This window comes from Ammospiza caudacuta, chromosome 2 (assembly GCF_027887145.1).
Source record: "Ammospiza caudacuta isolate bAmmCau1 chromosome 2, bAmmCau1.pri, whole genome shotgun sequence".
Lineage (NCBI taxonomy): Eukaryota > Metazoa > Chordata > Aves > Passeriformes > Passerellidae > Ammospiza > Ammospiza caudacuta.
Genome location: NC_080594.1, coordinates 107,550,282 through 107,621,474, shown reverse-complemented (window position 1 = coordinate 107,621,474; position 71,193 = coordinate 107,550,282). Strand labels below are relative to the sequence as shown.

Below are 71,193 nucleotides of genomic sequence, written 5' to 3'. Positions count from 1 at the left end.
CTGCATGTGTACCTTCTGGTATGTCAGTGATTCTCTCAGTTATCAGATATGTGAGGGTTTTTCTGCTCTGCTATCCAAAAAGCTTGGTCTTCTTCCTTTCTGTCTGAACTTTCAAAAGGTAGATTCTAATATTCTCTTTGTTCTCCTCAAAAGACTCCACCACAAAACTTGTTGTTCAGATCTGTTACAGCCTGTTTCAAACCCAGCAGTCCTGCTGAAAGCATTCTGGTGCACTTGGTCCTTCTTAAAGGCATTAACACAACCCCAGGACAATATGTCTGAGCCAGTGGGACATTTTATATCACTAGATTTTTTCAGCAATCAAAACCAGTGTGTCTATCTGATAGACCACCTGTGATACAGTGAGTGGTTACTTCAAGGACTCTGCTGCTGGTGTCATGATGAGCTGTCCAGCCTGAACTTCATAATGGTACCAAAATATCCAGAGCCAATGTTCTAATCTGCCCTAATGATAATTTGCCCCTGCCCCTGAATGTTAATGATCAGTATAACATCAGTCTGGGTGCCACAACAAAGAGCAATATTATTTAATAACCAAGCCTTTACCTTGGTTCTGCTGCAGACATGCAGCTAACTTTCAGATGCTAAACACCAGCCCAGATGTTCAGCTGCCTGTGACCCAAGGCTGGCTCTTGCTGTGGCACAGCTGCAGTGCCTTGGCTGAGTCTTGCTTAGAACATTCTTGTTCAGCTGCAAGAAGGAGTGTAGGCTAACACCACATGAAAGTAAGCTCACAGGCAGAAGTGAAATTGTAAAGGCAGTAAAAGTTAGCTGGGAAATACTGAGGAGGGGCAAAAGTTGCCACACTCCAGAAAGAAGAGAGACTCAGCAAACAGCAGCCTGGCCAGATGAGGGATCGTGATCCTCTCCAAAGAGTCATGGAAATGAAAACTCCCCTCCAACCAACAGCTGCCTACGTGCTTGGTAATACTTGTAATAATTAGCTGAAGTTGCCTGTATTTAAGAACTTAAGTCATAGTTGATACTTGAGTACTACTTAGCTGAGTAGCCTCCTAGTTGTACCTGTGTAATGTATGTCTTAGTTGATACAAATACTTGCTGTGTTTCTAAACCTTGCAATCCTTTAGAATAGGAGAAGGTGCCCAAAGGAAAGTGACCCACTGAGGAAGGGTTGCAGGTGTGAGCTCTAGTCCTGGCTCTCTCCCTCCTCCCACTCTGCCCTCTTCCACTTCTTGCCACACAGTCACACTGCAAGGCCTGAAATTACCAGATACCACCAGCTAAAACAGAGCTGGATAACAGGCATCTCTAGCTAGAGTTGCTGTCTAACAGAAGGGATTGCTGTGAAGATCTTTTTTCCACGACTAAGTGGTATCAACAGGCCTTCTCTGACCATATTTAAAGAGAGATTAAACCAGGGCATTAAATTCTGACAGGACTTCTTTAGTCAGAAGGAAGGAATCAGCTCTCACTAGAGGGCACATTGAGCTTGGATTTTATACATCCTGTTTCAAATGAGAATGATAAGGTGAAAGGTGAAAACCAGCAAGGTTGAAAACAGCTGCCCTGTGTGACTGAATTCTCCTAAAGCCAGCTTGCAGCATGCCTTTAAAATGCTTCATCCCCTTGACATCACAGACTATGGGGTAGGGCAGGGGGTTGTGTTACTTCTCTGTAACACAACCTCCTGTATGAAATAGAATTTCATAGAGGGGGTTGTGTTACAGAGAAGTATGAAATAGAATTCTCTGTATGAAATAGAATTTTTCTGGTGCCTGGTACTATGTCTACCAGCACTGCAGAAGAACAGGAGCCTGGGACAGTCCTGACTGGCACCTCATAGGGACCCAAGGAGAAAGAAGGGAGGAAAAGTATCCCACAGCAGGCATGTTCTTACTGATTGATGGGAAAATTCTCCACAAGCTTTAATTTAAAGGAAACAACATACAGTATAGAGGTCACTGACAGAAATTCAAGAACTGCTCCTACATGAAGACTGGGAGAAATTTCTCATTAACCATCAGGAACAGTATCTCCACATGCATTTGACCACTTGAGTTGCACCAGGGCTATGTCTGTACAGTGCAGGGGTTTGTTTTGAGGACAGGTATTTCCAATTGTTCACATTTTGGGCTAGCTCTAGGCTAGTCCCGGCGGCACAGGCAGCCTGCTGGCAGCTGGGGGGAGCTCCAGGTGTTCTCCTGGACCGCATCTCCCCCTGTAGTTTCCCGCAGTCGGCATCCTGCTGGAGTGCTCGGGAGGTCAGCCCCCCCCGGGCAGCTCAAGGCATCATTAGAAACGCGATTAGGAGATTTGCTTCACGCCCAGTAATCCAATTTAAACCGTTACTGTAGACACAATCAGAGCGACAAGCTGTAAAAATGCATCCCTGAGGAGCTGTTTGCTTTGTGCCAGGCGGGGAGTGGACTTCAACACAAGCTGGAGAACCAGCCCAAGGTCCCAGCACGGTGTCTCCGCGTGGAGGGCAGGGCTCAAGATCTGCATGTAAATATAGCCTCACATGCCATTAACTTACTTGTGTTGACAAGGACGAAATTCAAAGCAAAAGGTACAATAGAGTAATTTCACTGAAATTGTGATTTTTGCAACACACACAGGAGCACTGTGTGCTGAGATGGGAGTGTCCACACTAATAGAGTAGGATCTGAGCAAGGACTGAGAATGGCACCCATCACCTGGTTTGATTACGTTTTTTGTCTACAGGGATGGTTTAGAGGCAAACAAGCCTTGATTCTTACTGTTTATAATATTGGTAATAGCAATCTTATATCCTATTGGGGACTGCAAGTGAAAGGATGGAAGTGGCAAAAATATTCTGTAAAAATTGTTCAGTCAAATCAGTACCCAGGAGGGGCTGCACCGTGCATTATTCCCCCCCAGATAAATCACAGATCCCCTGAACCTTCCAGCTGTGTGACTGCTGCTGGAGTCAGCAGGGTCCTATCACCGCTTGCAGATATTCCTTAAGGCAGCTGAAACAATACATCCTCCAAAATCAAAGACGAATATATATATATATATATATATATATATATATGTTAATTTATTTATATATTTATGTATATATTTATTTATATTTATGTATTTATACGTTATATTATATATTCATTATATTATATATAATATTTTATATATTATATTATATCATATCATATCATATCATATCATATCATATCATATTATCATAATTTTATATTTCTATCTTTTAATATAATATGTTACTTAAGGCAGAGAAATTTGTGCGCTAATAATAAATCGCAAGCCTGGCAGTGAAGGCAGGAAGCAGCAGTGAAAGCGCGATCCGAGCAGAGCCAGCCGCTGTCGGGAGATTGGCGAGTGCCGTGGGGCTGGCTGGGTGCGGAGCGCAGGGCGCGTTCTCAGTGTGCCACCTAGTGCCCGCGGGCACCGAGCCGAGCCTCTGCCATTGCACATCTGGGCCTGCCAGATGTTGGGCCAGTGCCTCAGCCTGCGGTGCTGGCAATCTGGTCATTGGAGAAGGTAAGGGGGAGTGGGCTCAGCCTGTAGGGACCACTTGTCCTTAGGTGGAGTGCCTGAGCATTGCACAGGGAGAGTCACTCTGTAATCTGTGACATATCTCACCCTGTGGCTGCTGCAGTGAATTCCTCATCTGGGAAGAAATGGGGAAACCAAGGAGTGTGTGCGTGTGTGTGTGTGTGTGTGTGAGTGTAACAATTATTTTATCGTATCCCTTTTTTTTTCTCTTCTAACAGGGGTAGGGAATTATCTCAAATACAGTGATTTTGACTTCATTAGCAGAACTAAGTTCCTTCTCATGGTATGGTACTGAAACCCCTGGAGAGACCATGGAATAAAAATAAATTAAATGGGGATGAACTGCTTTTTCCATCATGGCACAAACAAAATTCAGCGTCTTTTGCTATCCTGGTGACAGTGTGCTGGAACCTCGGAGGCTGATGATACTAATCATCTCTCACTGCAATTTAATTCATGCAACATGGTTGCAGGGGTTTCTTCATACAGCTTCAAGTGGCAGAAGAGTACAGAAAGAACATAAGAAAACTTCAAAGTAATTAATCACATGGTTTTAAAGAAAAAACAAACAGCCAGCTGACAGAGTCACACTTGTCTCACCGCTCTTTAGGAGAGAGTTTCAACAGGATTGCTTACTCAGGTGGAGGAAGAGCACGGATAGCAAGTCTTATCTCAGCCACAACTGTTTACAGAGAGGATTTGCCGTAGTGCCAGGGAAATCTGTTTAATCTGTTGGTGGAAATCCTGCTTGAGGATGGGATAAGATCAGTAATAGTAGCCAAATTCTATTAAACTAATAAAAGACAGATCACCTCCTCAAAAAGGGGCCATTCAAAGAGAGGGTTTAAGTCTAGAAAATTAAGAATGATAAACCCAAATTAAATCCTTTTAATCTCTCTCCATTTATCAGCATTCTTTTCCTTCAGGGAGAGACAGGCTAAAATTGATGATGCGTTGCTGGCAAAAGACTAGCATTGTCTCTTTTTAAATGTTACAAAAGCAATTCAAAATCCCACTAAAATAATTACAAGAACAATTTTAATTCATTCCTTTGCAAAGGATACATGAATGCAGCTTTGCTGCAGAAGCTGTAGCCCAGGGCTCACCTCAGAGCTGGCTCCTTGTGGCATCTGGCTGCTGCTGGTTGCTACCTTGCAACGTGAGGAGCCACTTTGGCCGTTCAGGATCTGAGCAAAACACACACACCTCCCTGTGGCCTTCCAAGGGATGCTGTCTGCTGGGACAGCCCCAAACAACAGGGCAATTTATATTAAAAGCAGAGAGTCGCTTGAGACTGCTACCAGCTTCCAGAAGCCACCTGCTTTTCTGACACAATTACACTGACAGCAAAGACCATCTTAGACTCACAGTTACTTACCTGGGGCTCAGAGCTGTCTTGGGCTCCCTACAGGCAGCCAATCAAGGAAGCATCTCAGAAGGGGACTGGCAGATATCTTCCATTTCAGTAAAGGCCATTTTCCCCAGGTGGTCTGGGGCAGAAGACTGCCATCTTTGGGCCTCCAATAAGAGGATTTCAAAGGGAGGAAGGAGCATGAGAGAAGAGGTGGCCTGGTAGAAAGCATCATGTAACCAAAAGGATAAGAGACAAAGAACTATTGGTTAATCTTCATCTCCTTAACATCATTTCCCTGGCTTCATCTGCCAGATGACCTAAAGGCTTTGATCTTTCTTTGCTTACACAGTGTGGGTTCTTCAGCAACTCCCAAGGCAGCTGGCACTGCAGGAAAAAATGATCCCCAAGTGCTGGAACCCCAGATGCTGAGAATTTTAAACTTTCTGTGCACAGACCCACAAGACAACACTGCATTTAACCTGGGGCTGTGGAGAAGGCTTCCAAAAGTTATTGATGGCACTGGAATTATGGGTGTGTAGTTTAAATAGGAGTGTGTAATATCACAGGGTGGAAAACTTAGAGTTTAAGGTTTTAGAATATAGCAGTGTATATAAAGCAAGATGGAGGTTTTAGGGGGGTGGCTGCATGTTTTTCTTTGCCACCTTCTTCATAGGTTTGGGTGGTATTTTGTAATTGGACAGAAAAGTCGGCATTGTGGGACATGAGTGGTTAGTTATTGGGTTAAAAGAGAAAATAATTTAGGTACTATTTCTTAATTGGATAGTTTAGCCCTAAAAGACTTTGTAGAGAAGCATAACATGCCATTTTGTAGCTTGTTAGTAGAATGCTGTAGAACTTACCACTTGTAAGACTGTAATATAGACAGGAAATAACAAATATTTGAGCCCAAACATGAAATACCATCTCTAGCTCTTCAATCCTGACCTTGGCAGAGGCAGAAAGGAAGCCAAAAGCCACCAGCCAAGTTGCCAGGTGAGTCTTTTGCAACACAGTAGCTGCTCAGTAAGAATCAGAGTGAAATGGGCAGCATTACTTCACCATAACTTGACTGTGATCTTTTTTAAAAGTAGAAGCTAAGGTACATAGGGCAAACAAACAGCTTCAGGAAAATAAGCAATCATCTCCAATCTAAATCATGAGTGTTAATGTATCAGCCCCTCTCACTCACTTGACCATGCTCTCTTTACCACATTAAATACAAGCAGTGTGGGGCAATGCTTGACACAAGAGGGGGGAAAGAAGGTGCTCTCACAGCTCTGGGTGTTTGACTTAGGAGATATTGCCCATAACCAAAGCAACCACATCAGAGGTGAACAATTTCTTTTGAAGCACAGAAGCCACAGATACAGAGCAATAGAGAAAGGGATGAGTCTTGCAGCTCAGAATTTCACAAGCAACAGCAGTTCAATAGCAATGAGTTATAAAAAGCAAAACTGACAAAGAAAGGGAGTAATCTGCTTGCCTGAAAATGCAAATCCCAACCACCTCTGTGCAGCAGTTCTGGCAGTGTGAATGGGCATGGACACCCATCACAAATGCTTCCTCTGTGAAAGAAGACAAGCAAACCCTATTTACACTCATCAAAAAGTGCATTGAGAAGAGAAAGCTCTAAACCATTATGGTACTGGAAATGTTCAAAACACATTACCTAAATGCCAGAGATACTGGTCCAGTTATGGAATTCCCGAGAGCTGACTCACAACTACCTGGAACACAATTCCTATCTCAGGGCAAACAGTTCCATAGATATCTGTGGACCAGCAAGAGGACAGAGCTGCCCAGAAAGAACCACATTTCTGTCCCAGGGCTTCCTGAGGCAACCTTCTGGCTAAAGAATGCTGCTTGACAAAGCTTTGGGAGATGAGATGTCTTTTAAATCTTCCCTGCCTTTGATGGCATTCATTTTTGTGGGAGGCTCTGCTTGGAGGGCTTAGGAGTTTAAAGGCAATGCTGTGACAAAAAGCAAAGCAAAGCCCCACGTGCCAGTCATGGACAAGCAGAGCTTCAGCACCACACTCTGTGCCACTGCATCCCTGGCTGGAACTGGACCTCTGCTAGGCTGCCTGCTCACTTGGAGAGGGCTCTTCTCCTTGTCAGGACCTGTCAAGTCACACCCTGCTTGTCAAACACCGCAACACACACCAGGACTAACACTTGGGTGGAGTTGGCTACCAGAGATTAAAGTCTCTCCTTTTTGAGCCCTGTGGTGACAGGTCCCTGATGCACTGAGCTGTGCTGGTGCCATGCTCTAGGCTACAAGGGTAGCAATGATTACCAGAAAAACTACCTGGATTATACCAGCTACTGTCATCCATTAATACAGAATCACAGAGTATATTGAGTTGAAAGGGACCCACAAAGATCAAGTCCAACTCTCACATGGATGGCCCATACAGGGATCTAAGCCACAACCCTGGCATTATCAGCACCATGCTCTGACCAGCTGAGCTGTGTCAGGATGTTGGAATTCAGGGCTGCTGAAACTAAGATAGAACATTTGTTTGTGTTTTCCAATTACATTTGTTTCACTCATGTGCACATCTGCTTTCCTAATTAATTGTCCTGCCTGGATATCCTTTCTTTTTAAGTACTATAGGGTATTCACATTTCTAGGAATGGTCTGAAGCATCAGAATATAGCTGTCCTGAGAAGGTGCATTGGAAACTTGCAGAACTCAGGCTAAAGCCCTAATCAGTTTGTTGTCTCCCTTTAGGGAAAATAGAAATTAGTAAATCTAGGAAAGTCTGCTTTAACAGGAGGAAGAAGAAAGAAATACAGCACATTTCAAATAAAAAAAAATATCCGCAATCCTGGAAGACAATAGTTTAGTTTTATAAAATTATCATTCAAAAGTATAGCTCTGTAGAGAAACAGTCTAAATAAATACAAGAACACCTTACACAGCAGATACCAATACTGAAAGAAGAGTAACAGAACTCTGGGGAAACCAGGTACAACACTTTCATGCCAAGGAAATTAGCCCCTCTACCATTAGCCTTTACATAGGTTTTGATGTTATACCATGTGTTAATTATTTCCAAATCACAAGTGCAAACACTCACCCTGATTGGAAAATTAGCAGATATCAAACTCAGGTAATTTCACCCTAATGAGGAACTTGTTGAACTGAATTTAACAATTAGCTCACACCCTTTGCTGGCTGGATATGAAAGGCTACAGGGAGACACTGAAACTCAAAAGTCACGTTTTTCAGCAATTGGCAATATCAATTCAAAAATTGTTGCCATGCTGCTTTTGGTTCCTGCTTTAGCTCTTAAACCAGGGATTTGCTAAGGGTGATAGATGAGGAGGTGCTGCCTATACTGAACAGCTCTCCCTTTTGTTAGGCACCAAGCCTCAGCAAATGGATTTCACAGCTTAAAAGGTTTAAACTTCTGATTTATTGGTCAATATGCACAAGCCGTGGGCAGAGCTGACAAGCAAAGGTGCTTGCCACCCTTGATAAGCACTGGATCAGCCAAGAGGGGGAGGTTTGGCTTCTGTGCCTGCTTGGAGAGGGCTGAGCCTTGACACTGCTTGGCTGCTGTTATTGGGCTACTTGGTGTTGCTTCTATGGACTTTTGAATGCTTTTTTTGTGTTGTTTTTTTTTCTCATTGGGAACCCTTGAGCTGCTAATTGTCTCCGAGTCAATACTCTGTCCCTTGGCAGCAACCTTCCCTTTCTCCCTGCAGCTCTGCTCTGCAGAATGTCTGGCAGCACTTTCTCAGAGCTTAGCAGTTCTCCAAAATGTCTGCACCATTTCAGCTTGTGTGGAAACTGTTCCTTAGTTCCCAGATGGCATCTGTGATCTGATGCCTGAATCTCTAGAGGGGAGACTGACACTTTTCAGCTGCTAAATTGCATTAAAGAAACAAAAGTGACTTTATCCTACCACTAGTTCTCTACATATGCTGTGATCCTACCTGCATCAGGGATGTTGGGCAGTTCAGTCCTAGAGAATGGGGCCTAGGTGTGGTTGTGAAGGGAAAAGACACCTGCAAATGGAAATTGCCTTAGAACAATTCTCTCCCCTTAGAACTGACCAAAACTGTCAAAAATATTGCCAAAATTTGTCTGATTTCTCCCACAAAACCATAAAGGCTATTGAATAAAATCTTCCTGTTTTTCAGTGCACTTTCCACACCAGGGATTTCTTTTTCTTGTTTGAAGAACAGTAAAGGCTATTCTGAGACTTCAGCAGAACACCAACTGCTCAATTATTTCTCAGGAAGAAGCATCAGTATAGGTGTAACAAGCTTCTTTTGCATGCAAAGAAATGGCAACAAATAGAGAAATGGGAGGGAAAGAAAGAAAAACATATTCTGCAAAAATAGGTTTTGAGCTCTTTCAATCTACTGTTGTGATTATCTTCATATTGTCAACCAGCACAATGCAGAGACAGATCCCTAGATTTCCCTGCTTTTGCTGAAACAAAGATGCTCATGCTGATTCAGACAAATGTTAGAATCACCTAGCTAACATTTTGAAGGTATCTAAAGCAGTTAGGAGATCAGTATGTTATCTAACCCTCTTCCTCCAAAAAACTGTGTCTTAAAAATAGTCTTCCATTTTACCTGGGAGCTAAGGAGGTGCAAGCAGATTCATGAGCTGAGCTGAAGAGACACGTGAATTAATGGCTGTCAGCAAAAGCAGCACTCAGATTGCTTCTGAAAGGGTAAGGAAGCCAAATGTCTCAAATTATTCAAATGATTGAATAGGTGGAGTTGTTGCAACAGACCCATTCTAGCATTTGCATTAGGTGTGTGGCAAATGACTGTTGTGTTCTCTGTTATCCCTGAGTCTTCAGGGCTTCTCTACTGCTTGCACTAAATCCACCTATGCCCTAACTTGTCTAATTTACCACTGAAATTTCCAACAGAATCACAGAATGTGCTGAGCTCAAGGGACCCATCAGGATCATCAAGTCCAGATCCTGGCCCTGGACAGGACATCCCCAGGAATCACACCCTGTGCCTGAGGGCTTTGTCCAAACAATGTCCAGACTTCTTCAAGTCTGTCAGACTTGGAGCTGTGATCACTTCCCCGGGGAGCCTGTTCCAGTGCCCAACCACCTTCTGGATGCAGAACTTCTTTCTGATATCCAACCTAAACCTCCCCTGACTCAGCTTCAGGCCATTCCCTTGGGTCCTGTCACTGGTCACAGCAAAGAAGAAATCAGTGTCTGCCCTTCCTCTCCCTCTCACAAGGAATTGTAACTGCAGTGAGGTCTCCCCTCAGTTTCCTCCAGGCTGAACAGACCAAGCGCTTCAGCTGCTCCTCACATGGCTTCCCCTCAGGGCCCTTCACCATCCTCCTGGCCTTCTTTGGTTTAACAATGTTACCCAAATCCTTCCCCTGCTCCAGTTCTGGGAACCATGGGATCACAGTGATTGCTGTGGGTGTTTTCTCTTGGCTTTTCTTTGGAAGCAGACAGTGCAGAGAAGGTAGGCTCAAGCTGTCCTGGGTGTGCAGGCATGAGCCCACACCCTTGCACATCCTCCCTGATGGGAACCCAAATGATTTTTCTAAAGCAAGGGAGAGCAAGGGAGAGGCAAATATGAGGGTGAAGGAGCAGACAGGACAATTGGAGGGTGGGATGTAGGGATAAGAAGATCTATAGCCAGCAGAGCACCCTGAATCCTGAAACACATCCTTTGGGTATTAAGCCATGAGGCCTTTGGTGAGAGGCCATGAGAAACACAAAGGCTGGGCAAAGCTTGCCTTTCAAGGAGGTCTGCTGAGGGAACCTCTTCAAGGTTCCAGCACCTGGCCATGCTGCAGCCAACAGGAGCCCACACCACAGTGTTCAGAAACAGGAGGGATTCAACTGGTGTGGCTTTAAAATTAATAGCTTGAAGGACAAGTGGAAAAGAGGAGCACAGAGCAGCTCCTGTTTACCACCCCACTCCTGCAGCACCACAAGGTGTTAGAGATTTCCCCCTTGTGTGTGGGAATGCATTCCCCTGCATGACACTCCAGGAGATTTCATGGCCAGTGCTCACCCTCCTGCCTGTATCTTTAGCACATGGACACCCAAAGCACATTACTCATCTTCTCCCATGTTCTAACGAATTCCTTCCACGTGCCTGAGGCCTCTTAAGCCTCAATCACACACCTCTGTGTATGCTTATCTCTGTTTAATGTTGTTAATCACAGAAAACATCGATAATATTACCTTTACCCTTCCTCACACAATAATCCCAGGCAAACACAGCATAAAGGGTGTGCACTTACCCTTACAATCATTACTTTACTACAGCTGTATAAAACCAATTGTGAATTTATCTTGTAGCTCTTGTCAACTGTTTTCAAATACTTCAATCACAAACACGTAGTGGAAAGTGATGTGAAAGGGATGGTTATCAGAAGTGAGACTGAAGGAATGTCTGGCTCTCTGTTTTGTTTTTCCATCCCCAGACTGATTAAGGTCCACCTTGGAGGTGGTGGCTTGCAATGTTTTCATTTCAGGAATACCTGAATGCAGGCTCTGCAATGGAGTCCAGCTCTTTCCAGGCTCCTCCATTAGGCAGGACACAGCTATTGGGCTGAGCCAGAGGCGGGCAAGAGAGTCTTAGTTAAAAAAAAGGAAAACAAAATTTGTAACAATAAGGCCCCCACATTCTGCTACAGTCACATAAACTGTAACTCAGGAAAGCTCTTGGGCATGTATTTAAGAAAATATATGTCTAATTTTGCTCTGAAAAGGCTTCTGTGTAAGTAAGTGATGTTTGGAATGAGATCTCCATGCCTGTACACAGTAAACAGATTTGCTGCCAAATCCAAAGTCTGCCTGACAGCCACCACAGTACATCTTATTGCTGAAATATGTCAGATGAAGGTCACAAGTGTTAAATACCTATCCAAAAGCATAATAGCTAGCAATACCTGTGGCTAAATCAGGCCCACACTGATATTGACAAGATACATTTAACAGACATGGCAGACAACAGCCCAACAGCAATGGGTGAAGACTTTTGCTGTGCCCCAGCAGCCTCCTCTGGACCTACAGACACACTTCTTACACACCCCATCTGTTTTCAAATGCACTCTCCAGCTACAGCACATGGATCTGCTTTTCCATGCCACAGATCCCACCCATCAAAGCATTCCCTTGAACCACTACAGAAAACACAAAGATGCTTTACCAACTCAAAATATTTTATTTTCCAATTTTGAAGCTGATTGTACTTGCAGCCAATGATCCCCAATGCTGTTATGAAATTCAGTATTGCTCTTCAAGCCTGTGTATGGACCCATGGCCTAGATTGCACTGATATGAAGCAACATTAGGAATATGCTAATAGTCATAATGTTCAAATACATTAAGAAGATTTCTCGTGTTAAGAATAAGTTAGCTGATCCCAGCTAACTTATTCTAATGCACTCACTCTAATGCAGAGTAAAAATTTTCACATTAATTATTTTTCAAGGGAAAAGTGCAGATTCTCTCAAATTAATGCAGCCCCAGAGTCTATATTAATTTCCCAGACTGCCTACTTAGAAAGAAAGATTAAATATAAAAATCGCATCAACCATTTCAAACCAAAAATAATTCAAGTTTTCTACTATAATGGAATCCTTCAGTTGTTAAAGAAAATATTGTTTCTGACCTCAATCAGAAAGAAAAAAACATTTTAAGCCAGCCCCAATTTCTACTTCAGGTGGTTCACTACATGTTTTCAGTATGTTTCATTTCCTACCAATTCCCAAATGGAATGCAATGTTTTAATTCAATGTGAGCCATAAATTAAGCCCTGCTGTGTGCTGGAGTGGGTCCAGAGAAGGGCCACAGAAATGATGGGAGGGCTGGAACACTTCAGCCTATGAGGACAGGCTGAGGGAGATGGGACTGCTCAGCCTGGAGAGCAGAAGGCTCTGGGAAGAGGCCACCTTATTGTGGCCTTCCAGTACCCAAAGGGGACTATAGGAAACATGGGGACACCCTTTTTGTTCTATTGCAGGGCCTGTTGCAATAGGACAAGGGATAAAGGTTAAAACTACAAGAACATAGATTTAGACTAGATATAAGGAAGACTTTTTTACAGTGAGAGGTGTAAAATGATGGAATGGGTGGCCCAGAGAGGTGGCAGGTGCTCTGTCCCTGGAAACATTCAAGGTCAGATTGGATGGGGCTCTGAGCAGCCTGATCCAGGTGAAAATGTCCTGCTCACTGCAGGTGCTTGGACTGGATGTCCTTTAAAGGTCTCTTCCAACCCAAAGTGTCCTGTGACTCCAATCTGCCTGGCTTTGTTCTCTTGCCCTTCCCTGGACACACTCCAGCACCTCAATGTCCTCTTCGTCATCAGGGGCTCAAACCTGAACAAAAGATTTGAGCTGTGGCCTCACCAGGGGGACAGCCCTGCCCTGGGTCTGCTGGCCACACTCTTGATCCAGGCCAGGTGCCACTGGCCCTCCTGGCTGCCTGGGGACGCGCTGGCTCCTGTCCAGCTGGCTGGTGACCAGCACCCCAACAGCCCTTCCAATGACTCCCATCCTCACTGTTAGTGCAGGGACCCTGAGTGTCATTATCCCCATCCACCAAGCAGAGAACCAAAGCACCACATGGCATCACAGACCAGAGACATCCCAGACTCTCCTACCTTCCTTTTCCAGGCCAGTGACAGAGAACCTGCTGTCCACAGGAAGAACACCTGATATATTCACAAACAGTAACTGTATTACCAATTTAGGAGGTGAATTGACTAGGAATGTAAAAAGTCTTGCCCTAGAGACATCATTGTTTCTGTAGGTGAAGAGCCCACATGTGTTTGGGGATTTCAGAACAAAGATGAGATTGTATTTACTGATCAGAATTGGCTATGGTGAGCTCGTGGTGTAGAGCGAGAGATGATCTGTTGTTATGGAGGAAGCATGGAAAAATGCTGTGTTGGACATATGACAGCAATCCAGGGTGAAATAAGCTTTTTTAAAAGTCAAAAAAGATGAAAAATAATTACTCTGGAATTAATGCTAAATCATAGCCATGCTAATAGCTAAAAAATAAAATTGTATTGTAAGACAGGTTGGCACCATCAAGTGCTCAGTAACAGTATAAAATGGTATAAAATCTTAGTAAATTACATGGTGTGAAAGCCCTCACACCATGCCCACATGGCTGGAGAATCAGCAGGATTATGTTTACTGGTCTTTCAGCACTGCAGCTCACAGGCACTCATGCCATGCTCTGACATGGACAGGGGCTATTTTTGGTGCAAGAAGTTCCTGAAGCTGAGCTTACAGCTCCTGCATAACAGGAGCACTTCTAAACCTTTGGCAATGCATCTTGCACAGCTGCACCATTCAGGATAACCTCAGGACTCTGCTTCTTGTCCCCAGGTTCTTCAGCCACGCACTCCGGAGGCTCCAGGTCGTGGTATTTCCTCCGATAGACCACCCTGGAGATTACAGTTATCAGAAACATTTCCATGATGAGCAGCTGCTGGGCAATGTCTGCCAAAAAAAAAAAAATGATATAAAGAAAAGCCCCCCAAAAGGGGAAATTACTATCAGACAAAAAAAGAATAATTGGCTTATTAATTTTCACCTGTGCAAAAGGAACAAACTCTCTCATCCTGCCCCTGTGTCTCTCACACTCAGCAATGACATCAGTTACAGAATTCCAGTACTGCCCATCAAGAATGCAATAAATTATGCATCCAAAATATAAGAGATTTAACAGTAATTATGCATGTTGATTTCTTTTCCTCTCATTTCTGATTCCAGCTCTTCTCATTATCAAGTTGTTCTCTACAATCATGACAGCTATGAAACTTTTGTTACTGTTTTTAAACTAAAATTGAGATTCTCCAAAAGCTAGTGACACCATGAAATTTGTATTTTGGGAAAACACTGGAGATTGCCATCAGCAACAATGAACTGGTACTTTTATAAGTCAGTGAAGAACATTCTTCCCCCAGAAAACTTACATGATCCTCTGGCTGTAGAGGAGAGTGGTGGAGCACAGGGAATGATTTTTTGTGTAGCGAATATGTTGATAATAGTGGTCTGCAGGTGGTTCAGAATGACAATAAACTGCACCAGAAACAGAAAACAAATGCCTTAGCTACCAGAAAGGGGTTTACAGTTCACATAACAATTCTGCTTTGATAACAGAACCTCCTTTGCCTCATTCCTCCTTGCTTGTCCTCCCTTTCCTCCCACCTGCCAGCAGGGTGCTGTCATTCTGCAGAATTCATCTTATGGTCAGGATGATATTGCTCTGAATAGGAACATTAAATTAATCCTGGACTTGAAAAGCATTTCTTCTCAGGCCTTCATTTGGGAGGTACATTATACACAGACTTCCCAGCAGGGATTTCAAATAATACTGAGTTCTGAATAATAGGCAATAATGTTTAAAAAATTACAATTAATTTGACCTATGAGCTTATGTTCTTCCTTAGTGGAAAAAAGACTCAAAGAACATTTTTCCTGTTGTCTCCTCTTTTTGCCACAGCAGGGAGATATTGTGGTCCCCAAATTATGAGACTGGCTTTGCCAGAAGGTATGAGGGACTCTTCACAGCTTGAGTTCATGAGCCACCACTTGCTCATGCTATTCCATTGAGCCAGACCTTTGCTGCTGCCATGGAGTTGTCCAAGTGCCTCTGTGGCTGCTGGTGGAACTGCCTGAGTCTAAACCCTCACATCAACACAGTTTGCCATCCCAAACATGAATTCACCCTGACACAGCTTTGCAGTTGTGACCATCCTGTTTGCTGCCTTTATTAGTGCTTAATAATTTACCCAACTCAGTGCACCAGCCTTGATGCATGTCCTGTTCAAGAGGGAGACATTTCCAAGGATTCTGCTGGGCTCTCTTCAGAGTGATGTGGAAGAGGGTGGCCTTGTCACTGTGCTTTTTCAATCTAACCTGTGTCCTTCTGTTCCTTACTGTTTAATGATTTGCAGCCAGTATTTTCAGTATTATCTAAATCTAAAGTGCAGAATGGCCAAGAAAAATACTGTTAAAACAGCATAATGTGGAATGCTGGAACAGTTCAAACAACAGCTGCCTGCACAATGCAACATCTCCTCTCTAAGGTACACACCAGCATTTGAATATTGCATTTCAGGATACCACAGCTACAAAGCTTCCTTCAAGCCCCACAGAAAGTGCTGTTGTGATTTCAGTGGTCTAAGACAGACAGATTTTACATGGCTTTCACATCTCCAGCACTCCTGAGACTAGAGGTGAATTGGCTCAAAGTAAAACTGAGCAGCAGCCAAGGAGAGTGCTAGAAAGGGATGCAGCTTTAATCAGGTAAAAATATGGCTTTGCACAGTGCATTTAATGGGAAAAAATACCATAAATTTTCAGGAAAGGAGCAAGAACAAGAAAGGCAGAGTAGTATCAGCAGTTAAGAGAAGTACTTACCAGAAATATTAAAGTTCTCACCTGATAAAGAGCAAACTTTGGGATAATGTTCTTACACTTAAGGAGAATCCTAACTTTTCGAAACATGATTCCTACTGCCCACAGAGCACAAAGGGTGAGGGCACCAATGAAGCAGCTGATCCACAGTGCAGGTCCTTTGGGAGACACCTGAGAAGCAAATCACACAACCTTATACAACCTTACTTCAGTGTTTCCAGGAAGAAGCTGTGAACTGGATGACGTTAAAATGCATTTTTCTATCTGCATGAAAGCTGGTGGCAGCAGCAATTATTGGGTTTTACATGTGGAAGTGCCCAGTACCATCTGGAGCACTGGCACAGGCTCTGTCCTGCAGGCACCAACACAGGGACGTGTCCAGCCTGGGGAGGTGCCAGTGACACAACCCTCAGTGTTGCAATGGCCAGCCATGGAGTGTTTGCCTTTTCAGAGACCCCAGCAGCACCTGGCAATGCTCAACAGCTCATGAGAGCAGGTTCAGCCTGACATCTCAGGTGGGTCCTTCATTTCATACCACGAAACAACAACAAAAATATTGCTTTTAGTCTGAGTTATCCAAGAGGCGCCAAATTATTATCAGATATAGTTTTCTCCATCAGCTTGCAGGTTGCATGGTACAAAGCAGAAGTACAGTACTATCTTTTCATTTTGCACAGATATGAAAATCACCATGTCTTGCTGAAAAACACAGAATTAGGCTTCCTGTTAACATGCCAGTACATACACTTATTTCTTAAGGCTGTACCTTACAAAACACAGGGCAGATACATCCCACAGAACAACTTGCAGTCCTGCTATTCTAACCATACCAGCTGGGAAATGTACAATCTGATGCCCAACCCCCTCTGATGCTCAATTTCTTTCCAAGAGAGCCAAGGAAGGCAGAAATCAAGGATGTCAGGAAATTACATGCTTCAGGTGTCAAAAGATTACAGTAAGGAAGTGGTCACACTCACTTGGGACCTCACTTGGAAGTGGTCCCAGATGTCACAGTTTAGTTGTAGGCTAAGATAGTTACATCAGCCCTGAAACCTATGGATTTTGAGGACCTTCTCTGAATAAAATGGTTACTTACATTGTAAAGAACGTAATTGCCATTAGTCCAAAGCACTATTGATAAAAATACGAGCACAGGCCGAAAGACAGCAAACTGAAAGGTGCCCAGCTTCAGCCAAAAGAGGGTTTGTCTGGATAAAAAAAAAAAAGGCAACACAAAATTAGATAGGCCAAGATGTATTAGCAACCTTAATAACATTTTCTGGATTCTGTCAACTGCAGAACTTTTCCACTCCTGTAGCATGTGGCTAAAATCTGGGCAGGAACAGCTTCAAGATTAGAAAATATTTCCAAGAATTTCCCAGTGTTTATTTAATAAAGTCTCTACAAAAATAGTACTTTTCCTGCTCTGCAGCAAGTACATACTAACCAAGGCTGGGCAAAACATGATGTCTTTCTCTGCCCTGAAGCCAGCCAGGGAGACAGGAGCTGCACAACCGGTTCCTGAACAATGATGCCATTTGCTCTTGCCTTGTTGCCTTATTATTGCAGCCCTCCCATGAAATTGGACAAATCAGCCTGCTCAGCCACTTCCTAGTCCTGTGGTAGATCAAGAAAGGGGATCACACAGCCCTAGGTGAAAGGACTGGTGGTTCCTCAGTGCACCTTGAAGAGCACCATGTAAGATCTGGGCTTGCCCCTCTGTGGGCTAACAGAAGGAAGGGACAGCCCCTAACTTGGCAAATTGCACAAGGCTGGCAGGAGAGCTCAGGATTCCTTCACTTCTGTCACTGTAAAGTGGGTCCAGGGCACACCTGTAACCTGGCCAGCCAGATCTGCAGCCCACCAGGAGAGGGGCAGATGAGCTTTCTAACAGAGGGCATGGAAGCTGACTGACCTGAGCTCTCCTTCAGATTTCACAGGGGAAGCTGCAGCTGCTACAGCTGCCTCATGTTTCAGTCTGTCACTGTGCATTATTTCTCATATTTTCAGTGTTGTTTTCACTGGAGTTCTTTGGGCCCTGCCATCAGAGATGTCTCACAGACAGCAGACTGCCATTTATGTGTTAAAGAATACAGCTATGAACCAGGAATTACAGGAATTGCTCAATGAATATAGCTGGTAACCACAGGATTATCAACAGCACAAACACACGTGGAAAGACCTGCAATGGGCCAGTGTGTGCCTTCTCAAAGATTTATTTTTCCCAGAGAGCTTTAAAGACTCATACATATGACAAAGAGTGCAGTCACTGCCATGCCACGAGCTGCTTCCCTTGTTAACACAGGCCCACCTTTACTGATCACCAGATCTCTCCTGCCACATCTCTCCCTGTGCATGGATTGTCACACTGCCTCACCTGTACCTTGTTGTTTTCCCCAGGACTGCAGATGTATATTGTTTTTTTTAAAGAATGAATCCCTCCCTTGGGATAGCTCCCTGTTTCCCCATAGATGCCTATGGAAGGAATGTGAGACTGACTTTTCTCTCTCATAGCTTGCCAATATCTTTTTTTTTTTTTAAAGGTACCCTGCAAGGGAAAAGACTGGAGGTTAGAAGCAGAGAGCAGATGGGTTTCCAGTGGTACAGACACTGGAGAAGGAGGCCTAAGCCCTCTGCAGAGCAAAAAGCCTGGGTTTTTTTATCCCAACAGAGAGCTGTCCTTCCTGCCAGCAGTAGCAGGCACTGTGTAGCCCCTGAAATGAGTCCATATTAGCTGACATCATCCTGCACAAGCTGCCACTGGGCTGTACAACAGCAAGGCAGAGTAGGGGATCCTCTCCCAAGCTCCCAGCTGCTACAACCTATGCTCTATTAAAATAAAATTATGGAAACTAAAGTTTAAATTCTAATACCCAATGAGGCAGTTTAAGGAAAAAATATTGTCGTAAAAAATTAGAATTTTTGAAAATGCATCAGAAACCACTATGCTGTGTTCTGTTTGCTGCTTTTCTTTAAGCAGATTGTACAATCCCCTAGGACACTCAAGTCCACACCCTCACAAAAAGGTTTCTTTTCAGTCCCTCAGGTTTTGCCTATAATGAGAGAAACAGTCTCGTGCTCTATGCAGTAGGAAAGCTGATGGAAACACAGGAGGCTTCCAGGCTGTGGAGAGGTGTGTGAGTAAGGGGGTGACACTGACCAGAGGAGACAGTGCCAAAGGAGGACAGGTTTATGTTACAGCATATTGGCTCCTGGACCTCTCCATCCTCACCCCCCTTCTCAAAGATGCTTTAATACTAAGTTTAGAAGAAGAAAACACCTGCTTTTGCCTCACCAGACAATGCCATTTCATTGAGAACAAAGCTTTACAAGAATTACATCTACTTTTTGTTCTAAAAATTATTTTAACTTCAAGTAGTTTTAAAGTCAAAATCAGAATGAAACATTTCCATTTTATCAAAGTGAGAGAAATTTTCTATCAAGAGAGCCTCCATTTGACAATTCTGCTTGTGAAAATACCCAATCTTGAGACATTTGTTCCCTTTTGGAATGAAAAAAACCTGAAATGTCAATTATTTTCTAGAGTAGAAATTTCTCCACCCACACACCTCTGCATTATAGAAACTAAATAAATTAGTGGTGGTGTACAGCCCCAGAGTGAGGATGCTGTTTAAAATAAACAGTTTGAGGCATCTTGAGACTGACTTTTGGGAAGCTTTGCTGTGAGCCTGGCCCTGCCGAGCTGGCTGAATTCCAGCAGCCGTTTCCAAGCTCCTTAAAGGGAATCCTGAAGGGGTGGCTCACCTGGTGATGGGCACACGAGGGAGGCAGAGGCAGCAGCAGCAGCAGGGGCCGGTGGTGATGGTGAAGTGACCATTTTCAAAGCGTCTAAGCAGCACCTTCTGCCCTCCACACTCTTTAATCATCATCATCAGGAACTTGTGGATAACTATGGCAAAAAATCTAGGAGAGGGAGAGAATTCCAGCTCAAACTTGTTTGTGTGTCTCATATGCCTGTGCAGGGCAGGGCCACCTCCTGTACAGGGTTTTTACAGCTTGTGCTTCCCAATCAACAAAAGCTCTATCTTTGAAACACCTTCTGCTTTCCATCACCTTGGAGGAGCAGAACTGCCCTGCCCTCACTGCAGGAGGAATGAACTGAGGCACAGAGCAGGTGTGGCATTTCCCAAAGCTGCTCTGGTGAGCAGAGTCGCTGTTAAAGCACAGGCTTTCCTGGCCCCTTCATTCCCCATAAGTTATCTAATTCTCACTAGTCTGGACCTTTTAGAACAAGTCCTCTTGCTCCTCAAACGTGGCTTTCAACCAGCAAACATGGCTGGGTTCACATAAATAGCTACCACTGAATGTGCTGGCCCAGGCAGGGCGTGGTTCCTCTGCAGACAAAGCTCCGACTGCTGCAACCCCACCTCTCCCTCCCTCCCCAGCTGCACAGTCTCAACCCTACCCAGGAACTGCAGATTGTGCCACCAAACATGGAAACCCAATCAATAAAAGAGGTCCTCTGCTGCACTGCCTGCAGCTTGGGGAAGGGAGGAGAGGGAATTTAAACATGCTTGAAGTGCCACAGGACTGGATTGTTGGAAGCTTCAGGCAATCTGCACTACCTGCACACACTGCCACACGCCAGCAGTATTCCCTACTCCTGTGTTGTCCCTCCTCTGTTACTCTGTTACTCATCTCCAGGTGTGGAGTGCTCAGGGCCATGGCACATCCCCACTCAGTCCTGCCCACCAGGGCTGTGCCATCACCCCCAGAAAGCAGGGAGCACACTTCTCCCTTCTTCTCTGTGCATGCCAGAGCTGTCATGCTCACACATAAAGTGCTTTCATCAGGACAGCTGTGGAACATTTTTACCTTGATGTGCTCACTGGGGGCTCACTTGGCACCATTAATAACAGGCCTCCATGGCTCATCATTGGTAAAAGTGCAGGGAAGGAGTCACAGGCCAGACTCTCGTTCCACATGGCATGCAGAGAGAGGAAAGACAGACTGCTGCTCCGAGGAGACTGTCAGTGCAAGGAATCAATTACATGTGAGTCACAGATCCTTCACACCGACGTTCCCACACTGGGGGACTGGAGCACTGGGAACTGTTTCAGCATTTTCCACCTCCCAGGAAAGAGCTGCCAAGAGATTTCAACTCAAAGAAAGAAATTACTGAATTGTTAAATTTACAGAATGACTGTGTTACCAAGAGCAGCAGATGTTGAAAGGGAAGAAATTCAGGATTTGGAGCAACACCTAGACACAAGCAGAACACTCACATTCCTGCTGTGAAATCTGTGAACATTGTTGAGCGAGGAACCCACATGCCAATGCATGAAGTAGTGGAGATCACCTACAAAGAAAAGGGAGGAAGGTTGTATGAAGGGCAGAGAACTCATGTGGCCCCTGTGGATTTTCAGGGAAGCCTAATTTTCAACATTGAATTTTATCTCATTTCCATGTTAGCTTACAGGCGCTGCAGCATTAATCCAAATTATGATTGATCTTTTGGAGGAGGGGATTTTCCTGTAGATGTAGACTGCTTCCTCTATAAACACCAGAATGGCAATGAGCGTCATCAGAGTCAAGGTTGCAAAGAGAAATCTCCCTGGAAGGTCAAGGCCTGCAGAGAGAGAAAAGCAAACAGTTCTGATTTATTTCATGAACTTCTCAAATATTAATGTAACAACACCATCTCTGAGGGGCTTCTTTGCCATATTCGTGCAGATACTTGCACTCATCCCTAGTTACACAGGCAGACACTGACTCCACAGAACCATTCAAATACTGAAGTTCATGACTAAATCTTTCCAGGATCTACAGACAGCAGGCAGGAAGAATACGCCTTCACCTTCTGAAAGCATTATGCAATAGTGCCTTTCAGAAAGGGGGAGTTCCAGGACAAATATCCTTAGATGAATGTAAATATGTAGCAGAAATAAATACATAGTCTGGGAACTTTTCCAGGCAGGCTACAAGCAAACATGTATTCACTCAGTATTAGTTCTCTGCTTCCATCGTATGCTCATAGGCATGTTACAAGTAACTTCCTTAGGCAGGCAAATTTACTAGAAGCTCGGTGGAATTTTGTAGGGCACACCAGCAATGTAAGGAAAAGTCCCTGATATCCCAAGCCCGAGATAAAACTTGGTGTCTTCACCAAAATCTTTATTGCTTCTCCCTTGAACATTTCAACATTTACCCATAGATTGTAGGTTTTATCATTGACAGTGGGTATGGGTATGAACTTTGACCCACAGCTGACAGCTGAAGGGCATTTTCTCCCAAGGGATTTGTTTCCAGAGGCAGAAAAAGGCACCGCATGCTTAATTCAGGAGAAGTTCATGCTTATCATCAGTACTAACTCCTGCCGGACCCGCAGCCTATTGGAAGGCAAAGCAGAGCCTCTGCCGCAGCCTCTTTAACATAAACTGCTTCAAAAAACCCCGGCACTTCCAGACTTGGCTGCAGGCGGGGCAGTTCACGTCTCAGCGACACCTCCACTCCTTGAATCTCACCGGAGGGAGCCCGAGACCCGGCGCGGCTCCCGGGGCCGGTTCAGCGCTCGGTTCCCGCCGCAGCCCCGTTCTGAGCCAGCCCAGCCGAGCCCGGGCTGGGGCCGTGCCGGGCTCCCGCCCTGCCCCGGAGCCTGCTCGGGCCCCAGACAGGCGGAGGATCGGCCGGGACAGGCGGGTGCCGGCCTCCGAACGGGGATTTCCTCGCCGGGGAAGAACGGCGAAGGGGCACAGGCAGGAACAGGGATAGGGACAGGGTACAGGGGATGGACAGGGACAGGGGCACAGGCAGGGACAGGGGTTGAGGGACGGACAGGGAGAGGGGCAGAGGCAGGGGCAGAGGGACGGACAGGGGCAGAGGCAGCAGCAGGGACAGGGACACAGGCAGGGACAACAGCAGGGACAGGGACAGGGTCAGGGCCAGCCCCCGCCATCCCGCCGCAGTGGGTGCCGAGGGCGCTGTCCCGGCTGTCCGGCGGGCAGCCCCCACTCCTCCCGCCCCGCACTTACTCCGGAGAAGCTCCTCCGAGTAGGGGGGCTCGCTGGAGCCGCAGGCCGGGTGCAGGGTCCCGTTGGCCTCGCCCTCCATGGCTGCGGGGAGCCCCGGCCGTGCCGGGCTGGGGACGGTGCGTGCCCGGCCGCCGGTCCCGGCCGAGTGCGGGCGAAGCGCGGCGGGTGCCGGCGGCCGGGCCCGGTTAATGATTACCCCGGGCCGGGGCGGGCACGGACCGAGCCCGCGCTGCCTCCTGGCGCCCGGCACGGCGGCACGGGCAGCGCCGAGCCCGGGACAGCGCCGAGCCCGGGGCCGTGCATAGCTCGGGACAGCGCCGAGCCCGGGCAGTGCCGAGCCCGGGCAGTGCCGAGCCCGGACAGTGCACAGCCCGGGACAGTGCACAGCCCGGACAGTGCATAGCCCGGGACAGTGCACAGCCCGGACAGTGCACAGCCCGGACAGTGCATAGCCCGGGACAGTGCCGAGCCCGGGACAGTGCCGAGCCCGGGACAGTGCATAACCCGGACAGTGCATAGCCCGGGACAGTGCATAGCCCGGGAGAGTGCATAGCCCGGGAGAGTGCATAGCCCGGGCAGTGCATAGCCCGGGCAGTGCATAGCCCGGACAGTGCATAACCCGGACAGTGCATAGCCCGGACAATGCATAGCCCGGGACAGTGCATAGCCCGGACAGTGCATAGCCCGGGAGAGTGCATAGCCCGGACAGTGCATAGCCCGGACAGTGCATAACCCGGGCAGTGCATAGCCCGGACAGTGCATAGCCCGGGACAGTGCATAGCCCGGGACAGTGCATAGCCCGGGCAGTGCATAGCCCGGGACAGTGCATAACCCGGACAGTGCATAGCCCGGACAATGCATAGCCCGGGACAGTGCATAGACCGGACAGTGCATAGCCCGGGAGAGTGCATAGCCCGGGCAGTGCATAGCCCGGACAGTGCATAGCCCGGACAGTGCATAGCCCGGGCAGTGCATAACCCGGGACAGTGCATAGCCCGGGACAGTGCATAGCCGGGGACAGTGCATAGCCCGGACAGTGCATAACCCGGGACAGTGCATAGCCCGGGACAGTGCATAGCCCGGACAGTGCATAACCCGGGACAGTGCATAGCCGGGGACAGTGCATAGCCCGGACAGTGCATAACCCGGGACAGTGCATAGCCGGGGACAGTGCATAGCCCGGGACAGCGCCGAGCCCTGGCAGCGCGGCCACCCCGCGGCCTCCCCGCCTGGCACGGGCCCGGCTGCTCCCGGTGGTCCCCGTGTCTCTGCCCGGCCCTTGTGCAGCTGCTTGCGGCACCCAGCCGGTCCTGCCCGGGCCCACATTCACATCCCCAGCGTGTCGGGGCACCTGGATCCGGGTCTCGGCAGCCGAGGGCCGCTGGAGCAGCCCGGGGGGACGGCAGGGATGTCCAGGGCTGTGTCCGCCCTCGCTCCAGCCCCAGGGCACGGGCAGAAGATGCTCTGTGAGTGGGACAGGTGTTTGAGGGACTCTTCATGGAGCCTTTCAGCAAAGGCTCCCCGATCCACTTGGCTGCACCGAGGTGAGAAGCTGATGGGAGCGCAGGGAGGGCAGGAATTTACCGAGAGATTCTCCGCTTTCCCTCTGCTGGAAGGATTCTTTCTGCAGCCCGAGCGCTTTCAGGCTGTTTCCAGGAAATGGGAATGAGTACTGCCATGATGGGATTTGGTGACCCACCAGGTTGTTCAGGATACTCGGGCTGAAAGCTGGCCAACCCTAATGGTGACTGCCTGGGTGACAAAACGACAGGGACACGCTGTAACCATGAGCACAGAGGGTGTCTGGGGGAAGGAGGACAGTCCTTATCACCTATGCAGTGATAAACGATTGCCACTCATGAAAAAGATCCTGGGGCCACAGCGGACAGTCTTCAAAAATGACAGCATGAATCAGCATAGGACAAAATGCACAGGACTGAAAGAAATTTGTGGATAGAAAAAGGAAGACACAAATTAGCTAAAATACATATGGAGGCCTCCCTACATCATGGTGGTGTTCTAGAATGTTGAACAAATTGAAGTGGGCAGGTGAGGAATTTAGGGACATTTTTAAGCACCAAGGGCCCTTGTGGTAAGGGCTGTCATCTTACAGTTTTCACAGGATTTCCAAGAGTTTTACAGGAAGGACAGGCCAGACACTGAAACACTGCCAGCAGGAACACGAGGATGCAGGGGAGAACGGGACTGCTTACTGTCTAACACAGGTACCCAACTGAGAGAAGGCAGGCTCCTTCCACAGTGGCAGGATTTGGGAGCAAGACAGATGAGGCTACTGACAGCCTGGTCTGCTACTGTCAGGAGAGCTTGGTTACCGATCAAAGTAATTTATTTTGAGTCTTCTTTGGCATTACTGATGTTGTTTTCACTGCATTGAGAGGTGAGGATGAAAGCCTTTCACCAGAAGGGATGTGATAGTAAGTGGCTGTTGGAATGTGGTGTCTGCCCAATTCTCACATCTGCCCAGAGCATTCTCCACCCAGCTGCAGAAACATACAGGCAAAATCCATGAAACACTGTTCCAGCTTATTTTCTATTTGAAAGTCTGTTTTCTCATCCTGAAGAAACAGTTGCTGGTAGAGAGGGAAATTACCTCAAAAGACCATTCATTTTCTACACTGTTTGCTTGATTTTTTTTTAACCAACTATTTTCAGGTGATCACATATTCCAAAATGTGACCAAAAACTCATTAGGATTGCTGAGATTTAAAGACAGCCCAAGGCCTTTGAATGTTCTTCCTGAGCAGACACAACAGGATTTCCATCTGTTCCTCTTTAGGCTGCCAGCCCCTGAAAGCTAAAAATAGAACCCCCTTACCTGTGAATTCCTTTTTCTGAATGAGGCAGATTTGGCTATGATTGTGTTGAAGACATTCATACACTAAGTGTAAGAGATTCAAGAATTCCTTGCACTCAATAACAGTTTTGGATTTGACAGTATTATTTATGCCATTCAGAAATACCAGTCTGGAACAAATACTGCAGCAGACACTGAACATGGCATTAGAGAGTTTCCTGTCTCAAACCTATAGAAAATTAACATGTTCAAGTTTAAAAGTTAAAGATTAATTCCTACCTGCTGCTGTAGGGGTCCAACTCTCCAGCTCTCTTCTTCTACTGGAGCATCTCATGCAAAATAGAGTCTAAAAAGAGAACCTCAGACCTACTGTGATTCCATTTGCCATTTTTGGGTCAAACATTGGACCCACTTCCTTAAAAGCTAACATAGGTCCTGGGGGGAGTGTGCATCACCTCTTCCTCACATTCTGGGCTGTGTCTTGGCAACAATATTTGCCTGACAGTGTTTAAATGTGATAAAGCAAACTGAAGAATGTGCCATGATCCCTCAGTTACCACACCAGAGGTCTGCTGCTCTGTGCTCACTTTCTTAGACCAGGCTCTTCAGCTCTGCCCTCTCTGCTCTGCCCTCTAAGCACCAACAATGAATCCTTTAAATTCCCATAACCCTGAGTATGTTTTCCTCCCAGCTTCACTATTCCAATTTTTGGTTTAACCTTTTAGTTCAATATATTGTATTTTCTGTGAAAAACCAACGAACTAACCAAACCCCAAAGCCACCTTCAGCACTGGATGAGTATTTATAAATGGATCACCTATCCATTTGGATGCATCAAGGGATTGTCACAGGTCCTCAGACTAAAAACCACCTCTGAACTCAGTTCCCTTCCTCTGTTGACCAGGGGCTGTCAAGTTGCTTGTGGTTCAGCCTCCTTCCAGACACTGCCCAGCTCAGACTTGTTTCTTCTCAAGAAACCTTTGCTTCTGCTTTGACCCTTTGCTTCTACTTGTGTTCATCTTTTAAAGAGCACTGCAGGTGCTTATCTTTCCTCCATTTTTGTGTTGACTTTCATTTTCACCCACCTCACTGCAGGGATTACTGGGTCCTCTCAGCTCTGTGGAACAGAAACAGGGTGCCTGTTGTGGTCATTGTCCCATGGTGTGTGGTCCAGAGGAGCTGATGCCATTGGTGGAGCAATAGTGGCCTTCAGAAGGTGACACAGCCCCTCTACCCCATGCTGGAGGGCCAAGCCTGCAGATAAAATCCTGATGTCAGCCGTGGCTCAGAAACTGAACAGCAGAACATCCTGCAGGTGATCTCACAGGACAAACTCAAAGCTCCATTGCACAGGATACATAGGATAGGCTATTCCTATAACCAAAATGCCTTTTGGTTGTAGGAAGGGCAGCAGACATCAGCATCATCAGTGCCCATGGGAAAGATGGGAAATGCAGCCCCTTTCACAGAATCCTTCGGTCTGGGAAAGACCTTTAAGATGACTGAGTCCAACCACAAACCTTACACTGCAGTTCTGAGGCAAGGTTAACTCAGCTCCTGGAGGGGTACACAGACTTCAAAACCCTTACATTCCTTTAGTGAGTGAAAATGTACATCACCTGGAGAAGGTTCAGCTGATTCTGAAAGGGCCTCAACAACTATGAACTTCAGGGACAGATACCCATATGTGGAGCAGCTGCCTTTGCTAAGTCAGGTTAAAAAACAAGGCAGACATTTTAGGTTCAGTTGTACAAAGCAAAGGATTTGAGTTGTAGATGAACAAACTCCAGAGGTGCCAGAAGGAAAGGTTACCATGTCTGCCTGATTCTCCTCTGCTGACAGCTCTGGTCATGTGTCGCTATAGGACACAAAATAACATGATGTGGACACACAGTTCTTTCAAGAGTACTTTTAATTTTTGATTCTAACATTTATAGATTTCTAAAAGTGACAGTGGATTGGAGGATGACAGTGCCACTCCTCCAATGACACTGGATAAACCAACAGTTTATAAAATTTCACTTCTTCTATAAAAGAATGCAAAACAATAAGTTATTTACATAAAGTGTGTGAGAAAGTTTGTTACAATAATGTAAATATCAGAAGGCTTAGAAAAACTTAAAAAAACAGGGTGATAGTCATGGACCTCCAATCACATAGATAAATCAGTGAGTTTGACAGAGACAAATTATTTGAGCTGTTTAACCTCCTCCCACTGCCTTTGCTTAAGACAATTTGGAGGCTAACTGATGCAGGGTGGTAAACTGAATCATCCCAGAAAGAGCCTAACACTCATCAATGGGAGAGGCAATTATCCTTGTAAGTGCTGTTGCTGGATTTGAAATGCTGCATTTGTACATCCATTTCATGGAAAAAGAGGTAGAGCTTCAACAGTCCCTCTGCTAGAGTGTGGGCACAGGAAGCACCATAGAAGTACTTGCAAAACTATGTTTATATGAAAGGATGTGATCTATACTGATGCAAGAAACTCACAATGTCAGTAAAAACTTGTGATAGAAAAAGGAATCTTTAAACTTGGTTTAATGTTTCAATACAATGAAAGCAACTGGTTCTTCATTTTTCATTACGATGGACAGAAAGCAAAAAGAAATAACTATAAAGAAAAGGAACATTCACACAAAGGAAGGAAAAAATTAAATATGAGAGGAAAAATAATATTAACTGATCATTTAAAATAATGCCAAAACCTAGACTTAATTCATTCACTCTCAGGAAGAGAGGTATCTCCAGTTCCCTGTAGAAGAAATTTAGATTTCCTCTGTGTGCTCTGCCTAAACAAAGCTATGCTTCAGTCAAAGATGGAGCACTAGATGAAAATTCAGAGGAACTGGGTGAAATTACAGGGAAGGAAAACCAACTATTTGAGTTTTTGAACTGTTCAGCAGAGTTCAAGCTAACAGGACAAATTTGTGTTAGAAAAATAAGTCATAAATTTTCAGTGCTATAGGCAACTGTACACCACATTTCTCACAAGTTTGGATACTCAGATAAGAACCAGAAGAATCAGCTAAAATTGTTCAGATTTCAAAGGAATGTACATGTTTAATAATGAAATTAAAACCTGTTTTTCAGCTATAGCATAATACACAGTTGGATATACATGCAAGTCAGCCTTTTCCACTATAAATCTGTGGATTTTTCACCAACCACCAGTAATAAATTACTCATTTCAGGAAAGGGGGGTCATTATTGTAAGAAAAGGAACATCTGTATCACTGTAAAAGAAATTAATAAGGGGATTTGATTGTTCTCTGGATTATGACAGCAACTATAAAAAGAAATAAATACAGTCACGACAATGAAATAAAGATAACAAAACTGAATTGTAATTTTAGTGCTTATTCAGGTGGACAAATTTCTACATAAAAAAGAATATCAGGTGTGCCAGAATCTTTCATGCTCTTAAGAGGAAAGCTTAGACAAAGACTCTTATCAGTACAGAAGCAATAAAAGAGAAAAGAGAGAGGTTTTCATTAAATCTGAAGCTAACAAGTGTGATTTTATCTTACCTCCAAAGCACCAGATCAGTTTCTGGCAGCCAATAAAGGGCAGAAATACAGAGACAGAATCAAACTATTAATTTTTTAATGTATTGTTACACTTTCCTCCAGTTACAAGTAATCATTTGCCCTGTCTTACCCTTTGAAAGTAACTTAGGAGCAATTGCCTGTGTCAGTAGAATAACAGAAAGGAAATTCACGGTACTTCATAGTAGAACAAAGAGCTGAAAGAACCTTATAAAATTAAGATCCCAAACTGGTGGAAAGGGGGGTAGCCAACAATCAGCATCCTGAGGGAGAGTGGAGGCAGGGAGTGCATTTTCCCTGCTCTGATAAAGTACACATATTTGATTGCAGAGCTTCTCAGCAATGGGAGAAGTTTTTTCCCCAAAGAAGTGTTGATGAGCAGTGAGACAAATATGCCTCAAGGACCAGGTAAATGCCACTCTGAGAGCATCTCACAGGCATCCAAGGGCACTGACAAACCTCACAGATCTTGGGCATCAAAAGGAATAGATAAGGATTAAGGAGTTCTGTCTCTAGGGCGAATTTCTGTGGATTTTTCCTTTCCAGTCCTGATTTATAACCCCCAACTTCTAGTGCAGGGCTGTCAAGAATTTTGACATTTTGTGTCAAAAATGCCAGTTCAGCTGAAGGGAGGCTTCTGATGAGAGGGGTGATTTTTAAAAGATTTATTGTCAGGAAGCTATTTTTTAACCGGTTTATGTAAAAACATTTCAGCTTGACATTTCCTACAGGAATTGTTTTGCATCTGCTGTTCAAATCAAATTTTGAAATATGAAACATTTTGCAAATCATTAAAATAAAAAAGTAATGTAAATAAAAACATAATGCTTCAAAGTGAGGGAAGTACACACAAATTCATTGGGGTTTTTTGTTGTTTTGTTTGGTTTGGTTTGGTTTGGTTTTTTGTTTCTGTTTTTGTTTTGTTTTGTTTTTAATAGAAGTTTCTTCTTTTCAGCTTGATTCAGGACACTAGACCTTAGGAAAAGCTGAGGACCTCCTTATAGAACAGGGTTTCCAGAGCCAAAACCATTGTGGAGATTATGGATACAGCAGTGTCCTGGAGGGGAGAGCAGGGGTCCCTTCAGAAGTTGCTGCAGTTCATCTGCCTGGGGCATCTCAGGCACTCTGCCCTCAGTGACTCAGACTGCTCCTTTCACATCAGCCAGTGCTGGGCAGGACTCATCATGCATTTCTCCCAACAGGTCACAACATGACAGAAATGTTTTCTGCTCTCTCTGTACTGCTATTACTGGGAAGGGAAAAAAAAAACAAACTCAAAACCAGAACATGCACACACAACTGCAAAACTTTAATATAATATTATAATTAAAATATTGTAATGTAATTTAAAACCCAAAACACAACATGCTCCAAGACTAGGGATATGCTGTTTTGTGGAGCAAGCAGAAAAGAGCACACATGTATGAATACAAAATGTCAGCATGGGCTTTAGGCACTGTGGCACTGAGACTGCCTGTGCCAGCAGCCTGGGCAGGGGTGAAATCCTGCACTGCCCACCTACAAAATCAGGGGCACAGCCTGAAACAGTACTTTTTACCTTTATATAAAGACAGCCTGTGAAAAAGCTGTCTTTTTCCCCCTCTAAATAATTAATAGAAATTTTATCTTGAAAGTTACAGTCAGGAAAAAAGATGTTTTCAGTTTCTTGCTGTTTGAAAGCTACCTCAATGCTATAGCTCTTGCTACGTGCATGGGAAATTAGTGGTTCAGAAAACACTGAAAAGCCACAGGCACTGTCTGAGTTTGTAGTGAGCTGTGAAGGTGAAAGAAGAGCACAAACATCCACATTCAATTTCGAATTTTTGTCCTGTAGTCCATGCACAAACAGAGCCAAATGGAGAGGTGAAAAGGTTTGGTACAGAAGCAAGAGCATCTGGAGCAGAGTTCGGCTGTAAAGAAAACACAAAATTATGCTTCAAATAAACATTAGGTACACATTTGTAATAGCTCAAAGATGCACTGTCTGCAGATGAAAACTGGAAGCTGGGCTTCAGCCAAACACCTGAAGTGTGCAGGGATAGCTGCATGGTCTGGAATGTTATGGAATAATGCACAGTCACAGTAAACCAGAAAATTCTGAGATTTGTTAGCAAGAGCAAGGCTGCATGGCCTCTCTGGTGCATCTCCCTGTCTTTGGGCAATGCTGTCTGTGCCTCTGATCCCTGTGCTGAGGAATTGTGTCCCAGACACAAAACTGCAAATCCAGGGACAGCTCTTGTCACGAGGCTGGGGGTGCCCCTGATCAATTGTTTGTGCTTTGAATTACAAACCCTGCTGCATTGTTTGTGGTTCTGCAGAAAAGGAAAAAAACATCCTGAAACAATAACTTGCAAAAGACCCCGTAGCCTTCTTCTGCACACCCCTGGATGTTTTCACAACCTCTGACAACCTGTGGTGACCCATGAGGAGTTTTCCCTTTGGAACTGGTGTGTCTGGGGTACTTGCACTGTCACCCCAGGGGTTCCAGTGACTCTGCCCCAGCTCACAGAGACAGGCAGGGGCAGCTCAGGCTGCCAGAGGCAAACAAGGCATTGAAGAGAACAACTGGGTACTTCCAATGGCCATTTTTTGTGATTTCCAGTATAAAACAGCAAAGCACTCACATTGTGTTGATATTGCCTTGATAATTAATAACCTGCATCCCTCTGGGGGTTTATGATACTGTTCTCTTAAAATGTTTTGTTTCCTTTGCATGCTCATTTGGACAGAAACAGGGGTCTTGTGAATACAGTGAAGCAGATTGACAATAGCTGTGGTATCTGTTTAGTTTTGGCAAGAACTATTTTGGAAGTCAAGCAGCCTGAGTCTGAGCTTTTTCATCTGTGCAATGGCAGAAGTGCACCTGTGTGGAGGAAAAGGTCCCTCCAGAGATGGATGCAGGAGGACAAGAAACATTAATGTTTCTTAATCATCACACAAATAGACAAAAGAATTCTTCTGATGATTGTCCTATTTGAAATGGTATAATTTTTCAATAATACTTTAAGAAGTGGCAACCAAATTCAAATGTTTGTCTTTGCTGGGCAGAACTGTTGTGATTTATTCCAAAGTGTAAGGTTAAAAGCCTTGTGTGCAGAGGGAGTCTGGATAGCTCTATTATCTGACATTTGTGTTAGCCAAAAGACTGGTTCAGATCAGCTTATTCCTTGAGCACTATGAGCCATAAATTACTAAAAATAATCACATCCTATCAGCATTTGTCACATCATCTTAGCAGCCGTCAGGGGGTACAGCTAGAAATTTGTGACTGTCCAAAGAGCAGAAATGGAGTCTGGAGTAATACAAAAAGTCACCACCAAATAATTGTAAGAATAAGTACACATCAGCCTTAAAAAATAAACAAAGGGCATTATACAGTGAACATATATTTATACTTAGAAGTTTCATTTTCTCTGCACTTCTGCCCCCTCAAAACTTTGAATGGAATCTGATAGCCATTCTTCATTTCTTATACTTCAAGCAATTATGCTGAAAAAATGCCACCTTCTCCTAATGCAGCTCTTCCTAAGCCGCACTGACATTCTCCTGACAGCAATAATTCTCATGATCCATTGATATGGAAGATTACAAATTAAGCAAATTTGCAAAGACATGAAAAGCAATTTGAAGTGGAATAGGGTTCTAATGAGTATTGTCGTCTACTGTGTACATACCTTGATTTTATCTGAGTGCAGTTTTCTTCTACTCCTGGCACACATTCATCCTGAGTACTTCAAAGTGTTAATTTGTCATCCTCTTCCACCTGGAGCAAAGAGGTGGGCACACACCACAGCCATCCTGAGTGGGGCACAGGCTCCTGGGTGGCTGTGGATTTGGGATCCAGTTTGCAGAAGTCTGCAGAGCAGGACTTTCAGGGCATCCCACCTGGCATAGCTCAGGAGGGGTTTGTTTGGCAAAGGCTCCGTGCCCATTTCATTAGGTGAAACTCAGAGCCTGTGTTCCCATAAGGAAGCACAAGCAGTCTCTTTCAGTAAACAGGTTGGAAGGTCCTAATTGTGTCTGTTGAGCTGAAATAGAAATTGCAGCTCCAGATGTCAGATTTTTGGCACTCCTGCATTTCCAGAAGGTCCACACCGACCTGGTGGAAGACTGGGGCAACAAAGATCCATTGAGGTGACTCACCTTAGGCTTGGGCACACCTTGCACATCCCACTTCTGCTCCCTCTGTAGGGAAGGCTGGGGCTGGGCAAGGAGAGATCTGTGGGATGTTTCTATGAGGACTGGGACCCTGAGTATGCAGGACTTGCTTTGGGCTCTCACCCACAGCCAGCAGCTGACATTCAGTAGGAGACCAGCCCCATCTCTATGGGCTGCTCTGAAGGCAGCAAGCTGATTTCTGGAATTCTGTGGCATTTCTGCAGGAATGAGGACAGCTGCAGCAACAGATCACAGATCCCACCCTGTCTGAGTACCAGCAATGCCTCTTTTCACCCCTGCCTCAGGACACTGCTCTCCCAATGCAATGCACATACTGGATCAAGGTGAATTCCATCAGCATCTGTTTCAGGAAGGAAGGAGCTGATTTAGAGCCACCAGGAACTGCACTCCTGGGCACTTTCTTCTTATTTCTTGAACCATTTTCAAAACAGCTGTTACATATTCCTCTAACATTTCATCATCTCAGGACATGGAATAGATATATTCCAGAGTTCCTGAGGGGACAAAAATCATTATACAGAGATTGTTAAAAAATAAAAAGGAAAGAGAAAGAGAAACAGATGTTTTGCATGCTAGTGAGGCAAAGTTGTAGCAAGTGATAATTTTATTAGCCTGACTTGAGAAAACTGGGAAAAACCAGGAAAGCTTTCAGATGTAAGAACCATCAGAGGCAGTGGTGTCAGTGACATGGCTCACACTGTAACCTTAGGCAGCAATTAAGCTCAAAAGGCAGGAGCAATTTTAACATACTATGAGCTAGACTATAGGGAGACCTTTTCAACACATCTTTCTCTTGTCTTGACAAATTCATTAAATATTCCCAGATACTTCTTGCATTCCTGATAGACCGTTTCTCTCCTCCTCCCATCATTTTGTTATTTCCTTAGAATATATTTTTGTTTCACAGGATACATTGTTCATGTTAATGTGTAAGTTGCAGGGTGTGTGGTCTGTCTGAGACCCAAGCCAGCTTTTCTGCTCTTGCTTGACAGTTCCCTTGGGAGCATCTGTTATCTCTCCCTTAGTCTAACATCTCTCTGATTTATCTCTCCTTGCCTCTTCTATTATCTCCTCTTGCCACCAATTTCCTCTTTTCTAGCATCTGACAGGTTGACTAGCACCTTCATATAGGAACTATCACAGCTCCCCCAGCATCCTCCAGCCCTTGCTGACAGCTGAATAATGTGGTACCTGTCCTGGTTCAGAACTGTCATTCCTACATAATAATTTTCAGAGAAATTTTTCTCTGATGCCCTTTGTTTCTGTTCCCTCTCTCTCTCTCTCAATTCTACCTAGTCAGTTTACACTTTCTCTGATATTTACTCCCCACCAATTCATTCTGACTTTGTAAGTGGAAGCAAGAATTTGGATAAGTTCCACCCAAATGCTGAGCTGTGTATTTGGGGGTAAGGGGGAAGTGTTCGAGTGTCACAACAGAAAATTATTACCTTGTCTGACTGACAGGTAATACTTAGGGGCCAATTTCTGCAGTGCAAACATATGCATGTCCAGAAAGTAATTTGTATAAACATTTGTCAACAATTGCTTGGAGTTTATTATGACTGCAAACATTCATTTACAAGAGTAAATTCAGTGAAAAACAGCTAATTCAGTGAAATGCTTGTAAAAAGCTACACCGTTATCTCTGTAGAAAAAACAGAAGCCTCAAAATACTTGGTATTTAAGTATTAAATTATGTTAATAATTCAAATTTTTCTTCAAGTCTTATTTTCTGCAAAAATCTCAGATTTGACTCAAAAGTCCAATTTTAAAAGATGTTTTTGCCCCAAAAATATTGAAAATGCGATCTATATCCTAAAGAAAAAACAAACATGCACAACCAAAAAAATTAACAGAGTGCTATAGATATACATGCACGTATATGTGTATGTATTTAAATCTCACAGTTGTCTGAAGTAGGCTTTTATCAGCTTAGTCCAATAAATTAGAATAGTGTAGAAAATGTATTAAAACCAAAAGCATATTTTTAATAATTCTTGGCTATTTTTGCAACACTTGACAAACCTGTTTCCTTTTAAAAAGTGAGGTGTAATGCCTCATGTTTACAAACAGACACAGAGCACAGCATGGTCCCATACTCAGCATGGCTCCCAAATGCACACATGTACTCCTGGCCCTTGCCTTCACTCACCTTTCCCTGCAGTTCCCACTGCCATGGTGCCCTTTGTGGAAGCTGTTTCTATCCCACTGGAAGTCTATTGCCGTGTGTAAAACTATGAGGAGCCGAGTGTCCCCTGAGAAAACAGAATCAGCAGCCACTTCAGGAGGTCAGGGCCAAGGCTGTGCCCAGGAAAGTCACAGCTCTCATGTTCTCCTGCCCCTATCACCCTTGTCATGCTGCATTTCACAGAATTACAGACTGGCTGGGGACTTCTGAGCACAGACAGCACCCTCAGAGAGAATCTGCTCTGCTGCCCTGCTCAGGACAGGGGCACTGAGAGCAGCTGCTCCAGGTGTGTCCAGCAAGGCTGAAGACAGAAAAAGCAGAAGATAAATGTTAGAGAAAGGCAGGGCTCAGGCATTGCAAAGAACGTGAGCTCCTCTGAAACTGGAAGATGGGGTTGTTCTCATGAAAAGTTTTCATTTAAACAAATATGTGGGATTTATGATGACAAGATCATTAAGTAAAAAGTTCTAACAGCATGTACTCTCAACAGAATACCAGTATATTTTTCTTCTTGTTCTCCTTTTCTTAAAAAAAAAAAAAGAACCAAACAAAACAACAGAATAACATTGATAATTTCATAAAGAAATTTACTTTTGATCCTATTCTCTTGCATATTATTTTTGTTCAGGGCCAACCATAAATCAACCTGCCACTTCATTTTTTCTTTTCAGTGAAGTGGTAAAAAGTGGATTTTCTGTGGCTAGAAATGTAATTGTGTAGACATAAATATTTTTTATTTGTAAAAATTATCCTTAGCCATCCTAGGAATACTCAGCTCAAGATGTGTCTCTGTGTCCTTCAGAGCAATAACTGTAGCAGTGAGAATGGGATGGGAGAGTTTAAATGTGATGAGCAATCACTCATTTATTCCCAGCACATGCAATGCACATCAGAAAAAAACACAGGAGTCATAACACAGGGGACAGTGTTGTGTACTGGAGAGCCTTTAAAGGCATTAAAATGAAAATACAAACCATTAAAGCTGTTCAGGTATATTTTAACTTCCTGTTTGAGGGACAGACACTGAGGATGGCAGTTGTGTTTTTCTGTCTGATGTCCAGCAAAGGGGCTGTGCTTTCAGGCTGCCTCTTCTTAGGGATAAGGAAACATAAGCTGATTTTAGGAAAATCAACACAAGCTGAGCAGGCATCTTTCTGTGATGCTGTGACTTATTCATGGTAAGTAATTTGATCAGGATGTTAAACACCTGCTACACATTAAATAGTCTCAGTCTCCTTCTTGCAGCAAAAGGATTTTTACTTGGTAGTGATGCCTTGTGAAGGCTGACCTAGAACAGAGGCTAGATGGAGCTAAAGAATAAAGCAGGTTTTTATTAAGAGGCCTCAATGGATGCACCTTGGGCAGCACAAGAGCCCAGCCAGGGCTACACCCAAGATGAGCCAAAATGGTCACAAAATGCACGACTGGTCACGAGGTCTCTCACTTTTATGAATTCTGGTCCATTGGCATATTGGAGTTAATTGTCCAATTATAGCTTCAGCCCATGAAGTCCCATCCTTCTTGTTTTTCTCTCTTCATTCCACCATTGTTTGTGCTCTTGGGCCTGAGATTTGGATCATTTGTCCTTGGTCTCCAGCTAAAGAAGGAATTGTTTTGTCTGCCTGCTCTGTGAAGAGAGCTTACCATCCCCTAATATGAAGCTCAGAAGTACACACCAAAGCAGTACAGAATCTGAAAAATATAAAAGCCAAAACCTGAGGCATCAATACCAAAAAAGGAAGCAGCTTAAGATGTGGGGTAGAGTTGAAGATCCAAGGCGCTTGGAAAAGGAGGACCAGGCTGTGCCCTGTGCAGGAGGAAAGGGCCAGACCCAGAGAGGAGGCAGAGCTGAGGCAGAGCAGGAGCAAAGGAGGAGCTGGCTGGCCAGCCTGGCACTGGCACTGCAGCTGCCACACAGAGCTTGCAAATAAAGAACTTTTGTTTTGCAGCCAGTTGAGGAACTGGATGTGATTTTTACAGGTGAGCTTTAAAAATCCTATACACAGGAGTGTGTTTTCCCACAGAACAATGTGGTTCATAAATGACTCCAGGGCCACAGGTAAAAAGAACGTGAGACATGCAAGGTGCACCATACACAGTATGTTTCTGACAGATAAGCACTAAATCTGGAGACAAAGGACCACATGGATGCCCAGTAAAGTGATTTGTTCATACAAACTGTCTGGAGGAAATCAAGATTGTAAATCAGAGGCCTTTTGGATCAATATGTTTTCATGTGTATCTGCTGAGAAATGATGACTTTTGCTTATGCAGCACTGCCCAAGTTTATCATGAAGACAAGAGTTTACAAATGCTGCTGAACTCCTTTGGCACATCACTTCTTTAAGTCTCACGCTCACAATAAAAACTGTCACACAGCATGGAAAAAACTCCCTGCATCAGGTATTATTCTTCACAAGAAAGCTATACTGTAGTTTAAATTAGCTAGGTGCTTCTGACCCCCTATTTAAAATATGTTTGCACTGACATCCCAAGAAAAGAGTTTTGTTATTTAATTGCACTGTCAGTGCCAATGCTTTCAGCTAAACCCATTTGGAGTTAGACCTTTTAATAGAAAGTGACAATTTAAATTGCCACGATAGCAGCATAAATGGTGCTTAAAGTCATTATTAACCTGATGCTGCAGTTGGCTCCAGACCAGTTTATTAAAGCAAAATCAAGGTGCAGGGAGGAGGGGAAGAGGAAATTAAGCGATGAATCATTAATTCCTTTGCTATTCGCTGTAACAACAGCAGCTGTGGTGAGAGAATTTGCAAGGTGAGGGAGACAATGGATAATCCCGTCCCCGCTTTGCCTGAAGCAGCATCCCTCGGGGAGGAACTCGGGTTTGGGCGAGGAGAGCTGTCCTGCTCTCCTCGCCCACTGCCAGGGTGGGCATTTTGGGGTTTTGTCCGGCCGCGGGGGTTTGGCAGGACACCAGTGACACTGAGTCTGAGCACTGGGTTCGGGGCAGGCCCCGGTGCCCCGGCTGCCAGGGCAGATCTCTGGGTTTAACTCCCTGTTTAGGGCAACTGATGCCGGGAGGGGCCCATTGGCGGCGGGGCTCTCTCTGGGGCTCTCCGAGGTGCCCGCGGCCCCGGCAGCCCTGGCCAGCGGCTTCTGGCCGGGTCCCGCAGCTCCGGGGCTGAGGGGGCCCGGCCCTCCCCGCCTCGGGCCCCCGCGGCCCTCACCGCCCCGGGCCCTCCCTGCTCCAGCCCCCGGCCCCTCCGAGCTGCCCTCGCCCCCGGGGCCTCTCCGGCCCTCCCCGCCCCGGGCCCCCTCAGCCCCCGGGCCCGGCCTTATCCGGCACCGCCACCTGCCGACCGCGGCCCGGGCCCGCCGGGGGCGAGGGAGGTGCCGGGGACAGGAGGGTTCTGCCGTGGAGCAGCTCGGGGCTGCCGCAGAGGGGCTGGCACGGTGGCTCTGGGGGAGCCGCACAGCCCGGCTTCCCTGCTCCGCCGGAGCCCTGCCCTCCTGCCGGCCTTCTGCCTCTTGCTGGCCTCAAAATGACGCCTTCGCCTCTAATCAAATAACTTTGTCCCACACAGAATCAGAGGCCAAGTCAGCTGCCTAGTCACAGCTTAGAGCCAAGCAGCATCCACTTAACTTTACAGCGGGTTGCTGCTATCATAATGGGCAACCAACCTAGTTGCTCAAAGTGTGGACTTCAGCTACTGATTCAACCCCTATGCAAAGGCAACACTTCTCCCTTAGGTACATCCGATTCCCCTGTTTTTGGGACTGTCGGTGCCTTGCAAAAGGAAATGGTACAAGACACATTTCTCAGTACTACCAACCTCTCTATAAGAGAATTCAAGGAAAAGAAGCAAAAGTAACATCTGCTAACTTAAATTTTGGATTTTCAGCATAAACCTATAACTCCCTTTACTCTGTCTTGAATTACCATCTTTCCACAAGCCTCCTGAAACTGGCCACCACAGGTCAGGAGCACCACAGGTCAGGAGCACCGCAAGCTTTCTAAGCAGGCATCAGCTGGGAAAGCTGCCCAGCATTCCTCTTGTTTGGAGACATCCCTCACTGCCTCTCCCCAAAGCTCTCCAAGTGTCGCTTTGGTGCTCAAACCCTCTCTCTGCAGCATCACAGGCTCATGGAGGCTCCTCCATGGTGACAGAGGGGGAACAGCCATGCACTCCTGAACCAGCCATCATTTGGTCTGTCAGCAGACCAAATTAACTTGGTCTTGGCTACACCAACCAAAAACCAAAAGGAAACCCTGTGAATTCTGCCCCTTGGACTTGGCAGCCCCAAGTGGGAACAAGACTCCTAATATTGGTTCCTAATATTGATCCCACTAATAGGATCAGTGATTTAAGACTCACAAGCCTCTTAGTACTAATGAGCTAAGCAGTGGCAGGTCTGATAAGGCTTTGGACACAGGAATTGACTCCCTCGTGCAATGGGGAATAAAAGCCCACCTGCAGGGAAGCAGCAGGGTGTGCTGGCACAGGGCTCAGTGGTTGAGATGGTATCCCCAGCACTGCTGGGGTGATCTTGCACCACAGGAGGACCCTGGGCATCCAAACATACAAAAGCACCACATCCTTCCTTTAGGGCAACTAAAGGATGGATATGGCCCCCTCAGCATTGATTCTCTCCTTTAGAGGTGCTCTTCTGGTGTCCAGCCTCCTGATTACTATAGGCACAGCTGTCAGCACTAGCTATCTGCCATTTGCATAACATCTCATTGCATGCTCTTCCAAAAATTATAAATAAATAAATAAGAAGGGGAACAAATGCTATTTTTAGACACTTGGAGCTCAACTAACTTTAAGAGTCTGCTTTGAAATCTGGAATCACTTTCAAGTCAAGAACATGTTAATTTTGTTTTCTTTTATGTAAGAGCTGTGTCATACTGAAGAGACATCACTTGCCAAATGTTTTTGTCTTTCAAGCACCGGTGCATCTCACCGATGGATGTGTGTTCTGGGGGACATCACTTATTTGAACACAGATGGTAAATCAAGTCCTTCCCCTCCCTGAGGAGCCAGGGATGGTCTTGCATGTACAGGGCTTTCTCTTTGCTTTAATGGTCTTCCACATCAGGAAATGCAAGGCAGCTGGTGCTTAGCTGCTGGCGCACCTTTCCCAGCCTCCTTGTCTCCCTGATGCAAGAGGGAAATCTCTTTTTATGCAGTCCTTTCTGCCACTGACCTCCTGCAAGTGGCCAGGCTGGTACTTTGGTTTTATTTCATTGTCTTCAGCTCATTTCCAAAGCTCTCAATGAAGAAAAGGAATATCTAGTCAGAAAAGGAGTTGCTGCTCAGGCACTCTTGGCAGCCCAGCAGCCATTCCTCCTTCAACCAGAGCCAGGGGAGGAGAGGGGGCTGGTTCCATCTCTCTGTGCAATTGTCAGGAGGCCCCCTTGACCCAGCACACATTGGGACTCCTGGGAAAGTGTCCAAACCAGGATCCTGCCTACCAGCCTTGAGAGAGCAGGCACTGAATATCCAAGTTGTGGGGAAAGTTTTGCTCTGCACTTGCAGGTAAAGCTACCTGGCCTCAGTGGCAAGGATCCATCATCCCCAGCCTCACACAGGAGCCAATCCTGCACTCCTGCTGGCATTCTCTTCAGGGTCACGCAGAAATCCTGGCACAGGACACTTGCAGCACAGGCTGTTTGTCTTTCTGCAGCAGTCAGCTCTTCTGATCTTTCCCAGGCTCTGTGCCTGCACATGTGAAGTATCTGGGTTTGTGGGGAGAGCCCAGAGCCCCAAGCTGCCCTAACAAGAGGAGGGTCAGGGCTCCTGTTGCTCTGCAGTGACTATGAGATGGTATCACTGTCCTGGCTTGCTGGGGTCTCTTTGCAAGGTGTTTGTTGTACTACAGAAGATCTTTTCCATGGTAATATGGGGCTGTGGGGTGTTTTCTCCTGCATCCATGTTAGGTTTATTGTGATACTGGTCAGCTGTCCAGTGTGGTGACAGCTTTGGGTACTATTGCAAAGGAGCTCAGCGAGTCTGGACAAGTGCTGGCATTGCTCTGACTACCCACAGAGAATTCACATTGTGCCAGAAACTTTTCAGCACAACTTCTGCATAAAAAGCCTAAGAAGTAAGGAAATGAAAGTCCTCTCTTAGTAAGGCCATGATAGATAGGTAAAATGGTATTAATGATACCATAATGACATTTAAAAATAGAGTAAATATATAGAGTATATATTAATTCTCCTGGTTTCAAGCACTTATTTATTCTTAGCATTCTCTGCCTCTGCCAGTCATTTGACTGGCTGTAACATCCCAGCTTCTGTACCTGTGAGTGCTTGTTAATTATGATTCATGCTTTCAAATGGATACAATCCTGGCATTTGTTTTTCTGGGCTGTGTCAAACAAAATATGTCCTAGTTTTCTTAGAGCTAACTTTACAGTATCAGATTAACAAAAAAAATTTCTCATGCCAGAGCAAGAGAAAAATCAAGTCTATGTTATGTCCTTCTTTTGTCTGTCATGAAGTGTCTTTTTACCTGTACTTGTTTCTGGGCACACCCTCATGTGTAGATACCCCTCAGGACCTGTGTAGCACCTGGGAGTCCCAAGAAAATCAGTCACAGGTGGCTTTTGTGCCTGGATGGGAGCAACTGTACTGAGACCAAGAAATCTAAATAGGACAAGGCAGGACTTTCAGACCCTGTCTGACACTACTTCTATGTTGTTCTTTGAGCTTCTAGCCAACTTGCTAGATTTTAGTTTAAAAATCTCAAAATGTGGCTTTCTGCTTCCTAGAGCAGGAACATCTCTGTGATTCCTGTTGGAAACACTCTCATCAAGGCTGGTGCTTTGTATTGGGCTTTGATTTTCCATCAAAACCTTGATTTCAAGCCCTTGGCTCCTCAAAAGAGACTGACTCAGCCTCCTCAGCCCCTGAGCAGCACAGGAGCATTGGCCGTCTCTGACAGACATCCCCCAGGAGAACAAGCACCACTCACAATGGGAGTCACTAATCTGGGGCTGTTAACACCGCACCCTTGGCTCCTCTGGAGCTGGTTACAGGGAACCTCCAACACTGGTTAAACCACAGCAGACAATCGGGCGAGAGGCAGAGCAGGGGTAAGCAGAGGTGGTAGCTGGGGCTTGGCTCTGCAGAGTTGTGCAGGGACAGCCCAGCACATGACCCTGCACCACCACAGCACCGGAGGGATCTGTTCAAAGCTAGGGCACACGTGCTGTAACTGTAATATGTTTAAATTTTTTTATCTTTCCTTCTTTACTTGGTGCCAGCAGCTGTAATTCTTTATCCTGATCTTGCCTGGGCTTGTGCTGAGATCATTCTCTAATTTTTATCTTCAATGGAACAGTAACTTTTTTCCCCCAGATTTGCAGATTTCCAGTATTACAAAAGTCTGGTACATGGCCTCTGAACCACCTGTCCTTGTACTATTTAAATGCTCTTGGCCTATAACATTGATTGTCACAGGTCTGGAAAAAACCATCCCCAGCCTTATTTGATACTTATGTTACTTCTATGAAATAAAAACTATCAAAACGCTTGCCTTTTCTACATCAGCACTTACAGGAAACGCTTGCCTTTTCTGCATCAGCACTTACAGGAAACCAAATCAACTCGTCCCCTCTTCAAACATCGCAAAAACCAAAGGAAAGGTTTTTATTTGTGTGTATCAACAGCCACTTCTTTTCCCCTGGCCTCTCTACTCCCTTTTTGGTTCACTCCTTGGTCAATTTTCTACCTGTCCTAATTGTTAATGTATTCATTGTATTTCCTATTAACTATATATTATTTAATTTTAATTACTACTTTAACAAGCCAGAGAACAGCAGTGAGAAGCTATCCAGCTTTCCTAACTAGTGACACAGACTTTGGCTTGCAAATAAGGCAGTCAAAGAACTCTCAGGTTGGCATCCAGGTTCTGGGTGCCTTGGCTGTGTCCCAGTGAGGGGGAAATCACCCACATGGGCTGCAGGCACCTGGGCAAGTGGAGCATCCCTCAGCAGAGCAGTGAGGCTCCCACAGCTACAGAAATCCAAGAGGAAGAGGGGGAGATCCTAGAGGATGGGGGGGCTTGCTACTGTGCAGGAGCCTGGAGCTGGTAACTGCTCCTGGCCCTTCCTCACAGATGAATGATGCAGCCAGAATTGGGGGCATTTCTGCTCCAGGGCCCTGAATGTCTCTGGTACTCAATGTACAATTTCCTGATGAGTGGTTGAGGAACATCAGGTAGATGGAGAAAACAAAAACCAAACCAAATCAAAGGGAGATTGCTGGCTCTGCAGTGTGGCAGATGATTGCTGTGAAGAGTTGCCCAATGCCCCAGTTCAGTGGGGCTGAATCACTGAGATGAGGAGCAAGTAAGTATTTCCTAAAGGCACCAGTGAGAGTGAACTAACAGGTATAGATGTCCTGAAGGTACCTGGGCCTCCTCCCAGGGCAGGCAGGTGCAGAGAGAGGGCACTGACATCCAGCAGCACCTCTGCCAGCCGTGGCACCACTGGGCTGGCACTGGGTGACGTGCTGTCAGCACAGGATGTGCCAGACAGACCATTGCCAGAGGAGCTCCCAGTGCCCAGACAGACCATTGCCAGAGGAGCTCCCAGTGCCCAGCTGGATTTAGCGGGGCTGAAGCATTCCGAGAACAGTGGGAAAGCAGCCCCACGCCCTCTGCACCCCCAGCCGGCCACTGCCGGCCCTGCACGGGGAGCGGCGGCTGGAGAAGCCGGGCAGGGCAGTGAGCTCAGGCACCTCCCCGCAGAGCTCACCCGGCTCAGCCATCCCAGCGGGAAGGGGCAGCTGGGCCCTGCTGAGGCTCACATGGCTAAAGAGGCACCAGCAAACATTTATTCAGTCCCAACAGCAGCAGGGCCCCCATTTGTTTCAAGGTCTGGTGGGGCGTTTTGGGACATGTAGTAGCACTTAGCAGGTAACCACCTTGCAGAAAAACACGAAGGCATTATCAGAAGTTGATCAGATGTGAATTCTTTAATATAAAACCAGGCATTAAAATGGATTTCGAAGACCTGCCATCCCTTTCACTTCTGCAGACTTCCAGGTAAAGGAACATTTCGTCCACAGCTGGACTGAATCACTCCTGCCCCAGTACTGCACAAAATGAGCCGAGGACAGGGAGCAGAAGGAAGGTAAAGTGCAGGAGAGCTGCAGGTGACCGCGTCCCTCAGAGCAAGGCTCCAGCTCAGAACTGGCATCAAACAGACTAAACGTGCATTAAAAGGAAAATATTTTGAATTTTATTTTTTCACGTTATTATCAAGTACACAATTACAATAATGTCACACATCCCTATATGGTTCTATGTATTTTGTTTTTTTCTTTTGTCTTTTTTACAAAGTGTACAGAGGGAAGGACATATACAATATTTAACAGGGTATTTTCTACAGAACAATAATTTATATTATGTCCTTGTAAAAATCTGTACCTTTTTTAAACATTAAACTGAAACATCCATTTTATAGCATTTGCTAAGCAAATTATTTAAGAATTAAAACTAACCTGTAACTAATGTCAGTACATTAACAATAACTATAATTTCATTTTCTCTTTATACAGACAAATACATTTTACAAAATCCACTTGACCAAACCCTTTAATTATTAAAAAAAATGTTTCAACATTGTGCTTTAAAAAAAAAAAAAAGTGGGTATGATTCCAGGCTACGTAAGAGAAAGAAAATGCGTAAAATTGTGTTCTTTGTCTTTCAGCTTATTTAAAAAAATAAAGTTCAAAATGGCTAAAATCCTCAGCACTACTATGGGATTTTCTGCAGATTTTGTACACTTTCCAGGTTTCCAGTTAGAAAATGCTTGAACATAAGAGAGGAAAAAAAAGTAGTCACAGGCAAGTATTTTGCAAGAAGCAAGTGGGAATCTCTGCTGGGTTTTACTGCATCTGGTTTGGCATCAGCAGGCAATGGACACTACGGCCATGAGGAAATCCACTGGCTTCAGCGGGGATTTCAGGGAAGGCACAATGCAGCACAGCCAGGAATTACACACTTCAGGGTCATGGAGTAGCAATATTACACAAGAGCACCCAGCAAGTCTGGGGGCACTGCAAGCAGGCAAAGAAAGAAAAACCATCCTACAGCACAGGCAGTGACATGGCATTGGACTCTCCTGAACTGCACACTATGGACAAGAATTTCAGCTTACAGTGAGACAGGAGGGAGGAGCAGTAGGGGCAGGGCTTGGTAACAAGACAAATTACAAAAGGCCTAGAAGATGCACATCCAGAAAGGAAACCTTTGTCCCTCTATCACCCCAGACTTGAAACTATCACTAAAATTCCTGTTTGAGTTCAATTGCAAGTTCACCTGCCTAGAAAGAGGAATTAACACTGGCTCAGCCTCTGAAGCCTTTCCATTAGGGAATTGTTGGTTACAAATCTAACCTAATCTGGCAGGCAGCTGGGACTGAATTCTGCAATCCATCATCAGTGGCTGGGATGAGAATTTGAGCAAGGGGAGCAGGGCCATGTCCTAAAATCTGGCCTGTAATTAAAATGGTTTGGGGTTTTTGCTCCAAGGTTGTTGTTAAAGACTTTGTGCTTGGTACATTTACACTGCAATTAGCAAATGATATGGAGCTGCTTTATAATAGCCTTCAGGTGGCAAAATTGCATCTAATAATTGTAATATTCTCCCAGCTGTTTATAAACAGATTGAAAGAACTGGGTTAATTCTGGATACAGTACTAATTATTAAACAGCCACTGAACACAGCTACTAATGGCTCAGGAAAAACATTTAATTTAGTAACAGAACTGCATCTATCATAAGTTACTTTTCTTATTAAGGATATCTACGCTACAACGTCTCTACTCCTTATGAACTCATCTGCTCCACTCCATTCCCTTCTTAAGCTCTCATTGTAAATATCTGGTTTCCAAAATTGAGGCACCTCTTGGTCGTAAATTCTATTCTAAAACAACTAACAATAAAAATGTGACTTGAACCACAAACTGCTCTTTCAAAGAAATACTAACATACATAAAAGCATAAAGTTTGAGGTACGTTTACCAGCACATACAGACAGTTGTGATCTATTGTTAACTCTGCAAATGGAACAAGAGTATTTTACGTTTCCAACATTTAAGACAGGAATAAAGTGGAAAAAACCCAACTCTTGTAACACACAAAATCTTTCAAAGACAAAGAAGCACAGAACAATAAATGTAGTATTTGCGCATATTTTGAATTTGCCCAGGAAAGATAAAAACCGCCCCAAACCATTTTTTAAAGTATTTTTCTCTCTGAAACCAGAATGAAAACACAAAGTGAGACTTGTAACTCCTCAACCGGAAAATAGTTAACCTGCCACGAAGTCTGTATAGTTAAAACAGAACAATCAGGTGGGCCCTAGTGACTTTACTGTCAACATGACAATTCCCCATTCCATACACACCTCTGACAATTTTATCTAGAGAATTTTCCTATTTTTAAAATTCACGACAAAACTGCATTAACATGGACACTGTGAGTATCAACGAGATCAGTAAGATAAATATACTTAAATAAACTATTACGGTTGAAAAATTCAGTAAGAGACAGGGTTTACTTTATTAAATGCAACTTTATTGTTGCCATCTTTTCTTCATTTATTAAACAAACTGAATAGAATTCAGAACACGCTATTGAACAAAAGGTATAAAAGTCAACTACAAGCAATAATCCTATTTTTATACAGCAACAAATCAAATGCACAGTATTTTTTTGTTTTTGTTTTTTTGTGGGTTTTTTTTTGTGTGTGTGTGATCGCAGGTGATTGGCTTTAAAATAAGCTAACTGCCTGAAAGGCAAATTTCCTTTATAATTCCAGCCATAAGTCTGTGAAAGAGACTTTAAGGCAGCCCAACATCTTTATGATGTCGCATAATGTGCTGGTTCTTCTCTGAAGGCCTTCGGAAACCTTTCTTGCAATACTCACACCGGTGAGGGTAGTCTTTTGTGTGAATGGAAATCACGTGCCGTTTGAAGCCTGAGGCGTCTGTAGTGCTATACTCACAGTACTCACACTGATAAACTTTCCTGCCACTGTGTGTTTTCATGTGTTTTTTCAGCTCGTTTTGTTGCCTAAAGCCCTTTCTACATCTCTTGCACCTGAATGGAAGATCCTTTGTGTGAACTGAGAGTATGTGGCGACTCAAAATGAACGGATCTGCAATTTTAAAGTCACAATGTCTGCATTGGTGCAATTTTTTACCTTTGTGAGCCGCCACGTGTTTTTTCAGTTCCGAAGGCCTGTGAAAGCCTTTATCACACATATCACACTTATGAGGATAGTCTTTTGTGTGGACTGAAATAATGTGTCGTTTCAGATCACTCGAGTTTGAGCTCTTATGGTCACAATGCAAACACTGATGCGTTTTACTTTCTTGATGCATAAGCGTATGCTGCTGCAGCTCTTTGGTATCTGAAAAAGTCTGGAAACAAATGTCGCACTTGAGCGGCGTTTCCTTACTGTGTTTAGTCTTTACGTGGGTTTTCAAGTTGGAAGAGTCGGCCGATCGGTACTCGCAGTATTGGCACTGGTAGGGCTTCTCGCCAGTGTGGATCCGCATGTGCTTCTTCAGCTCCGATGGGTGGCGGAACCCTTTGCCGCACTCCACGCAAATGTGAGGAAAGTTCTTGCTGTGGACAGCCAAAAGGTGGTGACTCAGTAACCCCTGCTCTGCTGTCTCATAATCGCAGAATTTGCACTTGTGCATTTTATTAACTCCTTTGTCCCTGTGCACCATCTTGTGAGTGAATAGAGTTCCTGCGTGAGAGAAGGTTTTCCCACACTCATCACACTCAGTAAGCTTCTCTGTTTTGTTGGTCAGCTTATGACTCTCCAAGTGGTTATGTAAACTTATTTTTTTATTCGTAGTGTAATCACAGTCTGTGCATCTGTATTTCTTCTTGGTAAGAAGGTGCTCCGGGTGGTTTTTCATGTGCCGTTTCAAGAAACCTCTGGATTTAAATTTCTTTCCACAAATCATGCAGGGATAGACTGTCAATGGATGACCATCGGGGCCAATGATTATTGCTGAAAAACAACAAAAAAGCCCTTTATCAATCAATATTATACAATAATACTACACTTCCATAAATGTCATATGTTAACAGTAAGATGAACTGTGGAGAAAGATGGGATATGTACATTTTACAATACAGATGTTCCTCACCTCAAATAATTCTATTTTGAAGAATTCTGACTGAGTTCACACATTAAATACATGCAGAAACCAGTGGCTGGTGCAAAGAACAGCAGCCAACTTGTTAAACTGAGTATCATCTAGTAAGCAAAGTACACAATCTTCTCTTTACTCTCCACAAATCGGTAGAAAAAGTTTAATGTTGAAGTTTAATCACCTACCACTGAGTACAATTCAGATGCCCTGAAACTAACACCTCCTTCTTACGCCATCTGTCACAGCTACAATCTGAAGAGGTACCAAGCAAGAATCAATAAGAACATGTTTCACATACAGAAACCTCAAAGCTTTGGAAATTATTTGCACTCATCTATTACCCTGATTTCTTTACCCTGAATTTGCCTAGACAAGTTAAAAAAGCGGTCTTGTCCAAAAATGTCTCCAATAAGGAGAACTGACTAGCTGGAAATAGAAAAGGCTAACTTCAATTTGCACAGTTTACTAACTTAAGCTAAACAAAACAGAACTCCTACAGTTAAGTCACAATTTGGAAAGAAACTTTTAGAATTATTTAAGGCAAGGCTACTGAAAAAAAGTTGTGTTTTTTTCAACTTTATCAAACCAAATAAATATTCTGACTGTAACACAATAACAGCAGAGAACAAATTATGCCATAAAACACTTCTGTTCTCACAGATGAAAAGAAAAAAATAGGCACAAACATCAAGGCAATTTTATTTCACCATTAAAACAGGAAAGGGTATAGAAGTTACACTACTGAAAATTAATATACAATGTTCAGACTTTCCAGTTACCTACCGAGCTGATATAATGAAATGCATTGTTCTACATATTTTCAATAAAGACAAAAAAAAGGGGTTTTAAAAGGCATGATTACAGAATACCATTTATCTAACATTGCCCTTTAAAGTTACATTAAACATTAAAATGGGTGTGGCAAGTTAAGTATATAGCTTTTTAACCTTTTGCTATAGTACTTTTTCCTATGTCAGAGGTGGCTTCCTTTGCCATAATCCAAATCACCCATGTATTTAAAATTCGTAAAATAAAATATGCACTCATTTATAAAGCAGAAGTGTTGTCAACCAAGTAACTCTCCAAACCCCTCCTTTTACAAGACACTCTGCATGGATCTGTCTATGGGCAAGTGCCTGAATGAATGAGAGCCAGGCACCACATACTCACCTGTCTGATACTGTCTGGACTCAGGTCTCCTCTTCTTCTTTGGTTTTTGCTTGGCCAGCCTCCCAAGTCCAGATGACTCATCTATGTGCAAAAGAGCACTTGCAGTGCCATTCCGACTTTCGATGCCATCGTTGTTATTACCTACCAAGGTAAGGTCAGAAGTTACCTACCAACACTGCAGGTAATCCAAACACAAATTCTACAATGGTAGTAACAGAAACAATAAACTATTATCTGGACATTTAATCAAACTGTAATCATTGACAGCCTAAGCTGCAAAATGTCTCACCATGTAACTTAGGAATTATGTTTGGTATCATGAGCATTTGTTAACCTAATTTTGCAGGAGTACATAATGTACAGGAATTAATGGCTTTTCATTACACAGAGAATTCTCCTTCAAACGCAGCATTTTTTGAATCTCTTTGGTTGCTAATTATGCCCAAAATGTTTAACATTAGTAAATAATAGCATGTCACAGTATCTGCTGTGCCCAGTTTTCTTCTCAGTCCTGAAATACATTTGTGTGTGAGCTCTCATTCACTTCTGTCTGTCTGAATTCACCTGACTGAAGTTTGTCACACATCAAGTTTCTGAACAGGAGCTGTGATCAAAGAATCTTTCTGAACAGCCCATAAAGTGGCAAACAAAGTACACTACCTACTATTTAGACACCTGATGCTTTAGCACTTACAAATTCTTTCTACTGGGAACAAAGAGCATGCTCAGTATTGTGTAACAGAAAAAAGTAAAGAGTCTCTGCCTCACAGAGCTTTGTGCTTAATACACAAATGGCATCACTGTATGTAAAACAAACATGAAAATCACAAATACATTAATACATTCAAGAAGGTAGTTACTGGCAATCAGTTTAACATTGGTGATTTAAGAGTAAAAGTGAACCTTCAACAATAAATGTTGTGGTCAAGTATTTACTTGAATCAATAAAAGCCAACATTTCCTAGTGAAAGCAAAGAACACAAGACAGGAAGACTCAAGAAAGTGGAATATGCTCAACAGCTGTTCCTTTCAGAGGGTGCTGAGCATTGATATTCATGATTAATGTAAGGAGACTCAGAGCCAGGCACATGTGCAGAGCCTGAAGATTCTCACCTGGATGCTAGCTCCAGTGTTCCTCTGCCATTTTCAGGCCTTCATGTTTAACTCCTCCCTGTCCCCACCATCTCTCACCCTGCATGCTAGGCTGCTTACTGCTGACAATGCAACCACTCCACTGTTTCCCACATTCTTCAATTCTCCTTTCAATTCCATCTCACTCTTTTTAACACATTCTGCTCAATTTTCTCTCCCTCCTCCAAAACCACTGAATGTTTAGTACCCAACTTGTTTCAAGTTCACTTAATTTCATTTTTAATGCCCACTCAGAGTGGCTTATGTAATTTCCTTCTCACTCAAGCTGGGCTCACCAGTATATGGCCTAAGATAAGGCTCTGGGTGCACGACCATCCATTCCCCAAGTAACTTTTAAACATACACTGCTCCCTGAAATATTGCCCTTCCTGACTTATGTCCAAGATTCCACCCCCACTATATTCCCAGCACAATTCTCTGCTGGCACCATCACCACAATCTACATCATGCAGACAATGTACGTTTTGTCCTCTACTCCACTATTTCTTTTGTTTTGTTTAGAAGGAGAAAGGGGCAAAGATGAAATTCTGGTCTTAAGCTTACAAAAGTTTGGGAAACCAGTCTGTGCACCAGCTGGTGTTCACATATCAATAAAAATAGTTCTGCGTGCTGGAAATACTCTCAAGGTTCTGCTACAACTTTATTATCTCCCTCCAACTTCTTTTTATTAATCAATTAATTATTTGCATTAGTGAAATCATGTGTTTATATGATCCTTCTAGAAAGGACTTAAATCAAGCTAGACCTCAGTGTTGAGTGTTGCTTTTCACTGCTACACTGAATCTTACATATTACCATTTGCTTTCTTCTTTTTGCCCCCCACCCCAAAATAAAAATATTCACTTCTAGTCCCAAGCCAGCTCTCACTGTGTCCTAAAACTCTGAGGAACAGAGGTACTTGAGATTCAATTTTTAGCTGGAAGCTCATGTATTTCCCCTTTCACACCATGAAAATATGAAGGAAAATGTCAGTTAAATAGGAGCAAGAAGAAGCCTGCCTTACAACTTCCCTCTTCCTTTCTTTTTAAGGCTCATTATACTAAGAAACCATTCTTAAACTAAAACTCTAGAAACAAACACAAAAGCACAAATACTCTAGACTACTCTCCAAAAACCAATCCCTGGTACTTTGCTGCAGTGTCACTCAAGGACAATTCTTTCAAGCATTACTTACCATAAGCTGCTGCCCAAGCTATGGGCATGAAAGTTTTAATCTCGGTGTCATCGATTTGCTGTTCGTGGGCGGCTGCAGCATCCTCCTCCCCTACAATCACCTCCATATAAACTTCATCAGCTATTTCTGCAACATCTAAGATAAAAAGAAGTTTAAAAAAAAATAGGAATGCTGCACTGCTGAAAGTGAAAATCCCTGCTCCCAAAGGAAAGCCACCTACTTACTTAAGTCTTCGTCTTCATGCTGAGAATCATTGACAGTCATGTAAACCATTTTCTCCCTTGGGATACGAATACTGCTGTTCTGATCGAGCAATCCCACTGCGTGCTCATTCTCTGGCTCGCTCTCCACAATGTCTACTGTGCCCCCTAATCAGGAAGACCAGAGCAAAATATTTTAAATACACTTCACCAAAATCTATGCTAAACCACAAAAATTCAAAGTTTGTCAAATCTTTACTATCAGACTCACAGGTTTTTACATACCACTTGAGAAACAACAGTCTCATGCAAAATTTCAAGTGTCAGGTTGGAGTATTCTCAAACATGTGTATTTTACCTAAATCGTCTTCTCCAGGATCTGCTTTGAATATATAGACCTTGATGACTTCTGGACAAATGCCATCCACTTTACAAGAGCCACTTTCTGACTCTGCTTCCATGGTAATTTCAGCAGAACCTTCGTGTTCTATCTTACCAGCATCATCCACTACAAAAACAAGTTATTACAATTACCCAGTCATATGCAGACAGACATATATGAAAGACATATTTATTAATTTATGACTCAAATTTGGAAGCAGTTTAAAATTAAAAAGTTGTGACAAAGAACCTACCCATTATTATTTTTTCATATCCTTGAAAATAGTGACAATAAACACAAAAATAAATTCAAGCTGTTATCCTGTAGTTAAGGTGGAAGTGCAAGAATGCTGCAATGACAGAACTAGAGGCACGAACACCGCACCAGGCAATGCTAATAAGGAAACTGTGATCTGCATCAAGATGATGGTAGGAAGAAAGTACACATGAATACTTCACTCTGTGGCATAATTTCACTAATAAGCTATTAACTGTTCTTTGCAAAAGCATTATCTGTTGCTCAACCCTGTCTCTGAGGCAAGTGGTGGCTGTCAGACCTGGTTCCCTGCAAAGCGCTGGTACTGAAGCTTTTCCCGCTGCCAGGAGAGGAAACCTGAGCTCCGGGAAGAAACTCCTCCCCTTTCCTCATGCCCTCCACAGCTGGGAAGGAGCACAGCGGTGAGCACTGCCCTCCCACTGCAGGACTCCTTCCTGCAGGAGCCTGCCCTGCATCCCTGAGCACTGGTGTCATTCCCGCAGGAGCCTGCCCTGCATCCCTGAGCACTGGTGTCATTCCCGCAGGAGCCTGCATTGCTGCTGCAGCCCTGAGCACTGGTGTCCTTCCTGCAGGAGCCTGCATTGCTGCTGCAGCCCTGAGCACTGGTGTCCTTCCTGCAGGAGCCTGCATTGCTGCTGCAGCCCTGAGCACTGGTGTCATTCCTGCAGGAGCCTGCATTGCTGCTGCAGCCCTGAGCACTGGTGTCCTTCCTGCAGGAGCCTGCCCTGCATCCCTGAGCACTGGTGTCCTTCCTGCAGGAGCCTGCCCTGCATCCCTGAGCACTGGTGTCATTCCTGCAGGAGCCTGCCCTGCATCCCTGAGCACTGGTGTCATTCCTGCAGGAGCCTGCCCTGCATCCCTGAGCACTGGTGTCATTCCTGCAGGAGCCTGCCCTGCATCCCTGAGCACTGGTGTCATTCCTGCAGGAGCCTGCCCTGCATCCCTGAGCACTGGTGTCATTCCTGCAGGAGCCTGCCCTGCATCCCTGAGCACTGGTGTCATTCCTACAGGAGCCTGCCCTGCATCCCTGCTGCAGCCCTGAGCACTGGTGTCATTCCTACAGGAGCCTGCCCTGCATCCCTGCTGCAGCCCTGAGCACTGGTGTCATTCCTGCAGGAGCCTGCATTGCTGCTGCAGCCCTGAGCACTCGTGTCCTTCCTGCAGGAGCCTGCATTGCTGCTGCAGCCCTGAGCACTCCCAAACTTGGCTCTCCTGCCTCCAGAAGGGCACCCACACCACACTCCAGCCTGAGCTGCTGAAACTTGCCCAGAATCCCACATGATCCATGGCTGACAGCCAGCTTTACAAGAACACACTTGGATTTTTGAGGTATACTGTTCATGGGCACCTCCCCCCATCTTACTTTACCACGAACAGGTTTTCAAGAAAAAAATAGTAAGTATGCATTCACAAAAATCAAATCCAGCTCTCAAGACCTTTTAAGAATCCTCCAATTTCCACAAGCCCCAGATGTTTCTTCAGTACTGAAATTATTTAAGAATTCTTAACATGACAAAATACTTTGGTAATTTGTGACTTTACTGTCACTCCCTCAGAGTCTTGCATGACTTCATTTCAGAAAGACATGGAATTTATACTAATAGAAGTCTAAGAACTGTCCTATAAATGGTGAATAATTTTTAACTACCATGCCTAGGACATACCAAATACTTCACAAAGTATGCTTACTTTACTAGCACTCATTGAACTACCCTCATAAATAAATCATAGCTTTACTACTCAGTAACTGTATTGTTAAATTTATTTTAATACATACTTTAAAAAAAGCTCAGAATGTTATTACTATTATTTTCCTGCCATGAAGCCAATAAATTAGCCTTTGAATTAGATAAACTATCACATGTTCTGTCTCATGTATCAAACATAACTGTATTTAAGTACAATTTCTCAATCAGGCATCATTACTCACAAAAAAAGAAAAAAGAATAACATTAAATTATAAAGCACTAACATAAATTAGTCTGTTTCTCTCCTCACCAAAAGAACAGCATAAAAAACTCAATACTCAATGCCAAGATCCTGTTCAGTGGCCATGGTACAGACTGTTTCAAGCAGTAGGATGTTTAAAAAATTACTTTGTGTCACAGGACAGCATAACATCTTGTAGCTGTACCCCAAAGGATTTAAAAGTAGAACCCTTAAGATGTTCTTTTGAATCACATTAACAATGTAGCTCCACAGTGTGTATATTCAGTTACTTCCACGACTTCTTTGTCATATCCGTGATACACCAAATGTCACTGGAACCCTGACAAAAAAGAGAACTTGCTTTTGTTCCTGCACTACATTTATGTAGCTGTTCTCCCTTAACTTGGCTGTTTCCAGTGTCAGGCACACTTCCTTGGAAGGCTTTCAATCAGTGCAGACTGACTTTACACCTCTGAAGCCAAAAGGGAAGTCTGCCACCAAGATCAACTGATGCTGGAACATACCCACGAGGAAGGAAAACCATGGCTGAGTCAACCAGAGAGAACACAAACCTATGTGCATGGTGTGAAACAGGCCCATTGCTTTTAACCAATCCAGAGTTTTTTACCTCCATTTATACACAGAAATATCCATTAGTAACTTTCACACAACAGAAGAATTCTAGGTCTTAAAAACATGCTCTATTCATGCTTTGAAATAACTTCTCCAAGATTCTAAGTATATTAGAATATAGTATATTCTAAGTATATTAGTGTTATCCAACATAATAAAAAATTGTTATACAATTTAGAGATTGTTTATCCCTGAATTCCCTTTATATTCAGCATTGTTTTAAAAATATAACAACTCGTTTAAATATTTTTTAACAAGAGACATTAAACTGTAAGGAAATTGATGTGTAGGAGGTATGAGGCCAACTTTTCTCATCCAAAAGGAAAAAAATTTACTCTTGACAGGTGGTAATACTTTAAAAACTGAAGTCCCTGATGGGCTTGAAAAGCAGTAATATTTGCAGTATAGTAACATGTAACAGAATGAAAAATAGTGTGGAAAAAAGAAGGTAAAAATCAAAGGAAGCGACAAACAAGGAGAAAGAAAATGGGTGTTATTACAGAAAGTACCATTTCCATGGTATTTTATCCTATGGCTACACAAGCATTTATTTATACTCATTCACTGGCAGTGTTTTATGAAATTTGCTTTCTATTTAACACTTGTCCAAAGCTTCTGCATTCTCTGTGTATCTCAGTCTCACAATGAGAAAATTATATTCAGAAATACTAGACTGATCAATGCTTCATGTTGGAACTCTGATGATATTAAGCTTTCATTTGAATTCACAGCCCATCAAGGGGTCCCACAAATTACCATCCATGGCTGATCTTCTTTCATATTGCTCCTCTTGGACATTAATAAAAAACCAAAAACAAACAAACAAACATCCTGTAAAACCCTAATAACTGCAACAACCCCCCCCCCCCAAAAAAACCCAACCAAACAAAAGAAAGTACTTAAAAGAATTAGTTAAACTTCTAAGAGACCACTTCCTTTTAAGTGGAGCCACTGAGCATTACTGAACTAATCACAAGTCACATGCTAGAAGAAAGTTCAGGCTAGCACTACTCCAGTGCTGTCATACCTTGTGCCTCCATTTTATCAGAGATGAACTGGACACTAAAAACTTTAAATGTCTGATTTTTTTCCTCCCTATGGCTGGTAGCTTTCATTCAGTAAACAAGTGCATACAGACTAAATATCAAGAGTTAAAAAAACCCCCAAACCAAACAAAACCCAGAAAAATTACCAGACACAGTATGAATCTACATGAATTGCAAGAATGCAGTCTATGGTTAGTTTGCCAAAATTCTTCACAGACTTCAGTGATTAGAGCAGCCTGCTCTTTGCATACTATGAACTGCAAGAAACAAATAAGTATGTGCTTCTCCAATGTTGCCATAATTGCTTCCATATAAAGATAATGCTAGAATTGTGATTAAGAGCACAAACAGATGAGAAAGGGGTCACATAACATGAAAGTCACAGCATATTTAAAACCTGTCTAGTTAGCACTTACAAGGAAATCAACAATAAGAGACCAACAGGTAAAAAAAGGAGTAAGGAATAAAGAATAAAGTGAAGAAATAAAATGGCAATGGCAACAACAACAGATTCTGTGTGATCTATCACAATGACAGCATTGGTTTCCTAGAAAGTACTACACTGAATTTTAAAAATCATACAATAAACTAGTAACAGCCAAAGAACAATTTTCTCCAGTATCTCTGCCCCTCTATTAAAACATGCTCAATGGCATTTTTGGGACAGAAACAAGCTCCTAAGCATTGATAATAAACTCCATGCTTAAAGCCCTTTGAGGCCAGTTTACCCACACAGAAGCATAAATATCAGGCCAAGATCCTGGTTTGCTTCAATAGAACACCTTTTGTTTTACCATGATACATATACTTTCCCCTAGAAGTTGCTTTTAGGGTTTTCTTCTATCAGATATTTGAGGGACAGGCAGATAAAGACTTTGTACCCTTACAGTGGTTTATTTCTAATTAAGAAATGCAAATATAACTGCATTTATTTTTAATAGATTCCATAACTTTCTAAACTTTTTCTTTCCTACCATTTATCCTCTGTGTGGGATTAATGAGGAAAATAAAAGGATTGTAAAAACTAAAATTCACCTAAGCACAGACACCTTCCAGCTTTTTCAAATACCCACTGTTTACTGCTAAAAAGCACACCAAAACAAACAACCAAAGGAAAAATCTATCTACACCAGATAAACAGGTCTTTAAAATGTGTCAATGGAGTAACTAAACAAAAATCATCTATTTTATCAGCCTTTGCTCCCAAATGGTTCTCTAAGCTGCTAAAAAAATGTGTATCATGGGACACTTGTCTGCTTATAAAATAAACAACCCTATTTAAGCATCCTTAATGAAAAAAGCCATTTTCTCTAAAACAGATTAAAAGCATTGTTTTCCCCTGACTTTGTTCAGTTATTTGTGGCAGTAACATCTACTTCACAACAGCAGACAATTCCTAGTCACTGAAGAAGCTATTTTTACCATACATTATTTCTTGAATGGCAAAGCAGGTTTCCTAACCTTTGAGAAAAGAGCAATCTGCTCTATTTTCATTTTAATTCACTGCTTTTACATGTGAGGACATCCTGTGCACCTAAAGGTCCCTCCAGGGTAGTAATCCAGCAGAGGTGTAATCCCTGAGCTCCCAGCTGGGATCCAACACTTGTCCTTCTTGGGCTCTGCCCCAGCACACAGACCAGCCTGAGCTCTGACATCCCTCAGCCCAAGGTAACTCAATTTCCATCACTTCTCAGGGCAACCTCCTGAGCAGCCTGAGCTGCTGATGCCACTCCAGTGGTCAGACAGAGGCATGGCAAGTTCTAGTTCTGAGAAAAAAATGTGATTTCCTCCATCTTTAGCAACCTCCAGGGGAAAAGAAGGAGATATTTATGCTAAAAAAGCAATTTAAAACATTTGCTTTCTTGACTTGAAGGCTACTGGATAGCCCTAAGGAAAAACATGAACCCTATGGCTTGGTACATGAGATCCATTGCTTTCAACCTAAACATCCAACAAGGATGAAAAAAGATTGATTTTCAGAGGCCTGGCTTCAGACAAAACAAACAAGAGACATGTCTAAGTCAGAGAAAAGCAAAGGGATGGATGGATGGATGGATGGATGGATGGATGGATGGATGGATGGATGGATGGATGGATATAACACAGCTCCCATTTCTGCAAATATTTATATTCTTAAAGCTGCAGTTTAAGCCTTGTGAGGCTGCCCTTCACTCTTTCCAGACTCCTCTTGTCAAAATTTTGTCCCTCACTATTTTTACTGCAGTAAGAGTATATCAAGATATAATTTTTCATCTTACAGAAGCAGTTAATGCCAGATGATGTGTCTACCATTGCCAAACAGAATTAAATCAGACCAAAAAAATTAATTTCCATTTCCATCCTATTGCCAGGCACAGGGCACTGCTTTCCTGGGTTAGTAAATGTAGGATGTTTGTTTTGTTTTGACAAACACCAGTTCATCTCACCACTACTGTTTCACTCAGGGAGAAATGGTTTTCCAATCTAACAAATAATTAGTACCATGTGAGTCACAGCACAATTTCTACTTTCCTGACCCAACTCATGAACTGGCTTCTTATGGAACATGCAAAAAAAAAAATTATCAAACCTCCTTTCATCTTCTTCAAGCCACTAACTGGTAGGTTTGCATTGTCAGTTGAATGAATATCTGATTCTGCTCTGCTCTAAGTGCCCCCAGTCTACCATGGAATAAAAATGAATCTTGAGGGCAAAGACAAAGTATCCAAGAAATAAAATAACTACATCAAAAAGTAACTGGTGCCAAGCAGTGCCAAGAAGCATTGCCTTGAAAATGAAGACAGCAAAGTCATATTAATGCCAAAGCTAAATTAAATCTAACTGGGAAAAGAAGTATTAAAATACTGAGCTCATTGAAGCAAAGTCACAGAATGAAACCCATGGAAACTGCACCCTTTGAAAATACAAATCAGTCTGAAACTAACAAAGAAGGTATAAAGACAACTTAAAAAAATGTACACAGATTAGTCAGTCCAGATCACATGTATTCAGGATAAAGCTAAGAAAATGACCTTAAGAAAATATATCTATACTCAGCTCATTAGGAACAAAAATGGAAGTGCTTATAGAGAGCCACAAAACAGGAAAAAGCAAAAAGATTGTGCCAATAGCTTCCACTGAAGAAAACACATGGAGAAACCTACAACAGGAAGAACAGGAAGTGTCATCCCCTGCTTTCCAAGTGCCTATCTAAAAGAAGACAGGCAAAGGCATTCTGGAGAACAGTCTAGCTCACAGATCTGGGAAGCAGAAACATTTGACTACTGCAATGGCAGACAAGATTACATTCCAACATCTGCCCCTGCAGTTCAGGGAGTTTTGCCAGAATTAAACACAAATTTACAAGTTAGGATGAAAAACCCAAAATGGGATTGGCTGATGTTACTATCTTTCGAAAACTCAGTTTAACTGAAGAACTGAGACAGGCATCAGACCAATGAACACACACAATGCTGATGCAAACAAAAAATAATAAAAAATTAATTCAAATCATATTTTTCATACAACAAAGAGACTGTTTGGCAAGACAGCCTTTACTTGATGGAAAAGCACTAGACTGCCTTCACAACCAGAAGAACTTGTTAAGCAGGCTTTAAACACAGTAGGTGGTAGTAGGGACTTCCCTTTAAAATGAACTGTACAACATTAAACACAAGTAGAATGCATATTTTGTAGCATAACCATTATTTTAAATGCTGGCTTATTTAAGGTTCTGAATCTCAACAAAGTACATTGCAAGAGACATTTAATAATAAATAAAGTGTGAAACTGCAGAAATACGTGACTGAAGATGGAGAATACCCCAGCACAAGTGAACAACTGAATTTCTGTGCCTCCTGCCAGTCACCCCCAGTTGATAACTGGTACATCTAAGAAGCTTTCCCAGCTAGGCAGGGACGACCCAAAGTGGCCTCTAGCAGGACATTCTGTGCTTGTTCAGCCACTGCCAGCCATGAACAGGACACACATGCACCCATCCCTCTGTGCACCTACACAGGCACGGTTTGCCACGGGCTCCATGGCAGCAGCCCCACAGGCCCTGCTCCGCTGCAGGAGCAAAACCTGCACAGGAGGGGGGAGCAGAGACCCCCTCAAGAGCTGCAGCCAAGGACATGGAAGAGGGAAGGATCACCACCAGAATCAGGCCTCAATTATCCATTGGCAGATTATCCAGTCTGCTGTCTACTGTGCAGCAGGTTCAGAAGCATTTGAGCTGTTTTCATCAGATTTAACTTGGGTCCAGAATCAGAAAGTTTTATCTGTACCACACCGGACAAGAGTGCATTTATCAGTCTGGATCAATACAATTTCAGAACAGATCCCCTGACCTGTTTCACCTCAGTACAATCCTGCAGTTTAATTTACAATATTTTGTTTGATCCATATTTTGCATTATCCCATTTCATTGTTTTCCCAGATAATAGAGAATTAACTGTACCTCATATAAACTCAAAACATGGCTGCAACAAGGTTACTCAAGGAACTCAAGAGATGATAAATTAAGAAATGCAGTGATCCTAGGTAAGGAGAAGCAACATTAAAATTTGTAAGTACAGAATATAAAATTAAAACAAGTTATTATACATTTCAGAAATATGTCCAAAAGTAAAGAAGGGGAAAAAAGGGGAAAAAAAAAAAAAGAAAAAAGGTAACTGAAGCAAAGCACGAAGTACACCTCAAAAACAAAATCATTTAACACCACACAAAACTGAAGTGCCTGAAAGGGCAATTAAACAAACCAACCTAACAAGGCTTTTCTATTTCTACAATAAATAAATAAATGTTCAGCATGACACTGTGATGTTCCCAGGTGCTGCACTGAGTAATCACTATAATAAGTAACATACTTAGAGTAAACTCTAGTTGACACAAATGGATATCCTCAGTAGAAAAAGGATTGATGATATGCTCTATTTTTCTCCACCCTCTATTTAGGGCTTTTGAAATACAATTCAAAGGGATTGTGCCACTGCTCCTAAGAGAGATTAAGATATTCACTTGCCAGCTATGAGCAGCAATAGCTACTCTTTTTGTTACCTGCACACCTCTGTCCTTTGTTTAATCAAGAGAAGAAATCACATCCTAACAGCAAAGAAAACCATATTGCTGTCTGTATCCACAATAAATGGAATGCAAGAGGTGAGGGCTCAGCAAAAAAACAAGACAAGTATTGGATTTTCAGAAACCACGGCTTTTTACTCTTTCTTTTCCATGAAATATTTTTGTTTCCTAATGTCTTGATAGTTATCATAGTAACCTGCACATATAAGCATTTTTAAGCATGGTCACATTAATTTTCTTTCAGTTCTTATTATGTACATGGCATTTAGTTTACTAGAATTCTTTCTATTTTGTTCATATGCTATAAATTGCTACAGAAAAAACTTGTATTTGCCAGTATTTCTCTCCATTAGCTTCACCAGAACTTTCAGCTGGTACATGCTCCTAAAAATCCCTCCATGTGAGTACACTTGTGAGATCTACATAAAAAATATTGAAACTCTGCTTTGGGTATTGTCTTAAGCCCTCCCTCAGATATTTCAAGCCCATATCATAAGAACTTTGATGGCTTTCCCCAAACACTTACAGGAAATCATAAGGTAATCATCACAGTTGCCCTTCTCATCTTGATGTTCCACAGGGATTCCATTGGCATCAATCACTGCCTCTGATGCACAGTCTGCCACCAAGACTTCCTCAGAAACAACATCTGTTCCCAGAGTATCAGTGACAATATCTGCTTCTTCAACATTATCATGAACCACATGTTCCACGTGTCCAACCTCAGGCACATGCATTGACTCAGTTGTCAGCACGTGCTCTGGTATAGACATTGTCTCTGCTGTTATGTCAGAAGCTAAAACGTCATCTGGGACAGTGCAGTGAGCCAAAGAAACCTCTTCAGCCACGTCTGTGTCCAGCACCTGCTCAGGAATGATGACTGTTTCAGACACATCTGGCTCGTCCATGATGTCTGGGCACTGAACATCCTCGATAACAACATCCTCAATGACATCCTGGATCACCACAGAGTCTGGGTCATCAGGAACAAAGTTATGCACAGTTATATCTGAGTCCACCACATCTGAAACAAACACTGTTTCCTGGACTTCCACAACAATCTGATCTCCATCCATATGTGCTGCATCAGCTCCTGAAAAACACAATTAAAATAGCACTTAAATTGTAACACTGTCTCATATGAGGTGGTAAATAATTGAAATTACTTCTGTTTCACTTCAACTCTCACACTATGCTGCACTTTAGTAAAACAAGCATAACAGCATATGAACTATTAAGACAGATAGATAAAGCAAGTCCTCAGTAGATGTTAACATAATTAAGATGAACAAGATTTTCTCTCCTGAAAAAGATTTGCAATTTTTAGACTCTCCCCCAACACCCAAACAACTATTACTTGGCTGAAAGAACAGTAGCTCATTCATATTGCTGCGAGTGATAAAAACAACCCAAACTCAAAAGCAACTACTCCATACAAAAGCATTGATGCAGCACAGCACTTCTAAGCAAAGGCAGAATAAACAATAGTCAATTGCATCAAATGTGAACACTCTTATCTATGTATTATCTCCTTACAGACCTGTTGGATCAAAAAATGCATTTGGCTCATGTGGCTGCAATTCAAGCCCATCTTCATCCATGGCCTTTAACTCTCATCAGTCACAGTGTCTGTAGAAGATAAAGAAGAAAGGTTATTTCACTGTATATGGTGAAGAAGGTTGCCTCTGTCTGTGCATGGAAAAGTTGATGTTTTGGATGCATGGAAGTTAACACACAGCACCTCATGACTTTAAGATGAATTGGACTTTACTCAGGGTCCCTCAGTGTGGGATTCCAGCAATAATACCCTGGGATGACCAAACACCCACGGTTTGAACTACAGAGTGAGGTCCAACACTTTGGGTCCATTTTTCTCAAAACCCTATGACTTCACAAACACAGAAGTAGCTCATAAAGGAATGTGAAAATATTATTTTCTTATAATCTTTAAAAAAAAATTAAGACAAAGCCTAGAGATATTCCTGTGAGAACCTTAATCCAACATATTCCCACTCAAGGAACTCGAGTCCCTATTGGATGGGGAGGAATATAGAGCTTTGAAATCATTAAGGCTCAATATGATAAGTTAAACACAGAGAGCTCATTATCTGAAATGCACACCAGTTCTGATGTCCTCATGTTCATTCTTGGACAGTCAGGAAGACTTCACTCTTATGACACTTCAGGAACTGAAATCATCAATGTAAACTGCTTCCAGAGCATAACATCAAATGTTTTAAAACCTAGATCTGCAAATATTTTCAAAACTTTTGTCATAAGACAAAGTACCGTAAATATCACAAGTTAGTTCTCAAAAATCACCAAATGTCACGTTCTACCAAAACTTTTAAACAGCATGTCAACATTTCAATGCATATTGACTCAGGATTTCAGTCTTCTTAATGAAAGAATGAAACAAGACCACAAAGTTAAAATACTTGCAAAAATGTCAAACTGCAATCTAATTCTGCTGCTTAGATATGTACATTACAGGACCAGGCAAACCTAGTTAGGTAAAATGCAATCTAACAGAAACTTGTGCTACTCCCTTGCACTGCAGTCCAACTACTTTCCTACATGCAGATCGAGCAAAAGGCAACAGAATGTTGCTCCATGCTTCTGCTTGTGTTTCTGTAGAAGTGGAAATGTTCTTTTTCTTCCTCCAAACATTTCTCATAGTCACAAGCAGAAAGCTCCCCATTTCTGTGATACTTTCACAAAAGACAGACAAAACATCAAGATTCTACCCAAGGTTTCCATAAGAACCATAACCTTTCCAAATTACATCAACTAACATTTACATTCATTAAGGCTTTATCAGGGAAACTGCTATACAAAAGAAAAAATTAACTAGTCCAAAACACAAATCTAAACCCATAATCTAGAATAAATATTTTCTAAACTTGCTCCACTTTTTAGCTCAAATTTTCTCAACTCTTCACCTCTGGAACTCTCTTTTGGGGTATTATCCAGCCTCCAGTGCAGTCACTTGGGCCTTCTCTTTTACAGAAGCTGAGGGAGAAATATAGCCAGACATGGAACTGGAAGAAAAATAGTGGAACACTAATAATTTTCCAAGGTCTTCAGTATTTGTGTGATGCTCAGCTGGAAGGGCTCTGCGTTCAAAAGACAGCTGTGCTAACAAGTCACTGTGGTATCCAACTGGACATAAATTGTCTCCCAGTTATTCTGTCAAGCACTTCCAACAGAAGTGCCCACCATGAAGAGGAACAGCCCTTCACCCAGTGCTTCTTTTCAGAGCCAAGAGCAGAAGAAAAGTGTTTCAGCCTCAGATGCAAGAAATAGCTTGACTGATGGCAATCAACTTCTGCCATGCCACAGAAACAAGAAGAGTAACAAAATCCCATACAGTAATTCCAGCCAGAATTATTCATACCCAAACTGCTTTCCTCCCATCTATTTGGTATGCACCCATCCAGTCTACTACCAATGTCCTTCCTATTCATCTTGTCATATTTTCTGTGCTGCCTTCACTGTTCACTTTCTTCTCTTCTGTTGCTTCTTTCCCAACTTTTGGGGTGCCTGCACCAATATCGTGTTCATTACCTCACCTGCTCATTTCATCCCTCCATCTTCTAACTGCAGTACCCTCCCATCACTCACACAAACCTCTGCTACTCATCAGCTTGCAGCAAAGATTGTATGGCAAATTAGGAGGGTTTGGGTTTTTTTGGTAGGAGGCAAAGGGGTACTAAGGGTTGGCAGGAATAAAACTGCCTCTCTCCTGAGACTACAGACACATAGCAACATGGAGCTGTCTGTCCTGATCTCTGGGAAAAGTTCAGATGCCCTTTGTGCCTGTGCTTTTGAGGGCTGTATTACCATGCACACCAGCCTGCCATCTGCTGCGACCTGAGCAGCCTGAAGTGTCAGTTCAGCACCTGAAGAACTGGCATTCATTTCCTCTGCTTCCTGCTTTCACCACCTACCTGACCACTGCACCACAAATTCCTACTCCTTATGACTCATGCCTGTGCTTTCTCTATCCTCTCTGCTCCCTAAATTCCTCACATCACTAAGTGAGGCAGTCCTTCACTGTCCTTCTGTCTGTCCTCTTCACCCATGAGATGCAGAGGTCTCCATCACTACTTCCCAGCTTCCTCTAAGTGCCCACTGACACCATCTCTTCCCTGTTTTTCTTGTTTCCTGGATTCCAGGCAACAGATTCTAAACCCAAAATATCCCTGTGGTGTTCAGGAGCTGCAGTTTCACAGCAATGACAGCCTAGCACACCACAAAATTCTGGCCTCTTCTGCACTGGTCAGGTCTTCTTACCTACACAAGCAAAATGTGCTCACAACAAAGGCTCAGGCTCCAACAAACCAAAGACACTTCCTGGCACATGGGCTTTGAAGTCTGAGTCTTAAAAAGGCAACCAACATTTGCTTTGGTGCTTGTTCCAGAGTAGAAAGAAATTTCAATGCTTTCTCTTTTTTTTCTCTTTTTTTTTCCCTCTTACTAAATAATGTTTCTCAAAATGCACTTCAGCATACAGACCCAGCCAACTCCTACCCCTGTGCAGGACCATAAAGAGTTTGGAATAGCTCCACAAGGGCACAGGCCCCACATCCACAGAAATCTGCTGCAAAAAGATGACCAAAAGAGGATGCAGGCACTTAAAACAGGAATTAACAGAACTATCTGAAATAATAAGTGTCCAAATCAGAATCTGCAATCCAAAAAGGCATTAAGTAACTTGTCTATGGCTGAGGCAAAAATATACAAAAAGATTCCTTGAAACACTTCAGAGTTTGAGCATTCTAACCAGGAGATGAGAAACCACTGTTTCTTCCTGCTTGCTATTCTGAGCAGAGGGTGAGCACAAGATGCAGCCACACAAAGGCAGGAACACCACAGGGCTCTGAACCTGTAGCAGCAGCTCTGTGACACCAGAAATACCAGAGCTGCTTCTTGCAAGCACCACAGAGAACACCTTCAATGCCCTGGCAAGAACCCCAAGCTTTGTGGTACCATAAAGGCTAGGAAGCAATTCCAGCTGTTCACTGCTCTGCAAGATTTCAAGAAGGACAGAAACTCCTCTCAGTCCTTCCAAAACATTCTAGATACATTTACCTCAGGACATGGTTCTGGCATCAAAGCCAACAGAATCAATTTTTCCAGTTCCATCTTGGGAACCCAAATTCTCAAAGAAAATCTGGTGCCCAGCCATGTCCCTACACTTGCTCCTTCTCAACTGTGTGACTGTGTGTCTCTTTGTTCAAATCTCAGAAATTCTCATAACACTCTTCTACCACTGGGACAAAAAAATATCAGAGGCATCCAAAATCAGGTTTTATAACCTCTGAAAAGAACTAAACACCTACACCTTTTACTTGGCTTGGGTCCATGCCAGCTTCACATGGATCAAGAACTAATACAACTCTGTAATACACTTAATTCTGTCCATACAGTTAGTTTTTACAAACTGATTTTTACCTATTTACTCAGAGATTTGGCTGGTTTGGGCTTTATGGAAGTCAAGGTAACATTTTCAAGTGGAAGGACAGATGGAAAACTACAGATTAATGGAAGAAATAGTATTACTATATTAGCAATAATCATCCAAAAAAATTAATCATGAGAACAATCAAGTCAAGAAAAGCAATGCAGACAGTGCACTGCCATGTTACAGATCCTTGACTCAACAGACCTACCAAGGTAATCAAGATGAAATAAAACGAAATAGACGAGCTGCCATGTTCTAAAGAAGGAACAACTTTAAAAATAGAGTAGAGTTCTTTAAAAGAGGTTTAAATATTCTGCAGAAGCTGTTTCTCTGCTCTCACCAAAAAAAAAGAATAAAAAAGAAAGAAAGGGAAAAAAGAAAAAAAGGGAAAAAAGGAAAATAGGGAAAAAGGAAAAGGAGAAAAAAGGAAAACTTCAGAAAAGGCATCCTTGTGAAAAAGAAATACATAGCGTATGTATTTGCCTACTCCTAATTTTCAGTAGGGCCACACACCAAATACCCAAGCAGCAAAACTCTTACAAACCAAGCCATAAAGCAGCAAAATTCCCCACGTGCGAGTGCTGGCCCCTACCCACGCGGGGATGAGTGAGTGCACAGGCACAGCCACGCTCCCGTCGTGCCTCGCTCCATGCCATTAAAAGCTGCGGCACGCCGGGCATGTCCCATTTGGGTCAGAGCCCCGAGCAGCGAGGCTCGGCCGAGCTCCTGAGGCGGCTCCGGGCTCAGTCCCCGCCGCCGCTGCAGTGTCACAGCTCGCCTGACGTGACCCACTTGTGGCAAACGCAGGGCACGCACACACACACACGCGCTGTCCTCAGGAATGGCAAAAAAACCCCCTACACTCCCTACAGGATTTCATTCCTGCCTTGAAAATAACCTCCGTTATCACTAGGTGGAGAAACAGAAGAATAAAAACGACGTTGTAACAATGTGATCATTCAGCTGCTAATTTCTTGACGCATCTCCCTCAGTTTTGGCAGGGGAATCAGTGCTGATGTTCTCACTGCGGTTCCGTAAAAAAAACAAAACACCTCAAGTCATTCCCCTCTTTGTTGTAGTTCAGTTGTGGGGTATCTGCAGAAACCGGTTAAAGAAAAGGGTTTTCTCCAGATTTCACTGGAATGTTGTGCGCCAGACGACAATAATTCCAAAGGAAATAAGCTAATTCTTAACGAAACCTAAATTAGGGAAATAACCGATCCCAGGCGCACCTTTGAACCAACACCAAGGGGGCCCCAAGGGATTAGGGGGCTGCTTACAGGGCGAGTGGGCGAAGGCGGCTGACGGGAGAGCTCCCGGCGCTGCCGAGCCCGCGCCGCCCGAATCCCCGGCAGGAGGAGAGGAAGGAGATGGCGGGGCAGGAGAGGACCCGGTCGGCAGCCCCGGCGCGGCCGCGCAGGGAGCCGCGGCGAGCCGGAACGCGCCTCGCTCCGCTGCGCCTGGCAGTGTGGCAGCGGGAGGCGGGGAGGGTGTGGAGGCTGCGGGCGGTCCCTGCCGGAGCCCCGAGGCTCTCCCGCCCCGCCCGGCCCGCGCGGGGCCCCGGCTGTGCGAGCGATTAATTCAAGATGGCGCCGGCGCCCTCCGCCCCCCCCCCCGCGCGCCGCCATTTTGTCTCCTCCTCCAGACACCTCCGAGCCCCCCCCGGCCGGGCCCGCGGCCCCTCACCGGCCACACTCGCCTCCCCCGGGGCCCGCAGCCACCCACCTCCGCTCCGCGTTCCTCACGCCACCTCTCCCGCCGCCCTGGGCCGCGCCGGGCGTGCGGGAGCCGCCGGCGCAGAGCCCGCGGCCCGCTCCTGTGGCGGAGCCCTGGCGCGGCCTAGCTGCGGCCTCCTCGCGGCCTGCGCCGCGGCCTGTGCGGGCAGGGGGAGGCCCGGGCCGGGCGGGCGGCAGGGCCCGGCCCGCGGCTCTTACCGTGCGGGTGGCGGGCGGCGGCGCTCGCTCGGCGCGGCCTCTCTCAGCGCGACTGGGCCGAGCGCGGCGGCGGCGGCGGCGGCTGCGGCGGGGCGGGCGGGCGGGCGGGAGGGGAGGGAGGGGCCGAGCTCGGAGCTGAGTGGAAGCGGCCAAGCTCCCCGGGCCGGGCCCGCCGTCAGCACGTCACGTCACTGCCCGAGAGAGCCCAGGAGCAGGCGGAAGGGAGCGCGCCGCCACCGCCGCCTCGGGCCGCCCGCCCGCGGGGGCCGGTGCGGCCGAGCGGGCCGGGGGCCTGTGCGGGGCGGTCGGGGCGGCGGGGCGGGGGCGGCGCGGCGGCGCTCGGTCCCGCGGCTCCTCCTGCCGCCGCCTCCGCCGCGGCTCGGCCGCGCCGCGTCGCCCGGGGCTCGGCGTGCGCCCGCGGAGCGCAGCGGTGCCCCGGGACCCCCTCCCCGCCCGACCCCTCCATACCGAGCGAGTCCCCCCCGCGCGCCGCCAGGCCCGCGGCCCGGCCCGGCCCCGGAGTGCGGGCCGGAGGCTCCGCGGCCCCGCCGCGGGCTTGGACTCGGGGGTGCGCGGCGGGGAGCGGATTTTAGGGTGCGGGGACTCCGCGCTGGGGTGGACGCGGAGCGAGGGCCGCGGGTGGAGCGGCCTCGGGTCACCCCGGCGCGGGGCGCGGCTGCCGGCGGGAATCGTCGGGAACAACAAGGACCGCGGAAAGCAGCGGGGTGCGGTGCCGGGCCCCCGGTCCCCACGGAGAACACGGACGGCGCTCCGCGGGGGCCACTGGCACTCACGTAACAGTAGAATCGGGGCGGTGGGAGGTGGTGGTTCGCATTTTGGGAACTATGGAAAATTGGACGTAATTTGGCCTTGAAACCTAAGGCCTGTCTAGAGTTGTTTTCTCATCTTTGTCGTAATAGTTAATAAGATTTTTTTTTTTTTTAAGGAAACAGTTGCTCCTGGTCCATGAAAGATGCACCCTAAAGTTTTCGAGGCATTAGAAATTAGGTGGGTAACCTCATGGATATGAGGAGATACCTTCAAATCGTTGCATAATTGTGGGGCCAGGCCTCAAGGAGGTTTCAAGAGGCGTTTTTAACGTTTAAGGAAACTGGAAGGAAATTGGCTGTTGCACTTATCAAATGATGCAAATGTGACTTATCTGGCTGAGAACAGCGAATGTGTTGTGTTTATATTGCCAATCAGCCTCTGGTTCAGCTTTGACTTCACTTTAATTTTATGCCCTAGTCTTTTCTATCTTAACACACAGGCATAAAATATAAATTGGGCGGTGCTTGGAGTTTATTTCAGTACAGTGTTTGATAAACATGCATCCTGCAGACTTTAACAGTGTGGTGTGGGCTGACCCTGGCTGGATGCCAAGCACCCACCAAAGCTGATCTGTCATCTGCCTTCGCAGCTGGACAGCGAAGAGAAAATGTAACAAAGTTAATGAGTTGAGATAAGGACCCAGGGAGGTCACTCAAGAAATACTGAAGGGCAAACAGACTTGAATTGGGGATATTCATTTATTACCAACAAAATCAGAGCCAGGATAATAAGAAGTAAAATAAATCTTAAAACTACATTCCCCCCACCTCTTTCTTCTTCCCAAGCTCTACCTCCT

The 71,193-nt window shown here is 44.3% G+C and overlaps 3 protein-coding genes across 10 annotated transcripts; 1 reads left to right on the top strand and 2 right to left on the bottom strand.

Moving 5' to 3' along the window:
- Positions 1–12,086: 12,086 nt before the first annotated feature.
- On the bottom strand, positions 12,087–23,453 carry LOC131554626 (organic solute transporter subunit alpha-like). Its single transcript, XM_058800153.1, has 8 exons — positions 23,258–23,453; positions 21,704–21,855; positions 21,512–21,585; positions 20,031–20,189; positions 17,362–17,473; positions 16,290–16,436; positions 14,819–14,924; positions 12,087–14,342 (listed from the first exon to the last, which is right to left on the bottom strand). The coding sequence occupies exons 1-8, from the start codon at positions 23,334–23,336 to the stop codon at positions 14,155–14,157; spliced, it is 1,017 nt and encodes a 338-aa protein (XP_058656136.1). The 5' UTR covers positions 23,337–23,453; the 3' UTR covers positions 12,087–14,154.
- A 21,727-nt stretch (positions 23,454–45,180) lies between these two features.
- Positions 45,181–70,709, bottom strand: ZFX (zinc finger protein X-linked). Of its 8 annotated transcripts, none has more exons than XM_058825330.1 (8): positions 70,605–70,709; positions 63,706–63,794; positions 62,692–63,258; positions 53,197–53,346; positions 52,863–53,006; positions 52,639–52,773; positions 50,313–50,453; positions 45,181–48,997 (listed from the first exon to the last, which is right to left on the bottom strand). In XM_058825330.1, the coding sequence occupies exons 2-8, from the start codon at positions 63,764–63,766 to the stop codon at positions 47,811–47,813; spliced, it is 2,385 nt and encodes a 794-aa protein (XP_058681313.1). In that variant the 5' UTR covers positions 63,767–63,794; positions 70,605–70,709; the 3' UTR covers positions 45,181–47,810. The 8 variants fall into 8 exon arrangements, with proteins under 8 accessions (XP_058681313.1, XP_058681311.1, XP_058681312.1 ...); XM_058825328.1 differs by lacking the exon at positions 70,605–70,709 and adding an exon at positions 69,567–69,630; XM_058825329.1 differs by lacking the exon at positions 70,605–70,709 and adding an exon at positions 69,358–69,495.
- LOC131572438 (proline-rich protein 2-like) lies at positions 68,311–69,475 on the top strand. Its single transcript, XM_058825616.1, has 2 exons — positions 68,311–68,415; positions 68,915–69,475. The coding sequence occupies exons 1-2, from the start codon at positions 68,311–68,313 to the stop codon at positions 69,473–69,475; spliced, it is 666 nt and encodes a 221-aa protein (XP_058681599.1).
- Positions 70,710–71,193: the final 484 nt, after the last annotated feature.

What these genes read in the sequence shown, in the direction of transcription:
- ZFX (XM_058825330.1), bottom strand. Translation starts at nt 63,766, where the DNA reads ATGGATGAAGATGGGCTTGAATTGCAGCCACATGAGCCAAATGCATTT. An exon ending in TCCTGGAGAAGACGATTTAG is followed by an intron (nt 53,007 to 53,196) that starts GTAAAATACACA and finishes CTTCCTGATTAG; the next exon opens with GGGGCACAGTAGACATTGTG. An exon ending in AGCTTGGGCAGCAGCTTATG is followed by an intron (nt 50,454 to 52,638) that starts GTAAGTAATGCT and finishes TTACCTTGGTAG; the next exon opens with GTAATAACAACGATGGCATC.
- LOC131572438 (XM_058825616.1), top strand. Translation starts at nt 68,311, where the DNA reads ATGTCCCATTTGGGTCAGAGCCCCGAGCAGCGAGGCTCGGCCGAGCTC. An exon ending in AGTGTCACAGCTCGCCTGAC is followed by an intron (nt 68,416 to 68,914) that starts GTGACCCACTTG and finishes GGCTGCTTACAG; the next exon opens with GGCGAGTGGGCGAAGGCGGC.
- LOC131554626 (XM_058800153.1), bottom strand. Translation starts at nt 23,336, where the DNA reads ATGGAGGGCGAGGCCAACGGGACCCTGCACCCGGCCTGCGGCTCCAGC. An exon ending in CAAAGTTTGCTCTTTATCAG is followed by an intron (nt 14,925 to 16,289) that starts GTGAGAACTTTA and finishes TTTCTGGTGCAG; the next exon opens with TTTATTGTCATTCTGAACCA. An exon ending in CTCTACAGCCAGAGGATCAT is followed by an intron (nt 14,343 to 14,818) that starts GTAAGTTTTCTG and finishes TTTTTTTGGCAG; the next exon opens with ACATTGCCCAGCAGCTGCTC.